This window comes from Lonchura striata, chromosome 32, assembly GCF_050655825.1.
Source record: "Lonchura striata isolate lonStrDom1 chromosome 32, ASM5065582v1, whole genome shotgun sequence".
NCBI classification, from domain to species: Eukaryota; Metazoa; Chordata; class Aves; order Passeriformes; family Estrildidae; genus Lonchura; species Lonchura striata.
The window spans coordinates 495931-568019 of NC_140734.1; the positions used below are offsets into that span (position 1 = coordinate 495931).

Consider the following 72089-nt stretch of genomic DNA (forward strand, 5'->3'; position numbering starts at 1 on the left):
GCTGCTGATATATGGAAAGACATTGCCTCTTGGGTGGAAAAGCTAACGGTGAAAGCCCGTCATGTAGATGCCCATGTCCCCAAAAGTCAGGCTAATGAGGAGCACTGAAACAACGAGCAGGTAGATCAGGCAGAAAAAATAGAGATGTCAAAGATAGACTTAGATTGGCACCATAAGGGGGAGTTGTTCCTGGCTCAATGGGCTCATGATACCTCTGGTCATCAGGGCAGAGATGCCACCTACAAGTGGGCATGAGACCGAGGGGTGGATCTAACCATGGACAGTGTTTCTCAGGTTATCCATGACTGTGAGACGTCTGCTGCCATCAAACAGGCCAAGCGGTGAAGCCCCTCTGGTATAGTGGGCGGTGGTCCAAGTACAAGTACGGGGAGGCCTGGCAGATTGACATCACACTGCCCCAGACACGCCAAGGCAAGCGCTACGTGCTGACCATGGTGGAAGCCACCACTGGATGGCTGGAGACTTTCCCTGTACCTCATGCCACTGCCTGGAACACCATCTTAGGCTTGGAAAAGCAAGTCCTGTGGAGACACGGCACACCTGAGAGAATTGAGTCTGACAACGGTACCCATTTCAAGAACAGCCTTATCAACACCTGGGCCAGAGAACATGGTATCGAATGGATATATCATATTCCTTATCATGCTCCAGCTGCCGGCAAAGTTGAACGGTGTAACGGACTCCTTAAGACTACCCTAAAGGCACTTGGTGTGGAAACATTTAGAAACTGGCAAATCACCTGGCAAAAGCAACCTGAGGGTCTGTCAATCGAGCTGGCCCTGCCCAGTCAGAACCCTTACACACAGCAGATGGAGATAAGGTCCCTGTAGTACATATGAAAGGTATTTTAGGGAAAACTGGATTAATCCCACCTCAGGAAAAGACCAACCCATTCGTGGGATTGTCTTTGCACAAGGACCTGGTTACACTTGGTGGGTAATGCAGAAAGATGGGGAGACCCGCTGTGTACCACAGGGAAACTTGGTCTTAAGTGAGAACTGGGTGTAAGATTTCATTGTGTGCAGATGGAAATAGAATAAGGGGTCGATAATGACCTGGTTTGTAAGATAAGCTTGTATTCTATTTGCTATCTGTTGGAGGTTGGGCAGCTTTATTATCTCTTCCAAGAACGATGGTTTGCTCCGAAGAAGTAATCGTTTGTTAATGGGCCATTGCCTGACTCACTGCAGGCTTGGAAACGTTACACCATTCCATTGTGAGATGCTCCACCCAGAGGGGGAAGCCAAGCACTCTTATTGTATAAAGTGGTGCCTTTTGTGAGACAGGGCAGCTCTCTCTTTGCGGGATTCTCAGAGAAGCAGCTCCTTCGGCGGGACTCCCGGAGAAGCGGCTCCTTTGGCGGGATTCCCAGAGAAGTGGCCCCTTCGCTGGATTCCCAGAGAGACAGCTCTTTTTTTTTTTTCTCTGCTGGATTCCCAGAGGAAGACCGACCCGACTGCCACCAGATCTTCAGAGAAAACTATACCCTTCTAAAGATCACCACTTCAGCTGCAATTCATCAGCCACTGCAAGAGGAGCAGCTGTCATTTCAACCAGACTGCTACCAACACCCCGACTCCTCAGGGTGTCAGGTTGTGGACTTTATCACTAGTTTTGTTTGTACCAATTGCATTTGCCTTTTTAAATTGTTATCTAGTTTTCTCCTAGTAAAGAATTGTTACTCCCATCCCCATATCTTTGCCTGAGAGCCTTTTAATTTAAAAATCTTGGTAATTCAGAGGGAGGGGGTTTACCTTCTCCATTGCACAGGAGGCTTTTGCCTTCCTTCACAGACTCCTGTCTTGTCAAACCAAGACACTAATATTCAACTTGTTATTAACCAGCACCCCGAGGTCCCTTTCTACAGCACTGTAGCCCAAATTCTATCAGTATTATTAAAGACTGAGGCAAGAGCTCCTGAAGAATTCCCTATTCAGCCAGGCTGGTCCTTTGTCTCACTCGTTTGGCGTAGAACATAAGGTGCTGTCTCACATGTAAAGGTATCTGCTCTTCACACCTGTGACCTGAACATGCTGGGTCCATCCTGGTGAACCCAACTCAGTCATCTACTCACTTCTGTGCTACCACAATAACCCCTTGCTCTCCCACACTGGTCTTCCTCTAATCTTTGTTAGATTGATAAATCAGTCTTACAATATTAAAATCACTCAATTAAATTAAATTCTAGAGGAAAGCAACAAATATGGAATCTTCCCACTAAGGCTATGAAGACTTGGAATACCAGAAGGTATAACGGCAATGATGCCACGCCATGACTTGAAAGTGTAGGAGGGCATTAAACACGAGGCTAATAATGCACTAATTAACTTGCATCTCACCTGAATCCATTGATTTGTAAGAGTATATTGAGTTAAACTGTTTTACTATTTCCCATACCACTATAAATAACAATTTCCTCTTATAAAACATCAATACATCTACATAGAAAACTGATTCACTGGCAATGTATAATTACACATGGTGTAGCTGCAGATTACCTGCTGAGGCATTCATGAGAAGAACACAGGGAAAAACAATTATTCCAATGTAGGAGTGACTGAAACTAGAACAAGCCAAAAAAAGCCAGTAATGTCTTGATTGGCAGAATTTGGAGGCATGACAATTACTTATTTTATTCTCAATAGAGCCTTTCTTTGTTAACCTGTTGGAATTACAATCCTGTAAATAGAGAATTTTAGCCCATGTTATCTTGAGATTCAAACCGTTGACATAGTGAGGTACTTTGCAAAACAAAATTAACCTCAGGAATAATCATGTGCACATTGATAAACCACTGCTGATTACACAGGGTGCTAGGCAGGTGCTTATGCCACACTTGCACTGCTAAGGAATTATTTTTGTCTTGGTGAAGGTGTGATCTATGAAAAGCATTGACTGCATCTTGTAAGAAGCAACATTTGGTCCATCTTTACAATTCTTTTCTTTCAGGCTTCAATCTAGAAATAGTCTCCTCTTAATTCACATAATGGATAAAAGCAAAACGAACTGCTCTGTAGTTAAAGCTTTAATGTAGGAATGTGCCCCCTGTTGACGAAGTAAACAAGTTACCCTTTATCCTCTTAAAAAGGAAAAAAGTCCAGAAGTTTCTCTCCTCAATTTGGTTAAAAGACACCTCATAGGACCTTGGAAACTTCACCTCAAACTTAAGGATAACTAGTTGGTTGGACAGAAGACAAAAAGTCCTGCCTAACCAATTCCCTAAAACTAAGAGAATAAAAAAAGTAAATCACTTTTGTTAAGTGTTTTAGCAGAAGCAAGAACCTCTTGCCCTGACTTGGCTTTTCTCTGTAAAGAGGGTTTTTTTCTTTTTGCCTTTTATTAAAACTTTTTGTTTCCAACACTGTCACAGGAGCCATCCTGCTACTTTTATGCCACCTGAGGTAGCTGAGCTATCAAGAGTATAATGCTTTTTTCTGAGCACTTATAAGATCTGGCTTGAAGAGAAAAAGCATTACTTGGTGCCTGTACAGATAAACTCTCATATTGAGGTGCGCTGTACAGGAGAGTTTTGATTTGCCCTCGATCAAAATAGGCCATTTTTCCTTGGTTTGGCGTTTTGGGGAGCAGGCCTGCGACTGGGGTTTTGTGGAGCCAAAAACAAAAGAAACACCCAGGTTACGGAGAATCTGAAGCCATCAAAGGGGGTCTCAGATTGAAAGCCTCGAGACAGTTGGAAGGGGCTAAAACCGGGACGGGCTGGAGAACGCGCTGAGAAGTCCTAAGGACATCTTCAGAGAGACAGCTGCTATTGGCTGAGCCAAGGCTGAGACACCGCTGCGTTTCCAGATCCGGGGAGGAGACCAAGGACAGCTTGTCTGAAAACCATCATTTGGTGAGTAAGAAAGAATGGGGAACAGGCTGTCTTTAGCTGAGCAGGATTTTTTTTTTTTTTTAACTACAAATTAGAAATTCCAGATGTAAAATATTAGACTAAACAGCTTAAAGAACTCATTAGATGGGTTTTCACAGAATTTCCGACTCCAAATACATCTTGTTATGAACAAAACAGCCTGGCTGGGACACTTCGGCTTAAGCTAAGTACAGACATTGAAATGTTAATTAGCTAATCGCTCCTGGGAATCACCTACACCCCCACCCAAACTAGGACTAGGATGCAAAATAGGCCACTGGAATCATGGGAGGGGGTTTTGGGGATGAAAAGCACCCCAAAATGAAAAAGAGGGGCACAGTGGAGGGGGCTGGATGGGTGTGCTGGTTGGGGAAAAGGGAACCCCATCCCTGGTCTGTGTTTGACCTGTTACCATGATCTGCAGAGGACCAGATTGGACTGGGCTGTGAGAAGCAGGCACAAGCAATCAGACACTCTACCTGGTGTTACCAGGAGGGAAGGAGAGGGATAGCTGCTGCTGGATCTCGGCAGGAGGCTCTGCACATCCCCTCACCCTGCGGCTACCAGTGTGCCAGGAGGAAAGGAGAGAGGACGGTCTGCTGATCGGGACTTCAGATACAGATTGGACACCTCTTCACCTCCGGCTACCAGCGTGCCACGGAGACTCCAGGGACAGACTCTGCCGCCTTCTCACCCTTCGGCTACTGGAAGAAGCTACAACACCCCCCTGCCGAGCTGACTTTTTAATAAAGAGCTGAACACTAAAAAAGGCGTAGACTTGTTCATTTCATGTCTGAGATGCTTAGCCTAAAATTCTGGGATACTGTGGGACTTAGATTATACAGTATGGAAAAGAAAGAAGTCCAGCTTAAAGTTACGCCCAATATTGAGGACAGTGTTGCAATTTGTAATACTGGAAAGTGAAAAACAAGCTTGCGACAGCCAAAACACACCTCCGAGCAGATAAGACTGTAGGCTGCGGCAGAAAGAAAGGAGGGGAGGCAGAGATTCCGAGACGCCAACCCTGTTCCCAGCTCGCCCTGAAGCACACAGACCCCGGGAGGGCAGGCGGGAGCTGACAAGGCCAGCTGCTCCTTGAGATAAGTAAAAGATAATTTGTTCACTGTAGTATGCTTGCTTACCTTGGTTTGCATAAGAATATACTGTGGTATGTTAACCTAATTTGTTTTGCATAAGATAGTGGCTAAGAATGTACTGGTGTGTCTTTGAAATGCTTATTTGCTTACAAGGTGATAAGGAGGTTGAGATTACAGTCCTGGGTGTGTGTGTATCTGGTCTGCTTGCTGTATCTCAAAAGAAGAGACTTAGAAGCTATCACAACGACCAGACTCAGACTACATTTGGAGAGTCACGTCTGCAAGGAGAAAGGGGGGGATAAAAGGAAGGTTGGGACAGAACATTTTTGCACACCGTTGGTGGAGCAGGAGACTCCCCGGCCGCCCAGCGCTGTGCTTTGCCTGCCTTACTCGCTTGCTAATTTTAAATAAAATTGCTTTATTGAATTAAGACACTTCAAATTGTCGTGTCACAATTTATAACAATTTGGTGCCGTGACTCGGATGGAGAAGTAGATCAGTCGTTACGGGATGATCGGGAGGCGCCCCGCCCTTATGGCGGCCCGGCTGCCCCAGGCTTTCTGATCACTCTCCACCGACGAACCTAAATTGAGTAACGGGCAAAAGAGAACCGGTTACCCCTGTAATCTTTGTGCACGAAGAACCAGCGAAGACGCAGGACGCGTGAGTATAGGCCGGTTTCCCGCTCGGTTTGGGGTGGTTTTCCCGGAGTGCTGTGTGTGAGAGGTCTCGTGGAGACCAAGTGAGTGCGGACTCTGTATTAGTGCGTTTTCCATTCCCCGCGAGGGGCTGGGCCACGAACCAGGGGAGCACGTGTGTGAGAAATTGAGTGCACTCCGGAAGATGGGACAGAGAAAAAGCAAGCCCTCTGGTCCCATGGGAGAGGGGACCCATGCTAAGCTTCCCCAGATTCCCAAGCCCCTTGGGTTTGATGATAATTAATTGGGATGCTTTCCCATCTAGAAAAGGGAAAGACAAAGTTAAAATGATACATTATTGTATGGAAGTGTGCAGGAAGGGCCTAACCCTAATTCCCATGCAAGGAATGTAGAACAAAGGGAGAATCGGGAGCAGAGTTATATTTCTAGGGAAGGAAAAGGAAGAGGTCGTGAAATTGTCTGCTTCTACTGTGGAAAGAAGGGACATATGAAGAGGGGATGCAAACAACGGATAGCGGATGAGAATGCCTTTAAGGAAGATTAGGGGTGTCAAGGGCTCTATTTGTTGGGGAAGAAACATCATAAGGAGCCCTTGGTAAAGCTTAAAGTAGGACCCCAACAACAAGAGATGGAATTTTTAGTAGATACCGGGGCTGAAAGATCCACGGTGCAAGCCTTGCTGCTTGGATGTAAAAAGTCATCTGACACTGTACATGTAATTGGGGCAAAAGCAGAGCCCTTTGAGGTATCTGTTATCAAGGATGTGATGGTAGAAACTGATTCCAAATTTGGTATAGGTTCTTTACTACTGGTACCTGAAGCAGATTACAATTTATTAGGGAGAGATCTGATAATAGAATTGGGTATTAATTTAGAAGTTGTAAATAAAGAATTACAGATAAAGCTCTGCCCTTTAAGGGTGGAGGATGAAAAGAAAATTAATCCTGAGGTGTGGTATACCCCAGAAACGGTGGGGAAATTGCAGATTAAGCCTTTCTCAGTGGAAATGAGTGATTCTGGCAAACCCGTAAGAATAAAACAATACCCTATCCCTAGGGAGGGAAAATTAGGACTAAAACCTGAAATAGATAAGTTATTGGAAAAAGGGCTTTTAGAGCCCTGTATGTCTCCCTTCAATACTCCCATCCTGCCTGTAAAGAAGTCAGATGGGTCCTACAGATTGGTGCACGATTTAAGAGAAATAAATAAGAGGACTTTGGCCCGGTTTCCAGTAGTTGCAAATCCATAAAAAGATTTAAAGGTAATTGAATCCGGACCACTAAGTAACTCCTGGTCTGCACAAGCTTGTGAATTATATGCAGTACTCAGGGCTTTAAGGTTATTAAAAGGAAAAATTGGAACAATATACACAGACTCTAAATATGCATATGGGATAGTGCACACATTTAGAAAATTTGGGAAGAAAGGGGACTTATAAACTCACAGGGAAAAGATCTAATTTATCAAGAGCTAATTGTCCAAGTTTTAAATGCCTTAAGGGGCCCGGCTCAAATTGCTGTGGTCCACTTAAGGGGACACCAGAGAGGATTGGACTTTAGAAACAGGGGAAATAATTTAGCTGACCAAGAAGCCAAGAAAGCAGCCCTACGAACTCGGGGGGACATGGGGCAGAGCGACACTGTATCTGTGGACTCCCCCAAAGAAAAATAGCAAATATATAGTTTTACCACTCAAGAAAAGGAAAAATTACAAAAGATGGGAATTGAGGAGGGGTCTGAAGGGCAATGGAAGCTCCCAGATGGGAGAACTGTTTTACCTAAAAGCAAGGCCTCAGAAATTTTGCAAAGATTGCATGACCAGACTCATTGGGGAACTCAGGCATTAGTAGATCAATTTGCCACTAAATATATGAGTATTGGAATCTATGATTTGGTTAAAAGAGTAGTGGGAGATTGTCTGATCTGTCAAAAAGTAAACAGAAAACATCTTAGGGAAAGGCCCATGGGAGGAAGGGAATTAGCTCACAGGCCTTTTGCCAAAATAAAAATAGACTTCACTGAATTGCCTAAAGTGGGTAGATATAAATATTTGTTAGTAATAGTAGATCATCTCACCCATTTTTTAAAAGCTTACCCCACTACTCAGACTACTGCTCAGACAGTGGTCAGAATATTATTAGAAGAAATAATCCCTAAATATGGGATAGTAAAAACAATAGATTCTGATAGGGGACCCCACATGCCATATGATTTGGAGGAACCCCGAGACCACCCCCAGTTAAAGGACTATAAAATAACCTCATATTATTGCCTTAATGAAACGCCGCAATGAACTTTGGGAAAAAGGAATCATTACGCAAAGACCCCCTTTAGATTTAAAAATACATAAAATATACCCACGAGACTATGTGTTAATAAAATCCTAGAAAGAATCTACACTAACCCCACAATGGGAAGGTCCTTATCTTGTGTTACACACTACAGAAACTGCAATTCGGACTGCAGAAAGAGGATGGACACATGCCAGTCGAGTAAAAGGACCAGTTAACAACACTGTGTGGCAAGTAACCAGTCCTCCCGGGAACCTGAAATTGAAGTTACAGAGAAACTAATGGACTCTTATCAGATTGAATACACATCAGACTTATATTACTTAGATAGTGGGCTAATTAGTAATTCAAGTGTTAGAGTAAAGTGTAAAAATCAAAATTGTAATTGCTATCCTTTTGTATGCTATATCTGTAAGGTGTGTGGGGAACGGTGGTGGTCACATTGCAACAGAGGGTATCCTCCACGAGGAACTTGCAATTCCTGTTGGAACGTACAAAGAGAGATTACAGCTTGAGTACTGACCTGTAAAGTGACTAGAGGGGAAATCCAATTGGAATCTAAAGAGTGGTGGGAAATTTTCTCAAATTACTGCTACCATACAAACGAGCCGAGCCCATTTGTGGCAGAGATCATAGAAGGCCTTTGTAAGAAAGACCTAAAAGGGGTCAGTTGTACCGCATCAGAGGTAAAAGATCAGAATTGGCGTTCTTATTGCATGCGGCAAGGCACTAAAGGGCATAAATCCCCTCCTGAAGAATGCTCTTGCTGCCGAGAAGATAATACACCCTGTGGCTCGAAGCACCCGAGTCGACAGGCGAGGCAGAGGAGTAAACAGCTGTGGAGGAAGGAGCCCTCAGGATAAAATACGCAAGCAATATTTGCGGAACTACCCCAGGACTGGGAGTAACAAAGGCAGAAATAGTTTTTGGGCTCAAGGGTATAATTGTTGCAGTGTGAGAAACCAGACCCCACATGCCATTTGCTTACTGCTTGTGATTTTCCTTTGTATATATTGTAATACTGCAGAAGTAACAACTCATGAACCTTTCAAGTGGACTTTAAGAAGATGGGAGGATTCACGAGTTATAAGGAGCAATACTACAGCTGGAGCTCCCACTTTCCAGTTACCTGTGGCATCCTTAGGTACTCGTTAGGGTTCCCATTGGGTTTCATCGTTTTATATGTGTCCTGCTTCGAATCCTGGTAAAGGGTATTGCAATAGTCCTGGACAATATTACTGTGCATATTGGGGTTGTGAAACAATAGCTGGTACATGGGACCCCCCCACTCCTGATCCATACATTAAGGTGGTCTGGAAGCCAGATGGTTGTATTCCTCCCGGCTACTGGACAGGTCATAAACCCCCAGAAAATATTTGCAGGAATATACAAATTACTGCATTAAGGCCAGAGGATAGTATATGGTTAATTGGAAAAACTTGGGGCGTTCGTTTATATTCGGCTGATTTTGGCAATTTTGGTAGCTTAATATTTATAAAGAAGGAACTTGTGCCCCCTGATCCTGAACCTGTAGGGCCAAACCCAGTGTTATTAAAAAAGAAGGTTGTTTTAGCCAACCAAACAAAAGAAAAGGATCAGACCCAGAATAAAATTCAGAATGAAAACACTTCAAGAGACAAACAGGAAAAAACCCAAGAGGGTAATATACTCTGGAAGGTTATAAAAGCGAGTTATGGTGTCCTAAATAGAACCAACCCAAAACTGACGGAAGACTGTTGGCTGTGCTATAATTTAAGACCCCCATTTTATGAAGCCATAGGGGTCACTGCAAAGCCCAGAAGAGTGAATGGAACTAATCCGAATCAGTGTTTGTGAAAAAAGGGTAAAGAGACAACACCGGGGCTTACCTTAGCTCAGGTAACAGGGAAAGGGAAATGCATAGGAAAAATCCCAACACAAAGAGAATACCTTTGTAGAGTAATAGAAACAGGTGAAAAGAAACCAGCTGACTGGCTATTGCCAGCAGCTAACACTAAGTGGGTATGTAACACTCTAGGTGTCACACCGTGCATCTCACTGAAACTGTTTAATCCAAGCCAAGACTACTGCATCCAGGTAACGATTATGCCCAGAATTACCTACCATACAAGTGACTACATATATGAACAACAAACTGTGCCAGAACACCATCTAATGAAAAGGGAACCCCTCACTGCCTTAACTATTGCAACTCTCCTTACCATCGGGGGAATAGGAGCTGGAACTGGGGTGGCATCCCTAGTAAATCAACAAAAGGAATTTAAAGCATTAAGAATTTCAGTAGATGAAGATCTGAGTAAAATTGAGCAGGCCATCGATGGATTGGTAAAATCATTAAGGTCCCTATCTGAGGTAGTGTTGCAGAACAGAAGGGGTTTAGACTTGCTATTATTACAACAAGGGAGATTGTGTGTAGCCCTGAAGGAGGAATGCTGTGCATACGCTGATCATACTGGAATTGTTACAGACACCATGGCAGAATTAAGGAGAAGATTAGAGCAGAGAAAGAAGGAAAGAGAGGCACAGCAAAGTTGGTATGAATCATGGTTCAATCAATCTCCTTGGTTAACTACCTTGCTATCCACCCTTGCAGGACCTCTGATACTGATAATATTGAGACTGACCTTTGGGCCATGCATCTTCAATAAGGCAATAAAAATAGTAAAGGGACGATTAGAGGCAGCACATTTAATGCTCATTAGGGCAAAATATGAACCCATACACAATGTGGATGAGACCCTAATACTAAGTCACCAGGAGTTACAAAAATTCAGTGAACAAAATAAAGATGAACAAGAAAAGGGGGAAATTGAGATAAGTAAAAGATAATTTGTTCACTGTAGTATGCTTGCTTACCTTGGTTTGCATAAGAATATACTGTGGTATGTTAACCTAATTTGTTTTGCATAAGATAGTGGCTAAGAATGTACTGGTGTGTCTTTGAAATGCTTATTTGCTTACAAGGTGATAAGGAGGTTGAGATTACAGTCCTGGGTGTGTGTGTATCTGGTCTGCTTGCTGTATCTCAAAAGAAGAGACTTAGAAGCTATCACAACGACCAGACTCAGACTACATTTGGAGAGTCACGTCTGCAAGGAGAAAGGGGGGGATAAAAGGAAGGTTGGGACAGAACATTTTTGCGCGCCGTTGGTGGAGCAGGAGACTCCCCGGCCGCCCAGCGCTGTGCTTTGCCTGCCTTACTCGCTTGCTAATTTTAAATAAAATTGCTTTATTGAATTAAGACACTTCAAATTGTCGTGTCACAATTTATAACACTCCTTGTCCCATTCCTCCTCTACCCCCAGGAAGGGAACAGATGAGTCCTGGCCAGACAAGTCTGCAACCTGTCCCTCCTAACCCACCTAACCTGAAGAATTTCTCTTGGTTTCCTCTGAAAAGGAACCTCAGACGCGCAAAATCGGTGAACTTTGGTAGTGTAAAGGAAAAGAGCCGAGCTGAATCCACGCTCTGTGAGAACAAAGGCACACGTGGGCAGCGCCATGTTTCAGATCTCTCCCGCTCTGCCCTTCGTGGGCGTGTTCCATCCTCGGAGTCCCAGGATTCCCTTTCCGATTCGTCACTGAGCTCCTGCCCATCAGATGCAGGACACTGCCCTTTTGTGGGCAGAGCTCGGGCAGCTTCCCTGCCCGAACTCCCCACCCACACCCCGGGACGGCACGCCCTCACCCTGCCTACAGCGGGAGCTGCAGGTAGCCCCCCCGAATCTGAGGACCAAGCACCAATGCAGGAGACAACAGATCAGGTCATCTCAGCAGTGGAGAAAGCAGGACTCACAGTAACGAAGGAGAAAATACAGACACTTCCTCCGTGGAAATATATAGGATACGGAGTCACAGAACAAATTGTAACTCCGCAACCACTCCAACTAAAGAAAAATCTGAAAATACTGAATGAAGCGCAGCAGCTGGTAGGGACTCTGAACTGGCTTCGTCCACTGCTAGGCTTAGCTCCTCTGTCTGATCTACTGAAGAGAGACACAGCTTTAAACTCACCACAAGAATTCAACAAAGAAGCTCAAAGTGCTTTAGATAGTGATGTGAGCCATCCAGTCATGCCAGGCTCATCAGTATAATCCTAACTTGTCTTTTGTGTTTGCAGTTTTATAGAAGAGTCCACAGCTTCACAGTCTAATATTCCAGTGGGATGTAGAGATGAAAGATCCTCTAATAACCTTAGAATGGGTTTTCCTGTCTCATCAGGTAAGACTATAACAACTTGCCCTGAAATTATATCACAATTGATTATAAAGGCCAGATCACTGTTTTCCCTTTCAGGAAAGGATTTTGCAGAAATCTTTCTGCCTGTCAAATTGATCTATTTGGAATGGTTAATTCAAAATTGAGAGGTTATGCAATTTGCCCTAGAAAATTTTACAGGGAAAATGTCGGTCAATTGTCAAAAACATCAGCTACTAAATTATTCTTTAAAATTAATTCATAAGCCCTTAATAAATCTGCACCCCTTTATGCAATTGCCTTTTTTACAGATGGTTCAGGGAAGTCTAAAAAAAATGTGATTGCTTGGCAAAATCCAGAGACAAAAAAATGGGAATCAGATATTGAAGAAGTAGAGGGTTCTTCATAAATTATAGAGTTAACAGCAGTTGTGCAAGTCTTTTCAAAATTCACGTTTCCTTTTCATTTAGTAACTGGTTCATTTTATGTTGCAGGTATAGTGGAAAGGGCAGAAGAGTCTCTGCTAAAAGAGGTTTCCAATGACCAGCTATACAGTTTGCTTAAAAAACTAATCTTCTTTCTATTCAACAGGAACCTTATTTCATAATGCACATCTGTTCACATTCTGTGCTCCCAGGTTTCTTAGCAGAAGGCAATGCTGTGGCTGATCTGTTAGCCATGCCAATACAGAATACACTTCCAAATATTATCAAATAAGCCAGAATGAGCCATGCTTTCTATCATCAAAATGCACCTGCCTTAGTAAGAATGTTTAACATCTCTCAGAATCAGACAAAAGTAATTGTCTAACCATGTCCAGATTGCCAAAAATTGGTCATACCAGCAATAGCAATGGGGGTTAACCCTCGAGGTTTAAATAGCCTGCAGATATGGCAAACTGACATAACTCAATATCAGTTGTTTGCAGCAATTTTCGCATCCACACATCAAAGAGAAAAGAGTAGAGATGTAATTAAACATTTCTTACAATCATTTGCATCCCTAGGTATCCCTCAAGAGGTTAAAACAGAAAATGAACCAGCCTATGTTTCTAACAAACTGCAAGAGTTTTTCAAAATCTGGGGTATCAGACACACCACAAGTATTCTACATTCTTCCACAGGCCAATCTATTGTAGAAAGAGCACACAGATCACTGAAAATGATCCTTGAAAGGCAAAAGGGAGGGACAGAAGTGCTGTCTACTATAGAGCGGCTGAACAAAGCTATGTATGTTTTTAATTTCTTAAATAATTTTTTTGTGGAGCAGGTACCACCAATTTTCAGACATTTCAGCAACACCAGTCAAGCAAAGCTCAAGAAAAGGCCACCAGTCTTCATAAAGGATCCAGAGACAGGACAAATTTCAGGACCCCATCCTGTTGTGACTTGGTGGAGGGGGTTTGCATGCATTTGTACAGATGTAGGTCTTTGATGGGTCCCTGCAAAGAATATCAGACCACAGGTACAACCAATCCAAGAGCAGCAGGAGATGCCAGGAAAAGAACACAAAAACAACTGAGCAACACCTGGAAAGCAGAGACTGTGTTTTCTAAATTTGCACTAGTTAAAAATTGTTTAAAAAAATATTTTGCACTGAAGAAGTTCTGTAAGTTATTCTTGTTATATTAAAAAGTTATTATTTTACCTCTAAATCATATGTTAAAAACATTTTAAAGTTATATATATATAAATCATATATAACCAGAAACTCGAGGCTTGCCTGGAAAAAAACACTTCACAAAAGTTAAGATAGAAGAATAACTTACAAGCAAGAAAAATTATAATCAAATTTAAAACTTATTAGCGTAACTACAAATTGTCAGTGAAGGTGAGTTTTTTCAGATCACGTTCCTTTCTCTTTTCTTTTTAGGTATATAGAAAAGGTGAGATGTAGGAATGTGCCCCCTGTTGGTGGAGTAAAAAAGTTAGCCTTTGTCGCCTTTAAAAGGAGAAAAGCCCATAAATGCAGTGGGCTTCCCCATGAGGAAAATCTCTCTCAAAACAGAAAAGGGGGAGGAAGGGAGGCAGGGTGTGGGATAACAAGAGAAATGTTTGCACAACAGAATCTGGCGGCCTCACAAGCATTCCAAGCTTGTAACTACCAAAGCTTTTGTTTTCAGGTCTACCCAGTGGACAGTCATGGGAGTGGACCTGCTGGAGGATTCACAGAACTTGACAGAAGATCACACAGGACTGGACAGTGAGTACTTTGGTACTGGGGACACCACACACACACCCATGGAGATTGAGGTGGCTCCCATGACCATCAAGGGAGACATACCTAACCTCATTCTCCTGGCGTGCTGTCCACAGCCACCCTCCTATTTTGCCAAGGAGCAAATCATCACCCTGGCCATTCCAGTTCCATCGGAAATCCCAGTAGATGACAAATCATCAGGTGTCTACTGGGCAGAAGTGGTTGGTGAGGACAAACCCATTATGGGATGCACCCTAATGCATGGGGCAGACCATCTCCACATGAAAGGGTTACTTGACATGGAAGGAGATGTGACAATCCTACCTGAAATGTTATGGCCGTCACATTGGGATTTGCAACCTGTGGCTGGCAAAATCCAAGTTGTAGGAGTGTTGGAACTCAAAATGACCTCAGACATTTTTGGAGGTTCCAGGCCTTGGTCAGAAGCATTTTAGACCCTGACAGGCAGCTGGAAACAGCTGTGATTTTGAGTTTGAGCCATGGAATGAGTTACCAACTTTGAAGGTGGAACAAGCAGTCACAAAGGGTTAGATAGTATAGTAGAAGTAGTTACAAAATAGAGGGGAAAATTTTTTAGTATTGTACAGGGAGGTTTTAGCACCTGTACAGGGGGGTTTTTACTTTACATGGGGGTCAGAAATTTTAAGATGGAGGAAAGTGGGCTGATCCTGTTCTTCCTCCTTCTTCCTTACCTCCATGTTCTTGGTGATGCTGGCACTTATGGATTGGTTTAGAGTAACATAGGCAGTAGGTATTGGGGGAAAACTGTAAAGATGGAACACGTAATATATCATATAAAAGATAGCAGCAGCCCTGGGCAGGGAGGGAGAAGAAGAAGACATCAGACAGTGAGGGTGTCAGGAGTGCGTGTGTCTCTGCCTGGGCTGCTGACCAAACAGCCACAGCCCGCAAAGACAATCTTTTAGGTAACTAGCAATAAACTGCCTTGAGACCGAACAACAAGAGCCTGGGGAGTTTTTCTTTGGAAACATGGATTGGAGGAGAGACTTTACCACCACACAGGACCCCTGAACCAGGCCAGGGGTTCCCACATAGGAGGAGTTACATTAGTTAAAATCTCAAAAGGCATCGTGCAAATTGAGGGGCCGGATGGAAAACTGGCCAGTGTTTGTCCATTTGTCACTGATTACAAAGCTCCCTTGTGGGGGAGAGACAACCATGTCCCAGTGGAGGGGTCAAATTAGTTATCCCTAAGACACTCCAGGAGTTTTAGAAGTGGCCACTGTGGAGCACCCTGCCCACAAGTTCACATGGCTGGATGATAATCCAGTCTGGGTATATCAGTAGCCACTCAGCAAGGAAAAGCTGAAGGCACTCGAGGAGCTCATAGAGGACCAATTGACAAAATGTCACATTGAAGAGACAACCAGCCCTTGGAATTCCCTGGTCTTTGTAATAAAAAAGCCAGGGAAAAATAAGTGGCGGCTCCTCCGTGATTTAAGAGAAATAAACAAGGTAATTGAGGACATGGGGTCACTCCAACCAGGGATGTCCTCCCCAGCAATGCTTCCCCAAAATTGGCAATTGGTTGTCCTGGACATCAAGGACTGCTTTTTCCATACTCCCCTACACGCGGAAGATGCACCACAGTTTGCCTTCTTGGTTCCTACCATCAATTGAGAAGCCCCAGTGAAGTGCTACCACTGGAGAGTATTGCCTCAGGGCATGAAATGCAGTCCTTCCACCTGCCAGTGGTATGTGGCTTCATTGCTGTCCCCTACACTACATGGATGATGTGCTTGTGTGCACCCCCAATGACACAATACTCCAAGACATACTTGACCTAGTGGTTAGAATTTTAACCTCTGCTGGATTCCAACTGCAGGAAGACAAGGTTCAGAGGATGCCACCTTGGACTTCCTTGGAGATCACTGCGCGGATCATTGTTCTGCAGAAACTGGAAATCAAGAGTGATCCCAAAACCATAGCAGATCTCCATTCCCTGTGTGGGTCTTTGAACTGGGTCAGGCCCTGGCTAGGCCTCACTAATGAGGACCTAGGTCCCCTCCTCAATTTATTAAAAGGTTAAAGAGAGCTGGCTTCTCCCAGGGAGCTGACCCCAGAGGCAAAAACTGCAATCAAAAAACTGCAAAAGTCATTATCATCCTGAGCTGCCATTCAAATTCATTGTTTTGGGAAAATTATCACACTTAATTAACATAAATTAATATTCCAATTGATCGAAGGGCAGAAGGATTCACTTTTAATCATAGAGTGGGTTTTCCTCTCCCACCAGAGGAGATCCAAAACCATTACACAGCCACAGGAGCTGATAGCTCAGCTGATCTGGAAGGCCAGGGTGAGATTGCAGGAGCTGGCTGCTTGTGACTTCCAGTGTATTCACTTCCTGGTCAAACTCTCTAAGGAGGGAAGGAACTCCCCTGAGAGGTTGACCAAAGAGATGCTGGAGCACCTGCTCCAGAGCAATGCCAGCCTCCAGCTATCTCTGGACAGCTACAGGGGACAGGTATCTGTCCATGCCCTGTCACAAAAGCTGTTCCATGAGGAATTCTATCTCATTCCTCAAGAGAAAAGGAGCTGTAGGCCACTCAAGGCACTTACAGTGTTCACTGATGCATCTGGAGCAAGTCGGTGATGACTTGGAGAAATCCCCAGACTCATCATTGGGAAGCTGATGTTGAGTTGTGGAGGGGTCGCCCCAGGTCACCAAACTGGCTGCAGTTCTCAAAGCCAATTAATTTGGTCACCAACTTGGCCTGTGTGGCAGAAGTAGTGTCCAGGGCATAGCAGGAAGTTCTCAAAGACATTTAGAACGAGCATCTCTGCAGGTTGCTCTCAAAACTAATCTATTTAGTTTCACAGCAGGAGCATCAGAGCCAATTAAATTGGTCACCGACTCAGCCTATGTGGTGGGAGTAGTGTCCAGGGCAGAGCAGGCAGTTCTCAAAGACGTTGAGAACAAGCATCTCTTCAGGTTGCTGTCAAAACTAATTTATTTAGTTTCACAGCAGGAGCATCTGTTCTATGTGATGCATGTGAGGTCGCATACCAATTTGCCAGGCGAGATCGCAGAAGGTAATCACAAAGCAGATTCCCTTGCTGCCCCAGCAGAAATGGCATGTCTTCCGGACATCTTCCAACAGGCATGTGCCAAGCCTGATCTGTCAGTTCCAATTCACACGGAGTCAGGCTCGAACCATTGTGGCCACCTGTCCCAATTGCCAGCTCCAAGCAGTGCCATCACTGGGTGTTGGGGTTAACCCCTGAGGCCTTGGGAGCTGTTAAATGTGGCAAACAGACATCACACATATTCCCAGTTTTGGTTGCCTGAAATATGTTCATGTAAGCATAGACACATATTCGGGTGCAGTTTATGCCTCTGCCCACACAGGGGAAAGGGCTGTGCACGCCAAACAACACCTGGTGCAAGCCTTTTCGGTGTTTGGGATCCCTGGGGAGATTAAGACTGACAATGGCCCAGCGTACTCCTCCAAGGAGTTCCTAGACTTTGTCCAGCAGTGTGGGGGTGGAGCACAAAAGAGGCATCCCCACTCTCCCACAGGTCAAGCTGTGATTGAACATTCCCACCATATGCTCAAGCAAGTCCTTGCTAAGCAGAGCACTTCAACAGCGTGGATGTCACCACAGCAAAAGCTCTACAAAGCCCTGTTCACCATTAACTTTCTAAATTGTTCATTTGAAAATGAGTCCTCTGGTATTGCATCATTTTAACAGCAACAATTAGTTCAAATTGTCACAGCGTCCACCAATCCTCATTAGGGACCCAGAAACTTGGGAAACCAAAGGTCCTTATGAGCTCATTACCTGGGGGCGTGGCTACCATATGTGTCCACCCCCACAGGCCCGTGATGGATACTCCAAAAGTGGATAAAACCTTTCATCCCCAAAAATCCAGCTCCAACAGATGGGGATGAGAAGAAAGCAGCCGTCGCCTCAAAAAGAACATGACGCTGAGAAGAGGAAGAAGAATCTTCTTAAGAGATCTGGTTAGGTTTCAGCAGAGCCCTAACCTTTAATATGCTTTAAAATGTTTGGGTTTTTTTCCTTTTAGAAAAGAAAATTATCTCCCATGTAACCTCACAATAAGCCTTGTCTGAGTTGTCGTCCTGTTAGTACTGAGCAGCTGCGTGGATTGTCCCTCAGCCATGTCAGAACATCTGGGTGACCCTGACACAGACACTCCAACAAGAAAATATATGCCTGTCCACTGCATCAGCGAGAGACCCTATGTCTACCTTCTTGGTGGGGGTTCCGTTGCAAGATGGAGAGTTTCCACCCAGGTTTGACACACGGATGCCTGAACCAAGTACCGAATCACATCACACGCAACCACACAATACCTATCAGCAGCAGGCTGTAGTAGTTCAGAACCCCATAGAAGAGTTGCTGCCAAAATTAACCAGAGCAGCCCAGGAGCCCCAAGAGTTAGAGCTGTTGGGCTCCTCCCCAGCACCATACTGGGTACACTTCATCTTTGCCCCACTTTCCAACAATAAACCTTTGAACAACATACTACAATACTGAGAAGAGTTCACTGCCAAAAGGTGGTGTCATGTTTTAAGCTGTGTCATGGCCAATAACCCATACCATTCACATTCCAAAAGCCTCCTTAAAGGTTTGTTTTTAATCTGTGGGGATTGGGCATGGGCAGGAATCCCTTCTCAGCTTTTAGGAGGGCCATGTACCATCGGGCGGTTGTCCCTGTTAATACCCAACCAAACCATGATTGGCAAATGGACTTGAAAGAACAATTTGGCCAGCAAAATTCAAAAGAGAAGCATTGACAATTTGGACCCAAATTGTGATTCAGAAATTTTTAATTGGGCCAAATCAAAGCAAATCGCTGTATTCCTGTTTTCTCCATGGGTTGCAGCAGCCAAAGCTCTAGGTGTATTTGCCACCTAGAATTCTGAGTGATCAAACAGGCAAATTTGACATCCATGGCCATCAGTTCACTCCTAGAGGACAAGGAGACTACCAGACAGACTACACTCCAAAATCATGCTGCCGTAGACTTTTACCTGCTGCTGCATGGACGTGAGTACCAGGAGTTTGAAGGACTTTGCTGCTTGAACTTGACATCAAAAGCACCCAACGTCCATGCAGCTTTCCAAGAAGTGAAAAGCCTGATCGGACAAGTAAAACAAGAATCTGAAGACTGATTCTACAGACTGTTCAAGGACTGGGGACTCTCAGGGTGGTGGACTGCAATAGTTAAGACAATTCTGTTGTTTTTTGTTGCTATTTTTCTAATCACATTAGTGTTTGAATTCTATGTTTCATACTTTTAAAAGCTATCCGTGGTTTAATCTCCACTACCTCAGAAGTCAACTGCACAGAGTGTGTGGGCCTAAAGTAAACTGACAGGCCTACAAATCATGAGTGGTGGACAGATTCATAATCTGTATAAGAATAGGCCAACACTTTTCTTTTAATTTTATTTAACAGGAAAGGGGGAGATGTTGTAATGCACTATATAGCTTATTTAATTGTTGTTTTGCACTGGGTGATTTGGAATTTGCACTGAGTAGTTTTTGTATTGCACTATGCCACATTGGTCTATTCCATACACCTATCCCCTCCCCCCCACCAAGCTTCAGGTGTGATGGTCTCTCCCTGACCTGCTCCCTGCTCCCCCTCTCCTCACCTGTGTCCCATTGTATGTGGCTTCCCAGTTACACCCCACCCCTTTTTTCCCTGGGCTCAAAACCCCCCTGGACGACACCTTCACTCTCTCTCACTTCTGGATGTCACCAGGTGCCTCGACCTCTGTTACCCCCAGAGGTATTGCCTGGATCCGAGGTGGCTCCTATAATAAACAGGATTTGAGTCCCAAGGAGAAGAGCACCTTTCGTCTTTTATCTGTGTCCATGTACGATTCCCCACTGTGTTCAGAAGCGACCAAGGGTGTTTCAGACAGGAGCATAGCAGATGTTTACGAGACAGGAGCCCTCTGGGGCTAGCAGGGAGCTGCAGCTTGCAAGGTGCTCTGCTCTCCCTCAGCTCCTCTCTGAGAGATCCAGTCCCAGCTCAGCATCTCAGGACACAAGTGGCATTGCCTGTTCATGGGCACACAACTGATGTCTGCCTGGAAAGGGGCAAAAGTTTTAATACCTCTTATTTTATTAATATAGAGGCACATTTTTAGTATCTGGGTCACTTGAGTATTTTTAAGAACAGCAACATTTTCCAACCAGGAACAGGAATTTCCTGGAAATGTACTGATGGCATGAGAAGAAATTTGAATATTCTGGTCTACTTATGTGTCGTGGTTTGATACGGAAAGAGAATTTTTTCTGGAAGGAAGAGGTCAATTTAGATATTGACCAATTGAAGGTAGACACGCCTCTGAGAACACAGAGGGAGTGAAAACAGAATTCCCTGGGGAACTCGCTCTCTTTAGTTCCAGTCAGCGTGCAGTGCAGGACTCTCCCCTGCCCAGCGACGAGCTGGGTAGGGGAGGGGAAGGCCCATGGCCTGACGAAGGTAGGCCCAAGGGTGGAGGACACTGGAACCGGGCTGGCCCCTGCAGATTGAAGAGTAGAAGAAATCTGGGATGTCTCCATTCCCTCCCCCTGAGTTTCTCTCCCGAGAGGGAGAGAGAAAGAGACAGCGGCAGTTCTGTCAGCAATTCCACCGCAAGGAAAGAGGAGAGGGGGGAGCTGCAAAGTGCCCAGTGTGTGGGAGTTGCTAGATGTCTGGGTATCAAGCCATCCCTGGGAGTTCGGACTTTTAACCCTTCCTTGAGAAATGAAAGCTTTGTGAATTTTCCTTTCGCCTCCTCGGTTTGAAAGAGAAGAAGAGGGACACCTTAGACTTTGGGATGTTAGAAAGAAGAATTCTAAACAGGAGGGGGACAAGGAGTAGCTTTTGGCTGGACTTTTCCATGTTAGCCACAACCTGAATCAATCTTCTCCAAAAAAGACTATATTTTAAGAGGATGCCAGTGAGTCAAGAAACCTGCTTCAACTAGGAAAAAGACAAAAATAGAGTGAACAGAAAAAAAGTTAGGGGGTTTGTAGTAGCGCCCCCTGTCCTAGAAAGGAAAGAGAAGAGAAAAAGATCTCTATTCTTAAACCTTCAGCCCCAGGAAAAATAGAAAATAGGGGGGACTGTGGTCCCAAACAATAAAAAACTGAACTGTTGTTTTCTCCCCTCTTAGCAGGGCATCCTTGAAAAGAAAAATCCTAAAAGCAGTCTGTCCATCCATGCATTAGTTGTGAGAGCACTGTGCATGGAAAGGAAAAGGGTCACCATAGCAAACTTTTCTCTGGGCCGGTGCCATGTGTGACATAGAAACCCAGGATGTAGAGCTGTGTTTCTTAAGGGGTCTGTGGCACAAGAAAGACTCTGTTCCCTCGAAGGCCTGAGTATCAATTGTCTAGAAGGTAGAAACCTAATTAAGGTCCAGATTGTGTCTCACTGTGATTTATTAGAGTTAGGTGGTGGGGGGAATGATTTACAAGGTTTTCATTTGATCTTTGTGTAATTTTTTTCCTTTTTCTTTTCCTTTCTCTTTTCTTTTATAATAGTAGCTTAATAAATTTTTTTTCTGTTATTAAGCTTAAGCCTGCTTTACTCTATTCTAAATTCCACTTCACAGCATTCAAGGGGGGGATCACATTTTCATAGGAGTACTGGCATTGTGCCAGTGTCAAACCATAACATTGTGTCATCAGTATTCTGTTTATTATTTCCTCTGGTTTTCCTTCAGGTGCTTCCAGCTCTCCTGTTTAAATGGCCATGTTTAAGGACATCTCTTCATTTAGAACAGGTGGATCTCTGTTCTTCCTGTTGCACCTAGATTTCCTCCTCCAGGTGCTTTCTGGTCATTCAAGTCTCTCAACTGAGGTTTCATGCTTTGAACGTTAGGGAGTGCCCCATTTTTTCTGAAGTTCAAATAAATATGAATTATATCTTACTGTGTTTATATCTATCACAGGGCCTTGCCCGGCCTTGGAACCCCAGCCCTGCCCTGCCCTGGAACCCCAATCCCCCCAGAGCCTCTATCCCAGCCCAGCAGTGTCTGCCAGTCCCTGGCACAGCACAGGCAATGCTCCACAGCCACCTCTGGAGCTCCCAGCCCAGCTCCTGAGTGACCAAATGACCCCAAGTCCTCCCTGGGGCTGGGGCAGCAGAACTCAGAGGCGCCAGCAGCTCCAGCTGGGAAATGGAGTGTGGGATGGGGCTGTGAAAGCCCTGCCTGGGCTGTGCCAAGCAGGAGAGACAAGCCCTGACCCCCATCCCCCAAACAATTTTGTCAAGGAGACATTTAAAAGGCATTGCAGTTGTTTGTGTACTCTGAGTTTGGATGCACTGAAGAAATACCAACAAGAGATTCTTAGGAGCTCGAAACAACAAAACAGCCCTTACTGGGAACTTTAGAAAATCAGAGAAACTTTGGCAAAAGGTTTATTGTGACATTGTAGTGGTTTTGATTTGCTAATTTAAAATTTTTCTAATTTTGAGATTTTTTAATTAATGTAGTGTTGAGTGTGGTGGGTTTAATGTGGGTTAATTATGTATTTCTTTTGTTGTGAGATAGAATTAGAAGAAAGATAAAGTGGACTTAAAATTTTAAAAGAGTATAAAGAAAGATATATTAAAAATAACTAGAAGAAAAAAAAAGGTTGTAAGAATTAAAATAAACTATATAGAACACTTTTGTTTTCTTTACAACTTTTTTTTTTTTACTGACAATGTAAAAAAACTAAATTTAAAACTTCTAGTTAGTATACTATTTCTAGAATAGTCTTCTTTTTTGTTTACTTAGGGAGTGAAGTGTTTCTTGTTACGATTATGGAGATTATTTTACAAGAGGAAAAAAATATGTTTTTTGTGGTTCTTAATTTTGTCATGGAGAACAGTTGTCTGGGGATCTTTGTTATTGTGAAGTTGTTTCTATTGCTACAAGCTTTTTATATGTTGTTGATGGGCCATGTTTACTTATGGGGTATTGTTTCAAAAGTGAGTTCTTTAAAGGTAAAAGGTTTTATTATTTACTTTTAAAATTATTTTTATCTCCAGGAGATCTCCAGGAGATCTTCTCTTGGGGGTACTGGACTACTTTTTTTTTTCCTGTTTATACTTTTTAAATGAAATTATAGTTTTTTTAACACTTCTTTATTTTAGGATGGAGGTTTTTGTTTGATATTAATTTGAATACTTTTATTTTTATAGTTCTATGTTTTAAAAAGAAATAGAGTTTTTTCTTTTTAGTTTATAAGAGGATTTTAGTTTTAAGATTAAGTTGCTTTTTTCTTCTTTTTTATTTGAGATTTAATTTCTTCTTTACTGACTTTGATGATTTTATGTTGTTTGTTTATATACATGTGTTTTGTTTGAAGTATTGAAAGGGTTAACACCTGACCTACTGGTAATTTGTGGTGGAAGTTGTGCTTGGGTTGTGTTAGGATTGCTTTTATGGTTGGATTTTGGGTTATTTGTGTTTAATTTTAGTTGCAGGGTTATTTTTTATGGGTTATAGGTTTTAGGGGTTTTTGGGTTTTAGTTGTGTTGGGGGAAGGGGACTTGATGGTAAGATTTTAATAGCTGTGACTAGCTTTGCCCTAGTGAGGGTTTTGTAGCCTCTTTTGCTTTCCTGTTTGGTAGTTGTTTGGTTTGGTTTGGTTACAGTGGGGCCAATGGGGGTGGATGGCCTGGGGAGCAGGAAGGGGCACGGCCTGGGGCAGGGTTACTTAGTTTGGTTTGGTTGAAATAGGGGCCGGAGCCCGCTACTTCATTGTTGACTGGAAAAGAAAGAAGGTTCCTGGGTTTTTTCGTATTTAACATATGTGTTTCACAGAGTCCTCAGTTCAGTATCTCAGCAGTTTAACAGACTGTCAGTTACACAAAAAGTTTTGTATTACTTTTTAAAATTCCTTTGATGTCAAACTACGACAGATATTCAATCAACAAAACATACTTCCCAAAGCATTGACTTGGCCAATTCAACTTCACAAACTCTTAAGCCTGCTCAGTTCAGTGTTAATCAAAATTTTTGGCACAGAAACAGAAGACACAGAAGGAAAGACAACAAATATACAGAGAAGCACACACACAGCTACCATCCCCTGGATTCCAGTGATGTTCATATAGAAATTCCAAAAGGAGGCAAGGTCGAGATGTGTGCTTGCCTCGTGGTCAGCCTTAAATACCCTTTGGTCTTCCTGGGCTCTTCCCCCAGGTGGGACGTGGGGTCATTTGGTCACTCAGGAGCTGGGCTGGGAGCTCCAGAGGTGGATGTGAAGCATTGCCTGTGCTGTGCCAGGGACTGGCAGACACTATTGGGCTGGGATAGAGGCTCTGGGGGGATTGGGGTTCCAGTGCAGGGCAAGGCTGGACCTGCCCCTTCTTCCCCCACACAAGAAATGTTTTGAGACAACAATCTCCTCCAGTCTCTCACAATATGCAATGTTGAAGGTGGAACCCAAATTTGGCCATAGGCACCTGGAGAAGGACAGTTCTTTTCCATAGCAAAGTAAACACAGAGCCCTGTGTTTGGAAGGCAGGTGAGAGCCTCAATAGGCCAAGGCCAGCCAGATTTGTCAGTATTGGTAGATTTTGTCTGAGAGAAGTCTTTGGATACAGGGAATTTTGGAAGTGAAACGCAAATCTCAGCCATGGGTGCCTGGAGAAGTAGGACAGTTCTTTCCCATAGGAAAGAAAGCACAGAGCTTTCCCCAGAGTTTTGTTGACAGATGGGAGGTGAGCCTTTGGAAACCACTGCCAGCCAGTCTTGTCCTGGCAATATTCCTATGGGATCAATCCCTGTATATAAGGAAATTTGGAGATGAAATCCCAATTTTCTCCATGGATGCCTGGAGGAGGATGAGAGATCTTTTCCATAGGAAGGAAAGCCCAGAGCTCCATTGTTTGAATAGCAGATGAGAAGAGACCCTCAACATGCCAAGGTCAGCTGTCAGGCTGCCCCTGGGAGGCCAAACCAGCTAGACCTGTTCCGTGTTCCCTTGGTTCCATGGGGTCCCATAAGTTCACAATGGTCTCTGTGGTTCCCCAGCCCCACAGTGTCATGTGACTTCTCTTTTCCATGAGGCCTTGCAATGTCACAATGAACCTTTGGTTCCCTGCAGCCCTGCAGTGCCACAAAGGCCTCTTGCTTTCATGAGGCCCCACAGTATCACAATGGTCCTCTTGGTTCTGTGGGGACCCCCAGGGTCACAATGGTCTCACTGGTTCCATAGGGCCTCACAGTGTCACAGCTTTGCTTAGTCCATCGGGCTTCATAGTTTCACAATGATCTCCATTATTCCATGAATCCTCTCACTATCACAATGGTCTCCTTGGTTCCATGACACCTCAAAGTGTCATAATGGTTTCCATGGTTCCATAAGGCCCTGTGGTATCATAATGGACCCTTGGTTTGATGAGACCTCTCAGTGTCACAATGATCCCTACATTCCATGGAGCCCTTGGTTCCATGAGGCCCAGCAATGTCACAATGCTCTCCATGACTCCATGAGGCCCTCACTGTAGGTCTCATAGGCCCCACAGTGTCACAATGGTCCCTTGGTCTCACAGGCCCCACAGTGTCACAATGGTCCTTTGGTTCCATGGTTCCTGTGCTGGTGCATTCCCTCCTCCCCTTCTCAGGCCGCCCTGCCAGCTGAGAAATCCTCACTGGGCCTCGGCCTTGGCCAACAGCCCCTGGGCTCAGCTCCTCTGGAGCTCATCACAAACACTGTCTGCTCCAGGCACTGCTGCTGCCCAGCCAACTCCTGGTTACTTTAGGAGCAGTCCTGGGAACTGTTTGTGTCCCCTCAGTGGCACAACATCCCTGTTCTCACCCTGCCAAAGAAAGCTGTTGATGCCAAGTGCTGCCAGGATGAAACATGGCTGGGACTGCAGCCCCTCTCTTGGGGCCCTACAAACAGCGCTCCAAAAGGAGCCCTTGGAGCTCTCCTGGGCCAGCGACTCCCTCTGAGTGGGGCCTCTCTGAGCTGGGAACTCTCCCGTTTGCTGCACTCGGGGATCCTGAACAACGAGGGAGCCTGGGCCGATCCCCCCACTCCTCCAGGCTCAACCCTTCCCTGCTGGGGAGATGCCAAAGCATCCTCAGGGAGCATTTCCCTGCCCTCAGGGGAATTTCTCACAGATGCCTTGCACTGACTCTCTGTGTCTGTGTGCACACAGGAGTGCCTGTGCTGGGGAATGTGGCAGAAATGCTGCTCTCTGAGGGCTCTGAGTGCCCTAGATAGCTGAGCCAGTCAGGCCTGTAAGTGAGGTTAAATCACAAGGTCTAAGCTAAGTTAAATGCTTCTAAGAGTTGTTCTTTTGCTAAGTTGTTATGTTTAATGTAAGTTATAAGCTGAGTATTGTTAAATGTTATTCCTCTGTTGATTTGCAAAGTCATAGGTTATGTTAGGTTAAATACTATAAAGTGCTGTTATTTTGCTAAATTGTGAAGTTGAAGGTAGAAGCTAAGGTTAAGTTAAATCCTGTTAAATTTGATCTCTGTTCAGCTTTTTTGACTGTATTCCTTTTATCCTTGCCCTCGCTGTCCTTGTGACACACACACACACACAGACACACACATAGGGACAGTCCTCTGATCATTTTTGGTTTGATTGACTGGATTTTGTTTGGCTTTGTTGTTGCGTTGTTTCCTTGGTGTGCCTGAAGTGTCCAGTCAGGAATAGAGTGACTCTTGCCACGGAAATTAGTGGTGCTGTCACTTAATATTAAATCTGTTTTTTTGTTGACCCCTTGCCAGGGAGTTTTTCAGTGCTCCCAAGCCCTCATTGGTAACAGGGTGAAGGAGCCCTGGCCCAGGCTCTGGCCCTGGGGGACACAGGGATGCTGCCGGGGGGTCCCTGTCCCCCTGTCCTGTCCCACCCCCCACAGCCCCAGCCCTCGTCCCTGTGTCGGGCTCTGGGGTCGATCTCGTGGAACATCCTCTGGGGGAGGCTGTGGCGATGGGGGCGGGGGGACCTGGGTGGACAGGGGACCCCCCTGTGCATGAGCAGTGTTGGACTTCTCTGGGGGAAACTGGGAGGAGAAACTGGGGCAGAGTGACCCCGCCCCGTAACCTCACAGAGCCCCTGTGATATCACTGCGCAATCTGTGATGTCACACAGCCAGTTTTGACCTGTTACTCAGCCAACTCTATGATGTCACACAGCCATGGCTGTGATGTCACCCAGCCCCCTGTGATGTCACAGCCCACTCTGTAATGTCATACAGGCCCTGTGATGTCACACAACATTGACTCAATGCTGGGCAGCCCAGTGCCATCCCAGCAGCAGCCTCTCCCTCCTGTCATGTCCTTCATCTAGTGCCACCTTTGGGGCGCTGGGCCTTGGCTTCCTTTTCTCCCTGGGCATCCCCTGCTGCCCACATGGCTAGGGTGTCCCAGGGAGCTGTTGCCCCTGAGCCAGGGGCTCTGCTGCCCTGGGCACCCTGGGGCTCCCAAAACACCCCATGGCCAGGCTGGGCCCAGAGTGTCACAATGTCCCCTTGGTTCCATCAGGCCCCACAGTGTCACAGTGCTCTCTGTGCTCCCTGAGGCCCCACATCACCCAGCCCAGGCCACTGGCGTGGTTCCAGTCACTCCCAGTATGATCACAGTGACTCCCAGTCCCTCTCAGTATATCCCCATTGATCCCAGCATGCTCCCAGTCACTCCCTCTTCCTCCCAGTTGCTTCCAGCATGACTCCAGTTGCCCACAGCCACACCAAGTCACCCTCAGTGCAGTCCAGTTGCTCCCAGTATATCCCAGTTGTCCCCAACTTGGTCCAAATTGCCCTCAACATGCTCCTGGTCACTCCCAGTACAATCCTAATACCCCTCAGTGTCATCCCAATTCCACCCAGTACAATCCCAGTTGCACCTAGTCACCCCTAGCACAGTCCCACACACTGCCAGTATGACTTCAGTGGCCCCCAGTATAGACACAGTCACTCCCAGTTACCTCCAGTTGCTCCCAGCTGTTCCCAGTGTTGTCTCCTCCAGTATGATTCTAGACACTACCAGTATATCCCAGTTGCCCCCAGCATGCTCATTCTGTCACCCCAGATTCCCCACTATGGTTCCACCTTCCCCCAGGATGACCTCACTCATTCCCAGTATATCCCAGTTACCTCCAGCAGGCCCCCAAACCCTCTCCCAGCACCACAAATGGCCCCAGGAGCCACAAAAGTCTCTCTCAGTCTCACCAGAAGTCCCTAAAACCCCTCCCAGCCCTCCATGGAGCTGACCAGGAGAGGTTAGTGGACAGGAAAATCCACAGTCAGGATCAGTTTGGGCACTTCAGTAGCGATTTGGGCACTTTGTGTGGGACACCCTGGATGGGCAGACCTAGGCCAGGGACTGGGACAGACAACTGCAATTCCTGGAGAACAGATGGGATCAGATGGACATGTTCTGCTGGAACAACTACTGGAACAGGGCCATGTCTCCTGGCTTGGATGGTCCCAGAACACCTAAATCCTTCCTGAATCTTCCTGTGAACCCCAAATTCACACTCAAATCCTAGTAAAATGATTCAGCTTTAGATCTCTTTGCTTAATTTCTTTATTTTAACCCCAATTCCAGGTGTTTTGATGGGATAAACATGGAAATTATTCAGGTAGAAAAAGACCTTCAAGTACAGCCATTGTTGCTTGATGCCATCAGAAGAAAAAAGGACAGAGCAGGTGAGATTTTTTGGGCTGTAAATTCAAAGAAACAGCTCTTCTCAATTAATTTCCAATGTTGATCAAAGTCCTGATGGATATTCCTGCCAAGTTCACCAGTTGCCTGTGGGGATCCAGGATGATGTGGAGACCACCTTGCAGGTGTCTTCTCAGCAGAGATCACTGGCAATGTGGGTCACCAGGGCTCTGACCAATGTGGATCCTCCCATGGGGGATGGAGTTGGAGCAGGGTACGAAGCTCTTCCTGCAGTCAGGGCACTCACAAGGCTTCCTTTAGCTGTGCCTCCATTGGTGTTGGGTCAAGGTAGAGCTCTGGCTGAAGCTCTTCCCACACTTGGAACACTTATAGGGTCTCTCCCCAGTGTGGTTCATTTGGTGGATGATCAGTTGGCACCTTCAGCTGAAGCTCTTCCCATTTTCCCCACACTCATAGGGCTGTTCCCAGTATGGATCCTCTGATGGCTGATCAAGTAGGATCTGCAGCTGAAGCTCATCCCACATTCCCCACACTTGTAGGGCCTCTCTTCCCAGTGTGGATGCGCCGGTGGGAGATGAGGGCAGAGTTGTACTTGAAGCCCTTCCTGCAGTCGGGGCAGCGGAAGGGCCTCTCATCCGTGTGAATCCGCTCATGCAAGAGGAGACTGGAGCTTGTGTAAAACCTCTTCTGACACTCGGGACACTCATAGGGTCTCTCCCCGGTGTGGATGCGTTGGTGCCTGATGAGTTCTGAGCTGCAGCTAAAGCCCTTCCCACACTCCCCACACTCGTAAGCCCATTCCCCAGTGTGGATCATCTGGTGGCGGATCAGTTTGGAGCTTTGCCTGAAGCTCTTCCCACACTCCAAGCACTTGTAGGGTTTCTCCCCATCGTGAAGCTGCTCAGGGACCACCTGCTGTGAGCTCTGGCTGAAGCTCTGTCCACCTTCCTGGCACAGGGTGGGTCTTTCCTCCTCAGAGCACCCTGGGCTGGGTTTGCAGCCCCTCCTCCTGTGGGATCTCTGGGGCTTTTCCTCCCCATTGGATTCCTGCACCATGGAGCTGCTCAAAATGGCCTCTTCCACAAGGCTCTGCTGAGGGAATTTGTCGTCCCTAGTTTCCATCATCAGCTCCTTGTCTGGGGGAGGAAGGACAAGGAGAGGATGGGATTTGCCTCCATGCTAGAGGGAAGAGGAAGGAGATCCCGCCAGTGCGACCCAAGCAGGATGGTGTCGTCAGGGGGCTTTTCCTGCTGGGGGCCATGCTGGGCTGGGAAATGGAGCAGGAGAGAGAGGGAAAGGGGCACTGACTTCCTCCTCACCTGCCTGGGTGTCCTGGGGCATCTTCCTCTTCCTTGCAGACACTTTCTCCATGCAGCCAAGGGTTGGGAATGGGAAATCCTGGTTTGGGTAAAAACAAGGGATGAGCATGTTGAGAATGAAGGTCACTCTACCCAAGTCCATCTCTAGAAGTCATCAGCCATCTCGGGTCCATGAAAATCTCCCAAACACCAAGATTCAGCCCTGAAAACGCCTCCCAGGAGTTCCCTGCCTCTGGTCTCTTCCCCTTCATGTTCAGGGCTCCCCCCTGTCCCAGCTGCTGGGGATCACGCTTGGATTGGGGGTCCCCTGTCTACTCAGTCCCCGCCCTCCCCAGGCTGCTGAGAGTCCCAGGAATCCAAAAAGTTCCCCCCTTTTCACTCTCCCCACTTAAGAGATGCCAGGGGTTTTTCGAGTCCCAGGGTCCCTTCTCCCCTTATTCTCTGCTCTGGGCTGCAGGGGCTCCAAGGAGTCCCCCCTGCCCCTCTCCAGGCTCTTGAGCGTCCTGCCAATGGCAGTGCTCCCCGCTCCCTGGGCTCCTCACTTTGGGCTCCTGGGGGACACAGGGCTCTGCTCCTCCAGGTTGCCTTTGCCGGCAGCCGCCACCAGGACCCCCACCCAGTGTCCCCCCAAGGGGCCTTTTCCACTCATCTTTGGGGTTCTTCGTTCTCCAAACATCCCCCCAAAAACCCCAACCCAGGGACCCCCCCAGGATATCTGGGCCAGGCTCCCCCTCCCTGCTCACCTGTGGGATGATGATCCCATGGGTGGGCGGCTGTGAATTCAGGGAGTGCTCGACCTCCTGGTTCTTTCTCCTTTCCCTGATTCTCCTTTGTCCCTCCTCTTCCAGCCCTCCTCCTCCTCCTCCTCCCTGAGCCCACCTCCTTCCCCTACTTCCATCCCTTCTGGCTCTCCTCCTCCATCCCTGCCCTTCCCTCCCTCCTCCTCCTCCCCCAGGAGCAGCGACACCCTCAGTGCCCCATTCCTGTAGCTCGGCAGCCCGCGGCAGGAGCAGGGATGGAGCTGGGACAGGTCAGGATGGGCAGCGTGGGGCTCTCAGCTGCTCCCACCCGCTGTCCCGGCACGGGCCAAAGGAGAGGCAAACTGGGAAAACTGGGGGCTGCACATCCCATCTGGGGCTGGCTGGGGACCCTGCCTACGCACTGCCGGCCCTTGGGGCTCCTCTTGGGAGATTGGGAGGGGGAAACACAGAGAGGGCTGGGGGATCCCAAGAGTGGCATCACTGGGAGAGACTGGTTTGTACTGGGATCATACTGAGATCACACTGGGAGTGAGTGTGACGGTACTGGTACTGACATCATACTGGGATCATACTGGGAGAAGCTGGGCCCATGCCAGGGACACTGTGATCACACTGAGGGAGACTGGGATCATACTGGGATCACACTGGGAGTGAGTAGGAGCCTGCAGGAAGCAATTGAGACCATATTGGAGGCAAATGGGATATACTGGGAGTGATTGGGATCATGAAGAGAGTGACCAGGAGCAGCTGTGAGCAACTGGGATCATGCTAGGAGCAACTGGGAGAAACTGGCAGTCATTGGGTGCATGCTGGGGGTGATCAGAAGCAATTGGGCTTATACTGGGATGAACTGGGTTCATGCTGGAGGTGACTGGGATCATACTGGCACTGTGAGTGCCACTATACTGAGGCTGACTGGGAGTGGTTGTGAGCAAATGGGATCATGCTGGAAGTAACTGGGAGTGACTGGGAGTATGCTGGAAGGATCTGGGGTACACTGGGAGAGACTGGCAGTGACTGGAACAAAAGTGAGGGTGAAAGAGAGCAACTGGAACCATGTGGGGCACAACTGGTTCATACTGGCAGTGACTGGGAGCACACTGGGGTCATCTCTGGATCATACTGGGAGGAACTGGACTAATACTGGGAGTGTCTGAGAGTGACTGGGAACACACCATGCATATCATCCCCCATACTGGGGGTGACTGGGAGCACGCTGGGAGGAAATGGCATCATACTGAGACTGACTGGGTTGATCTAGCTGGAGGCAACTGGGACCATACTGGGAGTGATTGGAAGTTACTGGGATTATACTGGGACCATAGTGGGAGTGCTGGCACGTGACAAAGATCATACTGGAGGTTACTGGGCTTATATTGGTGTTGAAAGGGAGCAACTGGGATCATAGTTAGGGCTACTGGAAGCAACAGAGAGAAACTGGGATCATGCTGCAAGCAAACTGGAGGAACTGGGAATAATTGGATGCATGCTGGAGGAAACTGGGATATACTGGGTGGGAGAACTGGGACCCCATGTTGGGGGCAACTGGGAGCGAGTGGGAGTGACTGGGTCTACACTGGAGGAAATGGGCATGACTGGGACCATGCTGGGAGTGACTGGCATCATACTGGTTCTTTTTTGGAGCAACTGGGACTGTACTGAGGATGATTTGGAGTGGCTGTAAGCAACTGGGATCAGGCTGGAAGCAACTGAGGACAACTGAGAACGACTGGGAACAAGCTGGGAGCCAACTGAATACCCTGGGAGAGACTGAAACCACAGTGGGCTAGATGGGAGTAACTGGAACTACACTGGATGATAATGCAGTCATACTGGGATCCTACTGGAACTGGCCGGGATCATACTGGGAGTGACTGGAAAGTTGCTGGCTGTGACTGGAACCACGCTGGAGGCGATTGGGAGCAACTGGACCCACACTGGGAGTGACAGGGAGTCACTCTGGACATGACTGGAATAATACTGGGAGTGACTGGGGCCATAGTGGTGGTGACTGAAACGATACTAGGAGAATCTGGGAGTGACTGGGGCCATAGTGGGGGGGAGCCACTGGGATTCCAGCAGGTGTGAATGGATTCTGACTGGGGGTTATTGGGAGCTACTGAGCCCATGGTGGGAGGAAAATGTGGATATATTTGGAGCAACTGGGATTAACTGGAAGGTTCTATAACCATGCTGAGGAGACTGAGGCCACAACTGGGACCATACTGGGAGCAACTGGGACGGCACTTTGGGCAACAGACAGAAACTGGTATCATGCAGGAGGCAACTGAGAGTAGCTGGGAAAGACTGGGATCATTCTGAGGCCACCAGAACCTTACTGAGCCAACTGGGATATACTGGGAGTGTCTGCGACCATACTGGGGGGACTGGAACCATGCTGGGAACAGCTGGGAGTGAGTGGGACCATGCTGAGAGGGACTGGGACTATTCTAGAGACAACTGGGATCATACTGGGATCCCAGTGGGAGCAGCTGGGTCCATGCTGGGTGAGACTGGAATCACACAGAGGATTACTTGAATCATACTGGGATTGACTAGGAGTAATTGGGAAGATGCTGGGCGTGACTAGGATATACTAGGAAAGACTGGGAGTCACAGGGGGAGTCACAGGGATCATACTGGAGGCTACTGGGGTCATGCTGGCAGGTCATGCATTGACAGGGAGCAACTGGGATCACACTGGGGGTCACTAGCATCATACTGGGAGTGACTGGGAGTGACTGGGATTAGAATCTAAGTGACTGGGATCATACTGGGATTATAGTGTGTGTGAAAGAACTCTGACTGGGTGTTACTGGGAGCTACCAAGCTCATGCTGGGAGACAACTGCACACACACTGGGAGGAACTGGGAGCAACTGGGAATGACAGGATGCATGCTGGTGACAATTGGGATGTCTTGGCAGTGACTGGGATAAAAGTGGAGGCAGCTGAACCATGCTGAGGTAACTGGGAGTGCCTGGCAATGACTACGAGAATGTTCAGGGCAATTGGGATATACTGAGAGAGCCCAAGAACATGCAGGTGGTGACTGGGGCCACACTGGGAGCCACTGGGAATGTGATGGGGGCAAATTGCATCATAATGGAGAATGACTGGGAGTGCCCGGGCTCATACTGGGAGCAACAGGGATCCTACAAGGAGTGAGCTGAAGGGAGCAGGCTCATACTGGGAATGCCTGTGAAACAGAGATTTTTGGAGTTCACTTAAGTTAACGAAATGAATTAAGCATTTATATTCTAGCTTGTAGAATTATGTGTTGAATTTTAACCTTTTACTTAAGAAACCTCTGCCAAGGTACAAAAGGGCATAAGAAAATGCACATTTCTGAAGCTTCCTACATAAAGAACAATAGCAGAAAGGACTGAAGATACAAAGAACCCAGATAAAGAGGCTCCTCTGTCCCTAAGCATACCAAGACTGACAGACGGTACTCAGATAAGCACCAAAAGCGCACACACAAAGGAGAGAAATTAAAAAGTTCAACCATAAGGAAGACCGCGATCTTCAGCCTCAAGAGACGACCAGAGACCCTGGCAGGACCACCACAGCAAACCACACATGCCTAGAAGGGTGTGGACCTATTTAGCATGAAAGGCAAGGACAGGCAGGGCCAGGGGTTGAATATGCATAGAAAAGTCGTGTAAGGTACTGCATATGGAACACCTTTGTGAATAAAGGTGTCTGTCAGACTAAGGCTCAGGGCACAAGTCTTGGAGAGCTATCTCATTTGTGCCAAGTGCTGGCAATACATACCCACATCATAACTACCCAAAATTGTGGAGTCTATTTATTTATTCCGTGTATTGCTTCAGTTGGCGACTCTGGTGGGACGGCTCTGCTCACTCGTGGGTCTAGTTAGGGGCAGACACCCTCAGGCGCCGCATGGGTTGTTTTTTCTGGAGGGACTCTGCATCTCAGCTGTACACTGCAGGGAGAAGACCATGGCCCATCAGCAGCAGACGAAAGCAGTATGTATTAATTTCTCTTTTTAAGGTTGGCAATGATAAGTTGCATTAAGACATTTTTGCACATAGTTTTGCCCAGGGGCTTGCAAGCAGGCCACCTGCCGGAGCTGAGACTGGCAGTGGGAGAAACCCCCTGAGCTGATAGCGTGACTTGGGGAAGGAGGAAATCGCAATTTCAGTGTGGTGTGTCCCAATTTCGGTGTGGTGTGTCTGTTACATCCGGATGTGCATGCTTGTGTACGTGTGCATGTGTCTGTGTGAATAAAACAGTGGAGCATGGTGCGGTGTTGCGACATTGCTGGAAAGTGTGAGCGGTGTGGAGTTGCTAGGAGCAGCACAAAGTTGCTAAGAGCGGCGCAGCAGTGCTGGAAAGCCCAAGTGGCATGGCGAGAGCTGGCATATCTGCTCTGCCAAGCGGAGAGAATGTGGCGCAGGGCTTAAGTTGAGACTTGCAAAGGTGCTCAGCGCAGCCTGCTGATAGTGCAGCAGGCGCATAGACACAAGGCGTGGTTTGTGGAGTTGCTTTGGACACTGTTAGCTGATAGTGCACCTAGTAAGGGCATGGTACAAGTCAAGACTTCCAAGCACCACTTACAAGTATCGCTGGTTAGTAAGGGGCAAGATCTAGCTAAAGATAACCAGCAAGCTAGACTGGGCTAAGAGTTAAATGTTTATTGGGCAATAACACTGCCTTTTAGTGTTACCAAGCTGTCACTGAGAGATCCTTTGCATTGCGGGGTTTGCTGATAGGTTTTGTTACAAGTGAGAGGCAATCTGCCCACAGTGGCTGCAGAACTTCAAGCCTGGGCCAAGAGAGCCCAGCCTTCGAGACAGGCTCTACACAGGTGGTTTCAGCTTGAACCAAGCTTCATCCATCAGGGGACTGGGTAGTCATAGAATGGGAAGGCGGAGGGAGAGACAGAGTGTTCTTAGGAGGAATGTACCAAAGTTCAACAAGTTACTATCTAGCCTTTGACTGGGAACAGCCACCAGAGAAACCCCTTGAGGTGGGGTCTAGAGGGGTAATCCCCTGTTTTGTGTGCGGATTGACAGCCTTTTGCTGGAAGCCAGACTGGCACATAGCTTGGGTTCTCCTCCAATGCTTGAAGTGTCAGAGGAGGTAGTATTGTATTTCATATAGGCGGAAGTCCACATGTCGTGCGTGTACCCCTGAAATACAAAGATACTATAACCCAGGGGTTGAACAAGCAAGGTGTGAAATAGTGAATTTAATCTGGGAGAAAAATCACCTAACCCTGAAACCTGGGACGTATTTGAAGACGACTGGGAAAGGATAAAAGAGTGGCACAGCCTTAGTATTAAAAGGAAGACCGAAGGAAATTTTTTTTCCCATTTCTTTCCTCCCCAGTGGTTTGGATTGAACCCTTAGGAGTTAGTAAATTTATGTGGCACTGGGAAAACAATAAATTAACAACAATTGATGGTTAATTATATAATAGAATAATATTCTAATATCAAAATATTATCAATTATTAATTTGGCTATTAATATTTTATTTGGTTATTTGAATAACTATATTTTTATTAATATTTTGTTTTAATAACTAAAAAATAAAAAGGGGTCCTTTTATCTGTGACTTATATTTGAACATTCAGAACTGAATAAGTTAAGTTTGCTCTAAAAGACAAATGGGAGCAAAACAGAGTAAGGAAGTACCCAAGGCCAGCCCGCAAGGATGTGTCTTAGCACACTGAAAAGAAATAGTAGGCAAAGGGGGCATAGAAAATAAAAAAAGTTTAATCAAATATTGCTCCCGTTGGTGGCCACTCTATCGCCTAGAGGAGGGGGCCAGATGGCCTCCTACAGGTACATTAGAATATAATACCTTGTTACAGCTAATGTTATTTCTACAAAGAGAGAGGAAATGGGAAGAGGTTTCCTGCTGTGATATGTTCTTCTCCCTCCAAAATAACCCTGACTGGCAAAGGGACTGAGGCATCAGGGCCCCTCTCTGACCCCCTCGTTCTGGCTCTTGAAAAAGAAAACAGAAGCAAAATGGGAGAACTTTAACGGTCCTGCTCAGCCTTGTAGCATAAGACAGAGGTGCACCAGAACAAAGTGTCTCGCACAGCACTAGAGGAACGAGATCTAGGCCACCTTTAGCCTTCACTTGGGAGGGCAGGGGAGTAGGGGTGGAGGCTTGGTGTAGGTGGGACATCAGTACCACCTACACTGCCTCCTACTCCACCTATCCCACCTACACCACCTATTCCACCTGCACCCCCCATTCCATCTATTCCACCTATTCCTCCTATCCCTTCTACTACTTCTACTCCTCCTCCTTTACAGAAGACTCCTGCTCCAACCCCTCCAAGCAGCCCAACTGCATCCCAAACCAGAGGACAAATATTACAGTCCCCTCTATGGGAGACGCTAATACCAGGAGGGGAAAAGATATTAGTGAAGGTGCCCTTCTCCACCCTTGATTTGGAAGCATGGGAAAGGGTTGCAGGAGATTACCAAAATAACCCAGTAAATACTGCTAAACATCTATGATACATTATGAAGTAGCACAATCCAGACTGGGGTGATATCCAGCTGTTATTAGACACATTCACTGAAACAGAAAAACAGTTGGTTTTAAAAACAGCAAGAGATCTGGTAGCAGACCACTTTAGACAACAAGAAGTGGATCTAAGGGAACACTTTCCACTTCAGGACCCAGGCTGGAACCCAAACCCAGAGGAAAGACAGAGGCTAAAGAAATATCAGGACTGGATTATACTGGGAGTGGAAAGAGCAATCCCTAAAACTATAAACTGGTCAGCTTTATATGCTATTAAACAGGGACCCTCAGAATCCCCCACAGAGTTCCTGGACTGCCTGAGAAATGCAATGTGATGCTATACACCACTAGACCCTGCATCTGAAGTGGGGATACAACTAATTAATCTATCTTTGGGACAGTCCATGGGGGACATTAGGTGCAAACTCCAAAAAATCCGAGAAGAAAATGCATGGAATTTAGAAGCTTTACTGGGGGAAGCCTGGACAGTCTTTAGCAACAGGGAAGAGGGGTATAAATGAGGGATTAAAAACTTAATAGCAATGGTGCAGGAGGAGCGGAGAGAAAAACATGAGAGCAGGCAGGGGCCATCCAAGCAAGGCCCTCCTTGATTAAGCAGAAATCAGTGTGTTAACTGTAAGAGACAGGGCCATTGGAAGAAGGACTGTCCAGAACGGAAACAGAATGGTCAACGGAATCAAAGGAGAGGGGTGGTTGCCCATGTGCAGGAGGATTAGGGGGGACTGGAAGAGACTACCCCAGCAATCCCTCTGGTTGTAAATCTGAAGCTGGGGACAAAGGAGAAAGAAGCAAAATTCCTAGTTGATACTGGGGCAATGTACTCAGTTCTAAATACAGCCTTGATGCCCATAGGGGATGATTATGCTATAGTTACAGGTTGGACTGGCCAAACTGAAAAGGCATTTTTCTTTAGGCCATTAAAATATAAACTAAGAAAACGGTAGGGGATCCACAAATTTCTATATATACCCAATTCCTCTGAGCCACTTTTGGGCAGAGATTTGCTGGGACAATTACAGGCAACTATTATATTTAACAATGGGGAGATGACTCTGGAGGTAAATGATCAATAGTCTGTAGAAGTATTGAGTTTGATACTAACTACTAGTGAAGTCATGAGAGAAACTGAGACTGATGAAGAGATAATCAATCAGGTATTCCCTGGGGTATGGGCCTCTGATGTAGCAGGGAGAGCAAGAAACATTCCCCCTATACAGATCAGACTAAAAGAGGGAAAGCAACCTGTCAGGGTTAAACAGTATCCCTTGAGGAAAAAGGATAAGGAAGGGATTAGCCCAATAACTGAGAACTTTTTGCACCTAGGATTATTAAAAGAATGTCAATCTGATTTTAACACTCCTATCCTAACAGTTTGCAAACCTGATGGTCATACTGGTACAAGATCTGCAAGCTGTGAACAAGGTAACTGAAGATCTGTATCCTGTGGTGGCCAATCCCTACGCATTATTAACTTGCTTAACACCCAAACTAACTTGGTTTACCATTTTAGATTTAAAAGACTTTTGCCTTCCTATCCATGAAGCCAGCCAGAAAATTTTTGCATTTGAATGGGAAAGTCCTAAAAGCGGGCAAAGAACTCAATTTACATGGACCAGACTCCCATAAGGATTCAAAAACTCATCTACTTTGTTTGGAGAACAACTTGCAAAGGAATTAGAGACCTGGGAAGCCCCTCCAGAGGCAGGGAAGCTGCTACAGTACGTAGATGACATACTGATAGCCACGCAGACAAGGGAAGCATGCGTGGCCTGGATGGTAAGCCTCTTGAACTTTTTGGGACTCCAAGGGTAGTGGCTATCAAAGAAAAAGGCCCAAGTAGTAAAACAAAAGGTAACTTATCTGGGTTATGAAGTCAGTGCTGGACAACGTACCCTAGGCCAAAGCCGGAAGGAGGCAATATGCCAGACCCAAAAACCTCAGACTGTAAAGGAACTATGAACTTTCCTGGGGATGACAGGGGGTGCGGGTTATGGATCTATAACTATGGACTGTTTGTGAAGCCCTTATATGAACTGATTGCAACTGAAAGCAGGGACATTCAATGGACAAAGGAATCTACACAGGCTTTCAACCAACTGAAAAAAGCCCTCATGTCAGCTCCAGCTCTAGGATTACCAGACGTGAGTAAGCCTTTCCTTTTGTTCTCCCATGAGAAGCAAGGAATTGCCTTGGGAATATTAGCACAGGACCTCGGCCCGTACCACAGAGCAGTGGCTTATTTCTCTAAGCAATTAGATGCAGCCACTAAAGGGTGGCCTGGATGCCTCAGAGCTGTTGCAGCAGTTGTACTGAACATCCAAGAGGCATGTAAATTTACCCTGGGCCAGAAAATGACTGTGCTAGTGTCCCACACTGTGTCTGCAGTGCTAGAGATGAAAGGCGGACATTGGCTTTCCCCACAACGGTTCCTGAGATACTAAGCTATCATGGTGGAGCAAGATGATGTAGAGATAGTGGTGACTAACATTGTCAATCCAGCCTCCTTCCTCAGTGGAAACCAGGGAGAACCAGTAGAACATGACTGCCTGTAGACCATCGAGGCCACCTATTCCAGCTGCCCTGACTTGAAAGACACCCCTCTCGATAATGCAGAAGTCTGGTTCACTGAGGGAAGCAGTTACGTCATCAGTGGAAAACGGCACGCCGGGTACGCAGTAACTACCTGCAAGGAGGTAATAGAATCTGGACCCCTGCCAACGAATACCTCTGCACAAAAGGCCGAGATAGTCGCTCTAACTTGGGCCTTAGAATTGGCAAGAGGGAAAGAAAGAAACATATATACAGACTCAAAGTATGCATTTAGAGTAGTGCATGCTCACAGAGCCATTTGGAAAGAGAGAGGACTGCTGAACTCTCAAGGGCAAAATATTAAACATGCATCAGAAATACTGTGACTTTGGGAAGCAGTCAAGTTGCCAGAGAAAGTAGCAATCATGCACATTAAGGCACATCCGAAGATAAACTCAGAATTGGAAGAAGGGAATGAGCTGGCAGATAGGGAAGCAAAAGAAGCAGCAAAAATTGAGGTAATAACTGAGGCGGCCCTGGTTCCAGACAGGCAAATTTCCCTTGAAGGTAAGCCAAAATACAACAAATTAGACAAAAAAATTATCTATGAGCAAAAAAGAGACTATGACCAAGAGGGATGGGCCACCATAGATGGAAAATTAGTTATACCCTCCTATTTATTATGGTCCCTAATTTATTTAGGTATCGATGCCCTATATAAATATCTAAATGAAAGGATCATAGAAAGGCATTTACAGGCAACTATCACACAAGTGACTCAACAATGTGACCTTTGCCTCCAGACCAACCCCAAAAATATTCCCAAACCAAAACTTGGCCAGACTGGGAAGGGTCATGGGCTGGGGCAGCAATGGCAGATCGATTTCACGGAATTGCCAAGAAAAGGGTGGTATAAGTTTATACTAGTGCTAACAGATACCTTTTCAGGATAGCCAGAAGCATTCCTCACCAGGACTTCTAAAGCTCAGGAAGTAACTAAGGTATTGAAATGTAAATTTTAAGGAATTTAGAGATTTTAGAGGAGCTAAGATTTTAGTTAGAAATAAGCCTTACTAGAGTTAATTAAAATAATAATAACAAATGAGTAGGCCTAGATGAAGTAAGGAGTTAGTAGTTAACTAATAATTGATTGCTTGTCAGCACAATGTTCAGTTAGCTGGGTTTATAATGAAGAATATAGAAACTGACAAATAGCTTTTAGGAACATAAGACAATTGTGGGCCTCCTCTGTTCTGAAATCAATAGAAGACAAGGAATGGGAGCTCTACCAAGAGTTCATTTGTCATATTTGCATTGAAAAGGCAGAAAGGTCAGAACGAGGAAGACTTCATTTACTACCTCATTATGGGAGCCCTCCCCATGAAAGAGACCACCGACCCATTTCAAGGAACAAACTATGCATGCTTAATAGCTTTTGGAGTAATTAGCATATGAAGCGGGGAATGAGATGTACCAAAATTATGAATATGTATTTGTATTTTATGTATTCAATACTTGTATCTCTATAATCACCTGGAAGGTGCGGTGTGTATTTGGGAGCTATCCCACACGCTGCCCGGCGTTGAATAAACATACACTTTCTAACTTTAAACTGTTAGAGAGTTTTCATCCGTCACAGTTGGATATCAGTACTAGATCAATATCCATATTTTTTTTATAAATCAGTATTGGTACAGGAAATCATACCACGCTTTGGAGTCCCAGCCACAATCTCCTCAGATAGGGGATCATATTTTATCGCAAAATTGGTGCAACAGGTTAGCTAATACTTGGGCATAGACTGGGAACTTCACACCCCATATAACCCACAATCAAGTGGCAGATAGAGAAAATGAATCATTTAATCAAACAAGTTGTATGATTAGGACAAGAGGCTAATTTATCATGGCCTCAATCCCTCCCATTAGCATTACTGCAGATTCGAACCAAACCCAGGACTAAAGAAAAGCTGAGTCCCTTTGAATTGCTGTATGGGAGACCATATGGGTTGCATAAGGGAATGTCTACCCAAGATGTGTCACTAACCTCCTATACGATCACTCTAAATAAACAACGTAGAGCAATTGAGGAATATATGGCTGGAACTCGGGGTGCGGGGCTCGATACACCAGTACATGACATACAACCTGGAGACTATGTATGTGTTAAGTCTCTTACAGAGAGAGCCTTGGAACCACAATGTGAGGAACCATACCAAATGCTCCTTACCACTTCACTGCAAACAAAATTATAGAACAAAGCACTTGGATCCACCACAGGCATGTTAAGAAAACTCCAGACGCCACTTGGAGAATAACACCAGGTGATAGTGAGCTGAAACTGAAATTTACCTAGACAAAATGAATGTATCATGGTGGGTGGGGATTTTTGCTAAAGTGTTGTTTACAACCATAGTTGTAATCCAAAAATTAGAAAGTACTCCTAGCCAGAGCAACGCTGAATGGCCCTGGTCCTAAGCCTTTACTCAATACATCAAAACCATGGGGAAATCTTTAAAAGGTTCATATCTAACAACTCTGGTCATGCACAGTGACCAAATATATAAAAAGCAGGAGTGGCATAAAGAGAGGTTGTGGTCACTTCAAGGGACCATAGGGGAGGTAATTAAAATAGGATGTCAAATGATTAATGGGACTACTCATAGTAAAGCAACCCAAATCAGTGTGAATAAGTGCTGAAGATTTGCAATCATCCAAATGAATTAGACTGTTGGCACAACTTCACATTAAGATAAGCAGTCAATGTGGTTTGCCTCTGGGCCCGCAACACTATTGGACTGTCTTTCAAATTTACGATAAGCACTATAGTCAAGCCCGTTACAACCCAACCCAGCACTCAAACACAAACCCAAAATATGCCATTTAAGCCTGAACCTCAGGTTTATGAAATTGGCCCGTATGTTATAAGGAATACGGGTAAACAAAAACTGTTATTTAATGCAGAATGGTCCCTTAAGCATGTTGAACTGTTAATGCAAACTAATATCTCGACGGTTCAACCAGCTTGCTCCCCCTTCCTAAGGTCATCCTTCGAGTGATGGACAAAATAGCTGCAAAAACAAGTACACTTCAGGGACAGAATGTGATGGGATCTAACTGGGATGTTAGGGACCTGGTTAGGGGTTTTGAATGGGATTGACACTGAAATATTAATGAACAAATTAGCTGTAGCAACTAGCGATCTGATAAAATTGAAACAGCCTTTACAATCATCTCTATTGGCATTGGGAAACAGTCAGTGGCAAATCTCAAAGGTGTTGCCAAGATGGAGAGAAACTGAACATCAAGACCATAGCTTAGTAACAGATGCACTAAAGGGGGCACAGGATAGCATACCTTTAGCCCTTAGCTGTATACAAACACAATTATGGATACAGTCAACAGCTGCTCTAATCATAAGGAAGCGAGGGGGTGTTTCCAACTGAAGTAAAAAAGGTTGTCTGGGACAGTGCTACAGACTTGGAGAGAAACTTCCAATCTTGGTGGACCATGGTAAATTCTACATATAATCCCACCACTAACACGGCTACTGCCTTTGTGCTCACTATATGTAACGCCACAGTTCACTCCATTGAATGCCATGCTATTCACCCCATTGTTGCCTTAGGGTTGAGTCATGAAAAATTGGTATTATACCACTCAGAACACAGGGTATGGGCTTGGAAAATCCAAGGGAGATGGCAAACTGTTAACTTAGAGCCTTGCAATGTTCAGGAACAAGGATTCATCTGTGAGAATAATCTGGTTAGTGCTCAAGACATATGCCTTGACACTGACCAAGGCATTTGCCACTTTGAGATCCACCCAGACACCAACCAACAAACTGCACTAGTGTATATAGATAATAACTGTGTATGGTTAAGGACTGAATGTGATATCATAGAAATTGATAGGAACAAAGTCCCCATAGCTGTTAAGAGCCATTCAAATTCTTGTATTTGCAACTTTATTAAGGTTACCAGGTGTGACTTTGTGTATTCAGCACCAGTCGTATCCCACCACTTAATCAAATCAAACTACACGACATACAATGAATTACCACCCAACACCCATTGGAATGAATTTAACCCAAGATGAAACATCAATATCTAATCAAAATTGTAGAAGAGATTCAAAAGAATGGGCAGACAGCTCTGTAACTGCATACACAAAATAAACAGAATCCTGCAAAGAGTAAAACAAGACACAAGTCATAACTGGTGGGATGCACTATTTGGATGTTTGCCAACAGCAACTGGGATCATGAACACTTTATGTCACCGAATTATAGTTTTATTGATTTTAATTACCATACGTATAATGATGTCTGTTTTAACACTCATGTGGAATGTTAAAGCACGTGGCTATTTTGACTTCACTCTCAAGGACTCACGGAATCCTACTAAAAAAGAACCATCATAATGGTAAGTCAGAATTTAGATCAAAACCCCTATAGTAAAAGAATTTACTATATTTTTAAGAAAAGGGGGGACTGAAATGCAGATTTTTGGAGTTCACTTTTGAATTTTAACCTTTTACTTAAGAAACCTCTGCCATGGTACAAAAGAGCATAAGAAAATGCAAATTTCTGAAGCTTCCTACATAAGGCACAATAGCAGAAAGAACTGAAGATACAAAGAACCCAGATAAAGAGGCTCCTCTGTCCCTAAGCATACCGAGACTGACAGACGGTACTCAGATAAGCACCAAAAGCACACTCGCAAAGGAGAGAAATTAAAAAGTTCAACCATGAGGAAGACCACGATCTTCAGCCTCAAGAGACGACCAGAGACCCCGGCAGGACCACCACAGCAAACCACACATGCCTAGAAGGGTGTGGACCTATTTAGCATGAGAGGCAAGGACAGGCGGGGCCAGGGGTTGAATATGCATAGAAAAGTCGTGTAAGGTACTGCATATGGAACACCTTTGTGAATAAAGGTGTAGGTCATACTGAAGCTCAGGGCACAAGTCTTGGAGAGCTATCTTACTTGTGTCGGGCGCTGACAATACATACCCACTTCATAACTACCCCAAATTGTGGAGTCTATTTATTTATTCCGCGTACTGCTGCACCTGGGCTCATCCTGGGAGTACCGTTGAAACAGGAAGCACGCAGGGTGAGCAACTGGGCCTCTGCTGGGAGCAGTCCCTGGTGGCCCCGGGAGCCCCGAACCCCTTTTCCCGGCCATGCCGCCCCTCCAGCCCCAGCACCCCCCATTGCCAGGATGCTGGCACTGCCAGGGGTCCCCCCTCTCGGGGTCCCCGCTGGGGCTCCTGGGCCTTTCCTATCTCTGGGCTCCCGCCCAGGGAAGCCGCGGCTCTCCCGGGGCTCCCCAAAACCAGTGTGCTCCCGCCGGCGCTCTGCCGCCACCACCGCCCACCGGGACCCCCCAGAAACACCTCCCGGGGACCCCCGATGTCCCCCGAGGGCAGCTGCGGCTCGGCTTGGGAGCCCTGCCAGCTCCGAACAGCCCCCCAGAAACTCCAAACCCGGGATATTTGGGGCGAGCTCCCCCACCCCGGGCACCTGCGGGATGGGGCCGATGCTCCCAGGGTGCTGCGGGCTCAGGCGGCGCGATTCCCCGTTCTCACCTCCGGCTTTTTCCGACTGCCGCTCCGCCTCTTCCTCCCTCCCTCCCCCTCCTCCTCCGCTCCCGAAGCCGCGCAGCCGCCGAAGCCGGGGGATGGAGCCGGGGCCGGTCGGAACGCTGAGAGGGATGGGGGGATGCCAGGAGTGGCAGTGACTGCGCTGTACTGGGATCATACTGGGAGCAGCTCCTGGGTGACTGAGTTCTACTGGGATCATACTGGGAGTGAGGAGGAGCAGCGCGGTGGCTCCAGCGCTGGGGCTGCGGGCGCTCCTGGCGGGCGAGGGGGGAGTGGGACCCCCGGCACCGGGACCCTGATCCGCCATTTCCGGCACCGGGACCCCCCTGCTCCCCTTCTCCTGCACAGGGACCGCCCTGAATCCCCCATTTCCGGGCATCAGGGCCCCCTGCTCCCCTTTTCCCGGCTCCCAGCCTCCAGACTTCCCGTGTGCCTGATCCTGGGACGCCTTGGACCCCCATTCCTGCCTTTCCCAGCCCCCAGCCCTCCCTTTTGCAAAACCAGAGACGTCCTGAACTCCCCCTTCCTGAACATCCCGGGTGTCCCCTTCCTGATTCCCCCTTTTTGGGAAACCCTGGCCTCCCCTTTCCTTGGCTCAAGGATCCCTGGAACTCCCTTCTACCTCTCCACGTCCCTGCCCCCCGTTTCCGTGACCCTGAGACTCCCCTGCACCCCCATTCCTGAGAACCAAGACCCGCTTTTACCCCTTTGCCTGGCACTGAGACCCCCCTGCACCCCCTTATCCGGCACCAACACAACCTGTTCCCTGCCCCCCGCCTCTCCCAGCCCCCAGCCCCACCCTTTTCCCCTCATCTGGGCCCCCTGGGCCCCCATTCCTGCCTTTCCCAGCCCCCAGCCCCTCCTTTCCTCACACTCAAGAGCCCTGGCACACCCTTTCCTGGGCACAGGATTCCCTGGACACCCCATCCCAGCTCTCCCTTTCCTTGACTCTGAGCCCCTGAACCTCCTTCCCAGCTCTGCCTGCTCTTCATGTCCCCCCTTTCCTTGGTGTGTGGATCCCCCTGGATCCCTAAACTCTCACTTTCCACCCCCTCAGCTCCCCCAAATCTCCATGTCCCCCCAGTTCTCCACTCCCGGCATTTCCTGGAAGTGGCGCTGTCAGAGCCCAGCCTGCGGGTCCCCCAGTCCTTGATTGTGGGGGATGTGCATGGGAGCCCCTGCGAGCACTGCGGCAGCAAGCAGGGCCGGATGGAGCCACAGACACTGGGGATGGGGGCGGGAGCTGAGCTGGGACATTGGGATAGCCAGAGCTGGGACATTGGGATAGCCAGAACTGGGATATTGGGACAGCCAGACCTTGGATATTGGGATAGCCAGAGCTGGGATATTTGGACAGCTAGAGCTGAGATATTGGGACAGCCCGACCCAGCTTAAGGACAGGAACCGGCCCGTGGCCGACAGTGACCTGGAGACGGGGCCAGTACAACCAGAGTGGGGGGAGCCAGGGGCTGGGCTGGGATCTGTGGGAATGGAGGACTCTGAACGGCTGGGATGGGATCTCTGTTGATGGAGGGGATCTGTGGGGCTGGGATGGGAATCCAGGGAGCTCCATCTCCAAGGTGCTCCCTGGGGCTGGGACACAACTCCATGGGTTCGTTCTCTCCTCATTCCCAAGTCTCCACACGCTGCAGGTAGTTTCCAGCTGTGACCTCCTGTCCAACAGAGCGTCCGTGGATCCCATGGGTACGGCTACAAGGGCTGAGATTTCATCTCCTTCCAACTGCGATCTGGGAGCTTTGCAGTGTCCGACGGTGCCACCTGGATCACCCAGAGGTGCTGGGAATCCAAAGGGATCATGGTGGAGCAGATGAAGCATTGCCTGGGACACAGCTGTGTGGAAAGGCCCCCAAAATACATCAGATATTAGTCAGGAGGCTCTGGAGCACAAGGGTGGGTGTAAGAGGGGAAGGGCAATTCCTATGGGAATGGGGGACTCAGGAATGGGGGACTTGGGAATGCAGGGATTCCCATGGAATTTCCATGACCAGATGTCACTCTCGTCCCAGTCAGGTGAGAATTCCATGGATGGATCTCCCCCGCAACTCACTGCCATGGGAATTCCATGGGGGAATGATTTCAATTGATGACCAATCCAATGAGAGCAGTGCAATGAGAAGTAATCCATGCTGGGATTCCATGGGACATTGTCCCAGTCCTTTGCCCAGGCTGGCTCTGCTGTGCCCATTGCAGCACCAGGGGAGTGCCCTGTCCCTGCCCTGAGCCCAGCACGAGCCTTTCCTTGAGTGTTCCGTGCCCTGCCCAAGACAGGAGGGCACTGCCAGAGCGGCTTTGGTGGCCCCGGGCACCCAGCCGGGCTGCAGCCACTGCAGGTGCTCCTGGGGAATGTTCCAGAGCAGAGCTGAAAGCAAACAACAGTTTCTGGAGGGGATTCTGCCCCTGGGCCTGTGCTGGGACCCCAAGGGCAACAGCCCAAAGTTCTGGGCCTCAGTGTCCCTTGGCCAGGCCATGTTCCCTGGCTGGTCCCTATCCCTCAGCTGTGCCCTGTCCCTTGGCTGTCCCCTGTCCCTCAGCTGTGCCCTGTCCCCTGTCCCTCGGCTGTCCCCTGTCCCTCAGCTGTCCCCTGTCCCTTGGCTCTGTGAGGCCAGGGCTGGCAGGAGGACCCAGGGCAGTCCTGGAGGAGAACAACCCTGAGCCCCGGCTGGGCCAGTTCTCCCAGTTCCCCCCAGGCTCCTCCCAGCATGGGCCCTGTGGCTCCCAGTCACCCCCAGTATGGTCCCAGTCACTTCCAGTTGCACTTAGTGATCGTAGTATCATCCCGGTCACTCCCAGTGTGATTCCTGTATGATCCCAGCATGTTCCCAGGTGTTCCCATTCACCCCTACAATAGTTCCAGGCACTCCCAGTATGGTTCCAGTCCTTCCCAGTATGAACCCAGTCACTCTCATTATGGTACCATTTGCCCCCAGTAAGGTCCCAGTCACTCCAAGTCACCCAGTATGATTCCAGTCACTCCCACATAGTCCCAGTATTATTCCAGTAACTTCCTTTATGGTTCCTCTGTGATCCCAGTCACTCCTGGTTAATGTGGCCTGGGGTCCCAGGGGTCCATCTGGCCCCTGGGCAGCCACTGCCATGGGTGTCGGGATAGCGCTGCGCTGTCAGGCTCAGCCTGTCTGGGTCCCTCGGCTCAGGTCCCAGCCTCAGGCAACTTAGTGAGCACCTCTGTAGTGATTTCAGCTCTGTGAGTTCAGCTCTTAGTGATTTCGCTCTGTGCTCACAAGTGCCTCTGGCAGACACACAGGGATAGAGAGAAGGCTGTATGTGGTTCCACAGTGGTGTCCTTTATTGCCAGCTCCTCTGAAGGGATGCAGTGACAGCTCTTCTGCCAAACTGGGCAGAGATGGGGGTTTATATAGGGTAACGGGGTGTTGGAAATTGTCCAATTGCCAGGGTTGAGGAGAATACAACCTATAGCCTTACGAAGGCCCGAATGCAGAAGAGGGGCTTTTGTGGTCCAGTCACCGTGCAATGAAAATCCACAAAATTCCCTTAACCAAAGATGCAACCCATCCTGTTAATCCCCATTGACCAAAAAGGTCATTGACCCAGTCTGGGTTGCTTTCTACTTTTAAGTCCTTCACAAGTTCCTTCTGTTTCTGGATGTTTGTTTGGATGGATTACGAGCATGAAGAGAGATTGAAGCAATACATTCCTTCAAAATCTTGGCAGCCATGTCCATGGGCTAGCAGTAGGAAATCGATTGCTGCTCAATTTTGAAACTATGCATGTCTTGTGATTTCTTCTTCCTTTAAAAGATCACTTGGGGTAACAGAGGTAGCGTTGGCTTGCTTATTGAGCCAGCACCCTAAGTGATTTATTTTGGCAAGAGCTTTAGCTGCAGCTACCCAGGGTAGGAACAGAGAGACTGCAATCTTTTTTGGTTTGTTCTAATTATATAATTTTGGATCACAATTTTGATCAAATTCCATGTAGGATCTTTTGTGGCATTTCAATTCGCTTTCTTTTTTCCAATTATGTAACAAGGTAATGTTTGGAGTGAGGGTAGAAAGTTTTCCAAATCTACAGGGACCTCCCTGGAGACAGCAGAGGCTCCCAGCCCATACTCTGTCACCACACATGAGAAACGTTCCCTTGGGTAATACTTTGGGGTGGAGAGAGGATACAGAGATCACCCGAATGGTGTAATTGCACCAATCCGGATAGTTATAGGCTTTATTAATGGGTGATCTGTCTTTTCTGTATGTGTTTTTTGTCTGGTCAATTTCTGGCCAATTGTTCTTTGGACACCTAAAGTAAAATTTGACACAGTATGTTGCCTTGGAGGATCCCAAAATGTCCAATTCTTTGGATTCCTCTGGAGCATTGGGCAATATTTTTGTCCACTCGTCCCAAGTATCTGCCATGTTTGGTCTCTCACCTGTGGTGCGGAGGAGCTCTGAATTATAGACAGGCCAGTCACCTGCTATGAATGGAATCCCTACCAAACATGTGGAAAGTGGGTTATCAATGCTTCCCATGAATAAGAACATGTTATCCTGTTTTAATGTCTTTGCTAAGGTTACCCAACCATTGTGGCTAGGCCGTGGCTAATCCAGCAGAAGGCATACAGTACAGTGAGGGGCATCCAGGCAGCAGTGAGGACAGCACCAACAGAGACAATTTCATCTTTGGACAAGGATGGGGGTTCTGATAAGGAATATAAGCAAAATTTGTTATCCTCCTTCCCTTCCTTCCCCTGCCCCCACTTTTTTTTTTTTTTTCTATGCTAAGGATGGGGGAGTGGGTATAAGGTTAGGGGTTTTTGGTAAGAGTTAAGAAAGGAAAGCAATAGGGTTCTTTAGGGTAAACAAAGAGTAATAACATAATTCAGAGAACAATTTGTGTTCAGGCTGTGTCTGGCTTATGGCTTGACTGCTACAGCAGAATATTTTGTCTGGTGCCACATGATGGGAGAGTCTTTTCTTTTGTGTGTGGACATTTGATGACATCTTTGTCTCCAGGCAGAACTTGTCTAATTATTAGGAGTGTAGGGAGCGCTGGCACTGCTGAACAGTTTAGGTGAATGGAGACGAGAAATCTCTGAAGGCTGTTCTTGGGATATAAGGTTTATTAGGGATGGAGAAAGGTCCTGCTTTGAGCTGCCAGATGCAGCATGTGGTGAGGCTTCAGGGGATGGGGGAGGGGAAAGACAAGAGGATGCTCTAGGAAAGGGTGGAGGTCCCATGAGGGGGGAGATCCAAGAGAGGGTGTGGCCCCTCGGAGATGCCTTTTCAGGGGGCTTCAAGGTGGGCTGGAACAAGACTTGGGCTACTGGGGTTACAGGCAATTGATGTTTTAGGGGAGGGTTACAGGTGCAGGGTGAACCATACATTTTGGGGGGGTGAGATGGAACAGTCCACTTGACCCCAGGACCCATAGGCAAGGGCATTGTCCGGCTAGCAGAGAGGACTGTTCTCATCCTGGCTGTATTATTTATGAATAATTATATTCATCCATCCTTCCCAACAGTGGAGATCTTTTGTTTGACTCCGGGGAATTCTTGTCACTGTTTGTGGGAGTAGTGTTTGCAGTGCCTAGGTATGGTTTTATGTTTTTTCCTGGGTACCATCTTGGACAAGATGGTAGTAGAACACACGCATACCCTCTACCCCAAATAATAACTGGAAAGGCCCAGAAGTGTGATGTGTTTCTGGGTCCTTCACTAGCACTGGTAGTTTTTCAGTGAGCTTTGCTTGGGTGGTGTATGCAAAGTGGCAAAGTATTGGGGGGTCAGGCTCTGATGTTGTACAATTTATAAAGCTGATGATGTAAAGAGCCTTGCAAAGTCTTTTAACTGGAGATATGATTTTTGTTTCCCTTCTCTGCTGATTGAAAACTTTTTGAGGCTTTGATGTGTCCTCTCTATGATTCCTTGTCCTGTGGGATTTGCTGGTGTGCCTTTCTTGTGTTCTATTCCCCATTCACTGAACTTAATTTTCTTAACTTTTGAGAGATTCAGGCAGGTCCATTGTCTGTTTTTATTTGTTTTGGTACTCCCAGAGTAGCAAATGAAAGGAGAAAGTGCTTTATGGTGTGCTGTGTAGTTTCTCCTGGATGAGCTGATGCAAATATTGCTCCTGAAAAATGTGTCGATTGATACGTGTACATATTTTGATCTTCCAAAAGGTGGGAAGTGAGTTATGTCTGTCTGCCACAGCTGGCAGCTGTTCAGTCCTCGGGGATTGACTCCTGTCCCCATAGATGGTATTTGGTAATTCTGACAGTTTGGGCATGTGGTGACAATAGCTTTTGTTTGATCTTTTGAGAGCTTAAACTTTCTGATAAGGGCAGGTACATTTTGATGATAAAATGCTTGTGACAACTGGGCAATCTTTGCTGGGCAAACGTTTCAGGGTCGTTAGCAGTTTCTACTGCCATGGCCGATGTGTCCACTTTCCTGTTCCCTTCTGTGATAAAGCCTGGGAGATCAGGGTGTGACCTCACATGCATTGTATGGTAAGGTTGCATTCTGTGAGAGATTAAACGTGTTAATGCCAAAATCAATTAGTGTAATTTTGGATTGGAAATCTCTTTGAGAAGAGCATGTTCTGCTCTCGTAGCTATACCTGCAACATATGCCGAATCTGTGACCAGATTAAAGGATTTGTCTTTGAATTTCTCAAAGGCTCTGACAACAGCTGCTAATTCTGCAATCTGTGGAGATCCCTCCACTATTTGGATGTCATAGTCCCCATTTTGGGTCTTAGGGTCCTTCCAAGTCATTACAGACTTGTGGGATGACCCTGAGACATATGTAGAAATTGGTAGAGCTTTGAGAAGTGTTTGACTGATGCTATCATGCCGGCATGGTAGTGTGGAGGAAGGCTTTAGAAAGTCCTTGGGAATGGTAAACTGAGGAAAAGAATACATTCATGTATGCCCCATTGTTTTAGAAAGGCCTTGGGAATGGTAAACTGAGGGAAAAGAAACATTTATGTATGCTCCACTGTTTCGGGAAAGTCCCGCTTCAGCATTCCTCTGTAGACCCCCTTCTCCCCATCCCTGAGCAGTTCCCATTGGACCTGGCCTGATGTGCCTTAGCTGGACAGTATCCCCATTGTTTAGACCTTATCTCTTAATTTTGCTGTATAAAACTGTATCTGGGCAATTGAGAGAAGAGTATTCTCCTCTGCACGGTTGGGGTGTAGGGAGGCAGAGATCTCTGAAGCTTGCTCTTGGGGGAAGAGATTTATTGGAGAATTTAGGAATGCCCAAGCCTCGTGCTCTCAGGCGTAGCACGTGGCTGGGCTTAGGAGGATGGGGGAGGGGAAGAGAGAAACGGAGGGTTTAGGAGAGGGGAAGCCCCAGAGGGGAAGGGAGTCCAAGAGAGGGAGGAAGTCCAAGAGAGGAGGAGAGGGCCAAGAGAGGAGAGGGCCAAGAGAGGGAGGAAGTCCAAGAGGCCGCATGGCCGCTCAGAGCCCCCTTATCAGGGGCTCCCAGGTGGGCTGGGACAAGGCATGGGCCAATGGGGTTACAGACTCTGTTTTAGGGGCAGGTACAGAGGTGCGGGATGAACCACAATCTTTTGCAGGGTGGGATGGAACAGTCCATTTCACTCCAGGATTCATCCAAGGGTAGAAGTGACATCCGGCTAGCTAAAATAACAATCGTATCTATCTATCCTCTGCAACAGGCAATAGCCCAGGGCCTTTGGTCACTGCAATGCTTCAGGCAATACAATCTCTGGACAAGCATACCATTGGTCTCTCTTGGTCTCTTTATCTCAAATCCTAGCGGCGACCGAGGCAGCGCCACAGCTCGGACCGTGCTAACCCAGACGCTGCCTGGTAAGCCCAGGGCAGCGGGACTGCAGCAAACCCCGGTCCCTGGAGGAGACAGCTAGCCGGAGGGGTCCCGGGGGGCTGGGGAGGGACGGGGGACAGCAGCAAGTGACCCCTGAAAGCCGCATTTTACTTGGACTAATTTTGGCTGCATTGAAGGCTGCATTAAAAAGATTATGTTTTGGGTTGTGGATGGAAATTTGGCCTGTATAGCTGTCTAGGGTGAACTGGAAGTTTTCATTTGTCTGGAGCAAATGCTCCAGGTCCCCAGTGGTCAGTGGCAAGTATATGCATGTGAACTCACACCCAGCAAGGGAGCAGAGGCAAGTTCTGGCTTTCTTTATTAAATGTCCCATGATTTCCTGGAAGGTGGTAATTGTCTTTGAAGGTTGGTTGTTTGTAAAGATCCATTCCAGTATCAATAAAGGCTCTCAGAGTTGAAGATTCCATTGGAAAATCAGTCCATAGAACCAGGGTGCTTTTCCAAGAATGACAAACTGGAAAGGCAGCTTGGACTCAAAGCAATGGCCTTGGCGTGAAGACAGGGCTTCTTGGACCTTGGTGATGGTGTCTTGGTCTTCTGTTTTGAGTGTGCATGGAGAGTCTAGGTCCTCGTTGCCACGGAGAAGGTTGAACAGGGGAGCGAGGTCCTCTGTTGTAATTCCTAGCAGGGGACGTATCCAATTGATGGATCCGCACAGACTATGTAAGTCTCTCAGGGTTTTGGGGTCATCTCAGATGGCGAGTTGCTGGGGTACGATGGTTCTTTCCTGGATCTGGAATCCAATATAAGTCCATGGGTTGGGGTACTGTATTTTGTCCTCATGGATCTCGAATCCTGCTTTTTCTATGGTTTCAATTGTCTTTTTAACTGCTTTATCTAAATACGTTTTTTCTGATGCACAGACCAGGATATCATCCGTGTAGTGGTAGATTATTGCATCTGGAGATAGGTTCCAAACAGGAGACAGGATGTGAGCAACGTACCACTGGCATATAATAGGTGAGACTTTTAGTCCTTGGGGAAGATACAACCAATGGTATCTTTCGAGTGGAGCCTCTCTGTTAAGAGAGAGAACGGAGAAAGCAAACCATGGAGCATCCTGGGAGTGGAGTGGAATGCTGAAGAAACAGTCTTTAATATCTATGATGGCAAGTGTCCAGTCTCGAGGCAGCATCGATGGTGAAGGCAGGCCAGGATGGAGGTGGCCCATGTCCTCGATGACCTCATTGATTTTGCAAAGGTCATGGAGGAGCCTCCACCTATCCATTCCAGGTTTTTGCAGTACAAAGACTGGAGAGTTCCAAGGGCTGGTGGTCTCCATGATGTGAACTTTGGTGAGCTGTTCTTCCACAAGGGCTTGTAGTGCATGCAGTTTTACTTTAGAGAGGGGCCACTGGTCAATCCAGATTGGATCTTGGCATTTCCAGGTGAGCCGAGGGGTGTCTGGTACTGCACGCTCCTCAGTGGCCCCAGTCAGAAATCCTGACAGGGAATACGTAAGGAAGCTCCTCATTGGGATAGAACGTCCCTTCCCAAAATTGAGATTCCACCTCCAAAATGCCCTGTGTCAAAGGATAGCCCCTAGATGAAAGGTGCCAGGAGAGACAGGTCTGGCTGGCCTGGCTTAAGGGTGGCCATCTCTCATCTTCCTCCAGAACACTTGAACTTTGCACTTATCTTTCCTATAGGAAAAAACCATCCATCCTGTCCAGGTACCCATGGCAAAAACTAGGATTGCACCTCCAAAACTCCGTACATCCAAGGATTGCTCCCCAGTGAAATCAGCCAGGACAGACAGGTTTGGCTGCCCTTGGCCTCCTGGGGGCTGCCTCTCCCCTGCTGTTGAAACACTGGGGCTCAATGCTTTCCTTCCAATGAAAAGAACTATCCTCCTTCTCAAGGGGTCCGTGGTCAAAATTGAGATTCCTGCTCCCAAATTCCATATATCCAAGGATTCCTTCATGACAAAAGCTGCCAGGACAAAGATGTCTGGCTATCTTGGTCTCCCAGGAGCCACCTCTCTCCTCTTCTGCCTTTAAAACACGTGGGCTCTGTGCTTTCCTTCCTATGGAAAAGAACCATCCTTCTTATCTATGCAGAAATGGCTGAAATTTGGGTTCCACCTTCAATATTCCCTATATCCAAGGATTCCTTTCAGACAAAAGCTACCAGGACAGAGAGGTCTGGCTGGCTTAGGCCTCTGGTGGCCACCTTTCATCTGCCCCAAGGGGGCATTGTGACACCTCAGGGCCTTCTGGAAGCAAGGGACTGTTGGGACACTGTTGGGCCCCATGGAACCAAGGGAACATGAACCAGGTTTGGCTGGCTTTGAAGAGATATGCGGAATAAATAAATAGACTCCACAACTTGGGGTAGTTATGAAGTGGGTATGTATTGCCAGTGCTCGGCACAAGAGAGATAGCTCTCTGAAAACTTGTACACTGAGCCTCAGTCTGACCCAACCCTTCATTCACAAAGGTGTTCCATATGCAGTACATTACACAACTTTTCTATGCATATTCTACCCTTGGCCCTGCCTGTCCTCACCTCTCATGCTAAATAGGTCCTTGCCCTTCTAGGCATGTGTGGTTTGCCATGGTGGTCCTGCGGGGGTCTCTGGTTGTCTCTTGAGGCTGAAGATCATGGTCTTCCTCATGTTTGAACTTTTGAACTCTTCCTCTCTGCGTGTGCGCTTTTGGTGCTTATCTGAATATTGTCTTGTCAGTCTCGGTAGGCTTAGGGACAGAGGAGCCTCTTTATCTGGGTTCTTTGTATCCTTGGTCCTTTCTGTTATGAATAAATTCAGTTTTATATTGAGAATGTTAATTAAAATGCTGATAAATGTTCAAACCCCGTTAAAATCCCCTTATGTGCACCCTTATTATGTTTCCCCCTTGCCTCGCTTGCCCTTCACTTTGTGACCGCCAGGTTTTTACCGCCGCTGCTCCCTAAAATGGCGGCCGCGCCGTCTCCAGTAATATGCAAATCGCGAACTGAACGCAAAATCCCGAAAAGAGCCCCAAGGAAAACGAGCCTTGAGAGAGGGGCTCTAATCAAAATGGAAGTGATTCGGGCAGGGGATTGGGAACTAGCTCAGAGAATTTCTGCCTTCCCAGCCATTTATATAAAGGGGAAAAGAGGTGGGGCCACCACTAAAACAACTTCGGAACCTAATTCAAATAAAGAACTGATAGAACTACGAAATATAGCCAAAGAACATGGTAGAACTTCACATATTTTCAGAAATTTCTTAGAGGCCATTTTTTTTTTGTGCACATCCTGGTACCTCATGTTATAAACGAGCACAATAGGCTGTCAAATCCAATTAAAAGGATTTATTAATAGCAGAAAGCGAAAGCAAACCAGCGCGCGCTGGGCGGCAGTCGTTTCAACTACCGCGCCTAGTTCCCCGTTTCCCCCCCACTTATTGGGTTGTCTCTTCCGGATGTGTGACGTTCTGGTGACGCTCTGGTGTCTCTTCTGCGCAGGCGCACCCTGTTGTTAGGTGGTCGTTCTCTGCCTCTTGGTGGCGCCAGTGGTCTTCTTTAAGGTTGTTTCTGCGACCTGGAAATTCCCTCAAAAACAAGAAATGTTATCTCTAGGCACGTTTACATGTTTTGCTAAGTCTGTAACGGAACTGTCCTTGAAACATATCTATTCGCTTAGGTGTTTGGGTGCCTAGCAGCAGCTTTCTCAAAACAGTTTTAACTCCCTAAAAAGTTTGTAACGAAGTCGTCCTTGAGAGATAGTCACTGGAATGCCTGGCAAAATGAGAACATGTTCAGACGAGTAAAAACTCTAATTAAAACTCTATTCTGTGAATATGAGAGACTCTATATTATGAACAAAAAGGCCTTATTTTCCTAACAATATCCCCCCTTTTTATTTTAACCTCCTTTTTGTTCATTAAAGCGCTCTAATTCCCTTTTGCTCAATTCTAAATACTCTTCAGTCTCTACTTCGCTAAGTGGCTCATACTTTGGCCTTACTATCATTAAATGTGCAGCTTCTAACCTATTTTTCACTAGTGTAATAAGTTTGCTAAGAATGCATGGCCCAAAAGTAAGTATTAGAATTAGTAAAATTACTGGTCCTGCAAGGGTGGATAATAGAGTGGTCAGCCAGGGAGAATATGTGAACCAGGATTCATACCAACTCTGCTGGGATTCTCTTTCTCTTTTTCGTTGTTCTATTTGTTTGCGTAACTCAGCCATCGTGTCTTTTACAATACCTGTGTGATCTACATAAGCGCAACATTCTTCTTGCAAAGCAACACATAGTCCCCCTTGCTGTAAGAATAACAAATCTAATCCCCTTCGGTTTTGGAGGACTACCTCAGAAAGGGATTTTACTGATTTAACTAGTTCACTTATGGCCTTATCTATTCTACTCAGATCTTCATCTACAGATGTGCGCAGAGCTTTCATACCTTGGGTTTGACTTACTAGGGAGGCGACCCCTGTTCCTACTCCTGCTCCTCCTATGCTGAGCAAGATTGCTACCGTTAGTGCTGTAAGTGGTTCCCGTTTAACCAGATAGTGTTCAGGGGTCTTCTGATGTTCTAACATGTATTCCTTTGGGTGGTATACGATTCTGGGGATTATTAGAACTTGAATGCAGAAGTCTGAATTATTAAAGGCTCTTACCGATAGGCAGGGTGTAACTCCAAGTTGTTGACATACCCATTTAGTATTGACTGCTGGCATAAGCCAATCAAAAGGCTTGTCTGTTCTGCTAATGCTCATTGTTGTGTTACAGAGGTGTCGCATATCTGCTGGAACTTCTCCTACACATCTTCCTTGCCCACTAACCTGGGACAAGGTAATGCCTGGAACATTATCTCCTTCTTTTTTCCAGAGACACTCTTTTGGATTTGTACCATTTATTTCCCTTGCCTCAGATGTAATCCCAATAGCTTCATAAAAGGGTGGATTTATCATATAGCAAAGCCAACATCCTTTAGTAAGGTTAGGATGGGTATGATTCAAAACTCCAAAGGTAGCTTGCATGATTTTCCATAAAGTTGTATACCTCTGCACTAATAACTGAGGTTCTTGATTACTTTTGTTTATAACATTATCTCTGGTTTTATTACTCTCTTTTAAGTCATTGCTTATTACTGGATTTGGGCCTATAGGGCTAGGGTCATGTGGCGCTACTTCCTTTTTTATTTGAATCAGATTTCCCGGATCATGTCCTTCTATCCAATGCCTAACCCCCCATGTTTTGCCTATTAACCATCCAGAATCGCTTGGTTGAGTGACATTTAGGTAAAGAAAGGTGCAGTTCCCAAGTAAGTTTTTCCCAGTCCAAGGCCACTCTCGTGGTCGTTTACATTCTGCTGGTCCATGTCCTACTTTTAAATATTTGTCTAATCCCCCACCCGGAGCCCACGCTGATGCTATTGTTTCACAGCCCCAATAGGCACAGTAATAATGTTTGGGGTAATTACAGTATTGCTTCCCTGGGTTTGAAGCGGGGCACATATAGAAGCTTGTTAAGTTTAACAGTCGCCCGCATTTTAAATTCCGAGTTAGATCACAGATCCCAACTTTGAAGCTTGGTGCTCCAGGTCCCGTTATTGTTTGTAAAATATGACGGGTATCGTGATCCTCCCATCTGCTTAAGGTCCATTTAAAGGGTTCATGTATATTAACTGTAGCACTCTGAAGGGGAAACCATACAAACATAAAAACCCATAGGATTGAGTGATACGCACTGCAGGGGAGGATGTTACTTATCATGCTCAGTTTTACATTCCCATTTTCCCCCATTCCATTGTCACCATTCTCATACTCATGATGATTTACGTTCTCCTTCAAGGTTTGGGAGGGCCCCTCATCCCCACTATCTACCTCTCTGTCTCGCCTGTCAACTTGGTTGCTACAAGTTACAGGGCAAGCCATCTTCCCGACAGCAGAGATATTCTTCAGGGGTGGGATCGTTCCCTCTTTCCCACTTTGATCTCCGGGAGATCCAATTTTTCGTATTCAACTGTGGGGTGTCGCACCTGAGTCTTTTAACTAATTTGCGACACTTGACCTGGACTATATCCGTGAGGAACGGACCCAGGGGTTCATTGGAATGGTAACAGTGGAATTCAGGGTTTATTCCCTTTATGAAAACCTCCCACCACTCAGGGGATCCTTTAGTCAATTCCCGAGTGGCAACCTTGTAATTTAGTACTTCAGATGTCAATTTGCGCTGCTCCAGCCAGCAGCGTTGACATACACTTCTTGGAGCTCTCCCCTTTCTGCAGTGAGCCCACCACAATCCTTTACAGATTTTGCAGGAAAAACAGGCAAAAGGGTAACAATGACAATCTAACCAGCTACACCTTACTCTAATACTTTGATGTTCAGCGTGGCCCTCCCCTTCCCAAGGTCTCTGTTCTTTTTCAAGTCGGATGAACCGATAGAAGGGCTGCTGGGCTGAATCCTCTAGACGTTTACAGTATCCTGGGGGCTTTGTTTCTCCAACTAGTTGTACTTGCAGTCCCCAGTTATCTCCAACCCAAATGTCTCTAGAGCTGATAGAGTTCATGAAAATTATTTGTAAGTCCTTTTTACTGTTAGCTTTAAATCCCCCGGCTTCCCGTCAATTTTCCAGCTCGTTTCTTTGGAAGCTGTATGAAATCGAGTTGGATCCACTGGCCCCTTTATTCTGCTAGCATGAGTCCATCCCTTCTCTGCTGTGCGGACTGCGGAGTCAGTGGTGATTAAAACCAGGTATGGTCCGTCCCACTTTGGGGTGATTGAATCTTCCTTCCAGCTCCGGATGAGGACCCAGTCGCCGGGTTGTACCTGGTGTAACACAAGATCTAGGGGTGGTCTTTGGGCCCACATCCCTTTTTCCCATAACTGTTTTTTATATTTCATTAAAATGGTTAAGTATTTATTAATACTTTGATCAGTAATGTTAGGATTGGTTTGAACTTTTTCTAGGGAATAGGGCATCCCATACAGCATTTCAAATGGGGACAGTCCTATATCAGCTCGTGGCTGAGTTCGAACATTTAATAATGCCAACGGCAAACATTTTATCCAGGATAATTTAGTTTCTAGTACTAATTTGGTGAGTTGTTTCTTAATTTCCCCATTCATTCTTTCTACCCTTCCCGAACTCTGTGGATGCCAGGGAGTATGTTGTTCCCATTTTATGCCCAGAGCTTCTGCTAGCATCTGTGTTATTTTTGAAGTGAAATGGGGGCCTTTATCAGAGTCTATCGTTTCTGGGACCCCATATCTAGGTATTATTTCTTCCAGCAAGGCTTTTGTTACTGTCCGAGCTGTTTCTCTGGCAGTGGGGATTACTTCTACATAATGTGTTAAATGATCCACTATAACCAAAAGATATTTTAGTCTCCCTATCTTGGGGAGCTCAGTAAAGTCTACTTGCAGATTTGAAAAGGGCCTCTTTGCCACTGGCCTCCCACCCAGGGGTAGTTTTCTTAGGTTTCTCCTGTTTACCCGTAGACAGGTTGGACAACTTCTAGTAATCCCTTTCGCTAAGTCATGTAGGCCCACCGTCATATAATGGGTGGCAAAGTGATCCACCAGTCCTTGAGCGCCCCAGTGTGTTCTCTGGTGTAATTTACTGAGCATCCGCTGGGCTACGGCTCTAGGTAGAACTTCCCTCCCATCCTTTAACAGCCATTTCCCTGATTCCTCTTTTATTCCTAATTTTGTAAGCTTCTCCTGTTCTTCTATTGTAAATATAAGCTTATCCTGGGTAGTCGACTCAGGGTCCTTTGGGGTATCCACAAGGTCCTTCCTAATTCCCTCACTTAATGTTTTAATAATTGCAGCTTTCTTTGCCTCATAGTCTGCCGCATTGTTACCCCTACTCCGGTAATCCATTCCCCGTTGATGCCCTTTTAAATGGACCACTGCTATCCTGGTAGGGCCTCTCAAAGCCCTCAGGAGGGCTATTATTAGTTTCTGATGGATTAAGTCCCTTCCCTGTGAATTTACGAGGCCCCTCTCTTCCCATAACTTCCCAAAAGTGTGCACCACCCCGTATCCATATTTAGAATCTGTATAGATGGTCCCCTCTTTTCCTTCTAATAGTTCCAAGGCTCTTAGGATAGCGTATATCTCGCAGGCTTGGGCTGACCATGTTTTGTCTAGGGGTCCAGATTCGATTACCTTTAAATCAGGCCCCCCCACTATAGCATATCCTGATCTCCTTTGACCCTCAACTACTCTGGATGATCCATCAACAAATAATTTTTCCCCAGTCTCTAATTCCTCTTCCTCCAGGTCAGGTCTAATTTTGGTTTGTTCTTCTATAGTAATTACACAGTCATGTATCAGTGATTCAGTTTCGGGCTCTCCGAAGAGGAAGGAGGCTGGATTTTGCAATGAGGTGGTTTCTAAAGTGAAATTAGGGGTTTCTAATAGAATCCCCTCATATTTTAGGAGCCTGGCATCAGAGATCCATTTGTCTGCTTTTTGCTGCATCACACTCCGTATGTTATGTGGAGTTAACACTTTCAGAGTGGCATTAAAGGTGATCTTCCTTGCTTCTTCTACTAACTCCGCACAGCCTGCAATTATTTGTAAACAGCCCGACCATCCCCTGCTTACAGGGTCTAAAATTTTAGACAGATATGCAATAGGTTTCTTTTTCCCCGCCCAGTCCTGGGTAAGTACTCCATAAGTTACTCCATCTGTGATACTAACAAATAAAAAGAAGGGCCTCTTTAAATCTGGGAGGCTTAGGACTGGAGCATGGACCAGAGTTTCTTTTAATTCTTGGAATTTAGATTTTTCCTCCTCTGTCCACTTGAGGTGCCCATCTTGGGTAAGTTTTTGATACAGAAATCTTGCCTTCCCGCTATAGTTCTCAATCCACTGCCTACAATATCCTGTAAGTCCTAATACCTGACGAATTTGTCGCTTATTTTGCGGTAGAGGCAGAGATAGGATTGCTTGTACTCTATCTGGATCAATTCTCTTTTCTCCCTTTTTCAAATAATGTCCCAGGTACCTAACTTCCTCTTCCACAAATTGTAGTTTTGCTTTAGAGACTTTTAATCCTTTCAGTCCCAGGAAATTCAATAGTTTGATACTTTCCTTCCGGACTTTGTCTTCTTCTTTACCTGCTATTAACAAATCATCCACATACTGAACTAGCTTTACCTCTGGGTCTGTTTTATAGTCTTGCAAAATTTGTTCCAGGGCTTGCCCGAATAAATTGGGTGATTCCGTAAAGCCTTGTGGAAGTACCGCCCACCTGAGTTGCTGTCGCCTCCCCGTGTCAGGGTCCTCCCATTCAAAGGCAAAATAATCTCGACTGGATTCGTCCAGAGGGCAGGCCCAAAAGGCATCCTTCAGGTCTATTTCACTATACCACTCATTCTCAGGTCCCAGTTTGCTTAAAAGAGTATAGGGATTTGCCACTACTGGGAATCGGGCCACGGTTCGCTTATTAATTTCCCTAAGGTCGTGCACCAGCCGATAGGATCCGTCTGCCTTTTTTACCGGGAGTATAGGGGTGTTAAAAGGCGACATACAAGGTTCTAGCAGTCCTTGGTTTAACAGCCTTTCAACCTCAGGTTTTAACCCTCTCCTCCCTTCTAGTGAAATTGGATACTGTTTTATTCTTACCGGGATTTCGGGATTTCTGATTTTTACTGTAAATGGGGTTATATTTAATTTGCCCACAGTCCCTGGATTATACCACACTTCGGGGTTTATTTTCTCTTCATCTTCTAAACGGAGGGAACAAAGTCTGATCTTTAATTCCTTCTCTACCACCTCAATTTGAACTCCCAATTCAACAATCAAGTCTCTCCCTAACAAATTGTAATCTGCTTCAGGAACTAATAGGAAGTCACCCATCCCCACTTTAGTTCCCGATTCTACCACCACCCCTTTAATAATTTGTACTTCAAAAGGTTCCCCCTTAGCCCCTATTACCGTGGCTGTCTGTTTTGACAAATTACAGCCCTGAGGCAGAAATTGAATAGTAGATCTTTCTGCCCCTGTATCGACCAAGAAATCTATTTCCTGGCCCTGGGGACCCACCTTCAATTTTATCAAGGGCTCTTTTTGATGTTTCCTGGTCCCCATAAAATAGAGCCCCTGACTCCCCTATTCGATTTTGAACTCCTCCTCGTCCCTTAGCCTCCTCCTGCACTCCCTCTTGAAATGTCCCTTCTTACCGCAATAATAGCATACCCTTTCTCCTACCTTTCCCTTGTCACCCCCCCCCTTCCGAGTGACTCTCTTTTGTTCTTCCTCCACCCGCCTGCTTTCCCTCACTGCAGCAACCATCATTTTCACCTGTCTCTTCTGACTTTCATCCTCTCTGCGGACATAAACCTTCTGCGCCTCTCGCAATAATTCTGCTAAATCCCTATCCTGCCAATCATCCATTTTCTGTATCTTCCTCCTAATATCATCCCAGGATTTAGAGACAAACTGGACTTTAAGAATTGCCTGTCCCATTGGGTTATTCGGGTCTAACCCCGAGTACAGCTGAAAACTTTTCCTTAACCTCTCTAACCATTCAGTGGGGGTTTCATCCTTCTTTTGTCTGTCGTTAAATGCTTTATTTATATTCTGGCCCCTAGGAACGGACTCTCTTATGCCATCAATTAATATGGTCCGAAAGTCCTGCATGTTAGCTCTATGGGCCGCATCCTGGTTATTCCAATTAGGATTCTGGAGAGGCCATTTGGTGTCGGCTGGCTGCTGGGCATGCGCGGGTAGGGCATCCCAGGCCCGCATTCCAGCAATTCTTAACATGTTCTTTTCCTCGGCCGTGAATAAAATGTTAAGTATAGATTGTAATTCCTCCCAAGTGTATATATTAGGACCTAAAAATTGATCCACCCGCTCTGCCACGCCCAGGGGGTCTTCTAGCAAATTTCCCATCTCCTTCTTAAAGTCTCTAACATCCCCCGAACTTAAGGGCACCGAAATAAATCCAATCCCCGGCTGTGGTCCCCCCATCGGCATTTCCCTTAAAGGAAATAGTTTGCCTTGCGTCTTACTTCGGGTAAGAGGACCACGCGAGCCTGAGGGTTGATCAGAGTCTGAGTCTGATTCTTCCTCATCCGATTGTGGAGGAGGAGGGGGTGCATTTGGCGCAGGGGGAATGTAGGGCGGGGGTGCAATAATTACTTCTTCCGCTCGCCCCTTCTTTTTCTTTCCCCCTGAAACCTCCGAGAGTCTAAACACGAGCACCTCCGGCTTTTCTATCCAGACTCGGGCATAGGCACTCTCCTCAGAGTTAGAAGGTTGTTTAGCGTGTACCCAACCATTCAACAGTTGCTTTACCCAGTCCTCTGAGGACCCAAAGATGGGCCAAAACACACCTTTAGAAATCTCTTGTCCTCCCCATACTTCTATGCAATAGTGTATCATCTTTGCCTTATCCTTCCCAGGTGCCCCTGGAAAGTGCTCCCAATTTGTCAGCATAAACCCTAAGGGACTCTCCTTAGGAATTGGGGGAAGTTTTACCCCCACCGGGGAGGGGGATTTATCCTTGCTTCTCCCCTGCCCCATGTCCTCCGGAGTACCTTCAATCACTCACGACAGCACAATCGCTTCCCCTGGTTCGTGGCCCAGGCCCTCGCGGGCTCTGGAAAACGCACTACTGAGGGTCCACACTCGCTTGGAGAATCCGGCTGCCAGTCCTCCTCTCATACACACACAACTCGCCGTACTCCGGGATCCCGAACCCCGCCCGAACGGATCCCCTTTATACTCACGCGTCCTGCGTCTTCGTCCGGACTTTTGTGCACAAAAATTACGGGGTACCCTGGGCCCGCTTCCCTTTCTTTGCTTTCGCTCTCTAGGCTTTTAGGTTCGTCGGTCGGGATGAGGGTAAAAACCCCGGTCTGAGTCCGCTCAAAGGAGTGGAATCGTGGCGCCCCTCTCAGAGAGAGGTTCCCCAGATCCCGATCCGAGTCACGGCACCAAATTGTTATAAACGAGCACAATAGGCTGTCAAATCCAATTAAAAGGATTTATTAATAGCAGAAAGCGAAAGCAAACCAGCGCGCGCTGGGCAGCAGTCGTTTCAACTACCGCGCCTAGTTCCCCGTTTCCCCCCCACTTATTGGGTTGTCTCTTCCGGATGTGTGACGTTCTGGTGACGCTCTGGTGTCTCTTCTGCGCAGGCGCACCCTGTTGTTAGGTGGTTGTTCTCTGCCTCTTGGTGGCGCCAGTGGTCTTCTTTAAGGTTGTTTCTGCGACCTGGAAATTCCCTCAAAAACAAGAAATGTTATCTCTAGGCACGTTTACATGTTTTGCTAAGTCTGTAACGGAACTGTCCTTGAAACATATCTATTCGCTTAGGTGTTTGGGTGCCTAGCAGCAGCTTTCTCAAAACAGTTTTAACTCCCTAAAAAGTTTGTAACGAAGTCGTCCTTGAGAGATAGTCACTGGAATGCCTGGCAAAATGAGAACATGTTCAGACGAGTAAAAACTCTAATTAAAACTCTATTCTGTGAATATGAGAGACTCTATATTATGAACAAAAAGGCCTTATTTTCCTAACACCTCACAACCTGAAAAACATTGCCAACTGCCTTCTTTCCCTGGCAGAATATATGCTATGGGAAAGGCATTGGAAAGGACAATTAAAAACTTTATCAGACACCTATGCTCAAGACACGAATAGGCCAGATTTTACAGTCCAGCAACTGGCTGGAGAAGGGGATTTACAGAAACACTCTGACCAAGCTGGCTCCTTACCTAAGGTAGCACTAGAAGACTTGGCTATTGCAGCAAAAACCTCCTTGCTTCTTACCCCAGATTACTATACCCCTACCCAACACTTCTCTAGTATTAAACAGGGAGTAGATGAAAGCTTTGTCAAGTTTGTAGACAGAATTAAAGATGCTATGGAAAAACAGAGAGCACAGAGGCAAGGAAAGAACTGTTGTGCAAGCTTGCCTTATCGAATGCAAATGAACAATGTAAAACAATTATGAGGGCCCTACGCTTGGATACAGAACCCACCATAGAGCAAATGGTGGAAAGCTGTACAAGTCATTTGTCCACTGAAAACACAGTGGCCGAAGCAGTTGCTAAGGGCATTGCAGAAGGAGTGTCTGGTGTATATGCAGTAGTAACTTCCAAAGACCAGGCTCTCTGCTATCACTGTGGGGAATTTGGACATTTTATAAAGGACTGTTCAGACAGGTCATCTACCCGAAACCCCAGAATCAGCAGCACTACCAGCAACGTTTGGGAAATTTCCAGTGGAACACGGACAGGCCCCACACAAAGACAACAAATCAAAAGCCATCCAGATCCAGCCACGTAGCATCCCAGCTGATCCCAGGCCACATGGAGAGGATCCAACCCATGGAGTGATAGAGATGAGAACACGGTGCCAGTTGGGAACTGCTCTGTCTATTGACTTTAATAATAAGGATGTTTATCTTGTTCCCACAGGCAAGCATGGCTCAAAAGGTGGTACTTTTTACATTTTAATTACAGGGGACACTCTCCATAGCCTAGTGGAAATCTTTGTTGTTCCAGAGGTACAAACACTGCACCCAGGACAAGAAATCTCTGTCCAGCTGTGCAGCAGGTACTCACCATTCTTCCTTTCACAAGTAATTCTGACTACACAAGCCTTTCTACTCCCAAAGAATTGCAGGAAACAGCTTCCTCTCAAACCCTAAAGCAATGTGGACACAAGCTGTGGGACCAAATAAGCCTACCATTGAGTGTGGTCTATCCTACAGAGGAGAAAAGATCCATCTACCAAGGATGCTGGACACTGGTGCGAATGTGACCATCATCACTCACTGGGAACTACAACTGGTAGCAGGAATGATTTCAGGGATTGATGTGTCCATGCAAAGCAAGCACAACATTTTTGTTGAAAGGCCTGAAGGCAAGTTGGCAACCATCCACCCATTTGTGGTAAGAGCCCCCATCACCCTTTGGGGAAGGGACGTTCTATCCCAATGAGGAGCTTCCTTACGTATTCCCTGTCAGGATTTCTGACTGGGGCCACTGAGGAGCGTGCAGTACCAGACACCCCTCGGCTCACCTGGAAATGCCAAGATCCAATCTGGATTGACCAGTGGCCCCTCTCTAAAGTAAAACTGCATGCACTACAAGCCCTTGTGGAAGAACAGCTCACCAAAGTTCACATCATGGAGACCACCAGCCCTTGGAACTCTCCAGTCTTTGTACTGCAAAAACCTGGAATGGATAGGTGGAGGCTCCTCCATGACCTTTGCAAAATCAATGAGGTCATCGAGGACATGGGCCACCTCCATCCTGGCCTGCCTTCACCATCGATGCTGCCTCGAGACTGGACACTTGCCATCATAGATATTAAAGACTGTTTCTTCAGCATTCCACTCCACTCCCAGGATGCTCCATGGTTTGCTTTCTCCGTTCTCTCTCTTAACAGAGAGGCTCCACTCGAAAGATACCATTGGTTGTATCTTCCCCAAGGACTAAAAGTCTCACCTATTATATGCCAGTGGTACGTTGCTCACATCCTGTCTCCTGTTTGGAACCTATCTCCAGATGCAATAATCTACCACTACACGGATGATATCCTGGTCTGTGCATCAGAAAAAACGTATTTAGATAAAGCAGTTAAAAAGACAATTGAAACCATAGAAAAAGCAGGATTCGAGATCCATGAGGACAAAATACAGTACCCCAACCCATGGACTTATATTGGATTCCAGATCCAGGAAAGAACCATCGTACCCCAGCAACTCGCCATCTGAGATGACCCCAAAACCCTGAGAGACTTACATAGTCTGTGCGGATCCATCAATTGGATACGTCCCCTGCTAGGAATTACAACAGAGGACCTCGCTCCCCTGTTCAACCTTCTCCGTGGCAACGAGGACCTAGACTCTCCATGCACACTCAAAACAGAAGACCAAGACACCATCACCAAGGTCCAAGAAGCCCTGTCTTCACGCCAAGGCCATTGCTTTGAGTCCAAGCTGCCTTTCCAGTTTGTCATTCTTGGAAAAGCACCCTGGTTCTATGGACTGATTTTCCAATGGAATCTTCAACTCTGAGAGCCTTTATTGATACTGGAATGGATCTTTACAAACAACCAACCTTCAAAGACAATTACCACCTTCCAGGAAATCATGGGACATTTAATAAAGAAAGCCAGAACTTGCCTCTGCTCCCTTGCTGGGTGTGAGTTCACATGCATATACTTGCCACTGACCACTGGGGACCTGGAGCATTTGCTCCAGACAAATGAAAACTTCCAGTTCACCCTAGACAGCTATACAGGCCAAATTTCCATCCACAACCCAAAACATAATCTTTTTAATGCAGCCTTCAATGCAGCCAAAATTAGTCCAAGTAAAATGCGGCTTTCAGGGGTCACTTGCTGCTGTCCCCCGTCCCTCCCCAGCCCCCCGGGACCCCTCCGGCTAGCTGTCTCCTCCAGGGACCGGGGTTTGCTGCAGTCCCGCTGCCCTGGGCTTACCAGGCAGCGTCTGGGTTAGCACGGTCCGAGCTGTGGCGCTGCCTCGGTCGCCGCTAGGATTTGAGATAAAGAGACCAAGAGAGACCAATGGTATGCTTGTCCAGAGATTGTATTGCCTGAAGCATTGCAGTGACCAAAGGCCCTGGGCTATTGCCTGTTGCAGAGGATAGATAGATACGATTGTTATTTTAGCTAGCCGGATGTCACTTCTACCCTTGGATGAATCCTGGAGTGAAATGGACTGTTCCATCCCACCCTGCAAAAGATTGTGGTTCATCCCGCACCTCTGTACCTGCCCCTAAAACAGAGTCTGTAACCCCATTGGCCCATGCCTTGTCCCAGCCCACCTGGGAGCCCCTGATAAGGGGGCTCTGAGCGGCCATGCGGCCTCTTGGACTTCCTCCCTCTCTTGGCCCTCTCCTCTCTTGGCCCTCTCCTCCTCTCTTGGACTTCCTCCCTCTCTTGGACTCCCTTCCCCTCTGGGGCTTCCCCTCTCCTAAACCCTCCGTTTCTCTCTTCCCCTCCCCCATCCTCCTAAGCCCAGCCACGTGCTACGCCTGAGAGCACGAGGCTTGGGCATTCCTAAATTCTCCAATAAATCTCTTCCCCCAAGAGCAAGCTTCAGAGATCTCTGCCTCCCTACACCCCAACCGTGCAGAGGAGAATACTCTTCTCTCAATTGCCCAGATACAGTTTTATACAGCAAAATTAAGAGATAAGGTCTAAACAATGGGGATACTGTCCAGCTAAGGCACATCAGGCCAGGTCCAATGGGAACTGCTCAGGGATGGGGAGAAGGGGGTCTACAGAGGAATGCTGAAGCGGGACTTTCCCGAAACAGTGGAGCATACATAAATGTTTCTTTTCCCTCAGTTTACCATTCCCAAGGCCTTTCTAAAACAATGGGGCATACATGAATGTATTCTTTTCCTCAGTTTACCATTCCCAAGGACTTTCTAAAGCCTTCCTCCACACTACCATGCCGGCATGATAGCATCAGTCAAACACTTCTCAAAGCTCTACCAATTTCTACATATGTCTCAGGGTCATCCCACAAGTCTGTAATGACTTGGAAGGACCCTAAGACCCAAAATGGGGACTATGACATCCAAATAGTGGAGGGATCTCCACAGATTGCAGAATTAGCAGCTGTTGTCAGAGCCTTTGAGAAATTCAAAGACAAATCCTTTAATCTGGTCACAGATTCGGCATATGTTGCAGGTATAGCTACGAGAGCAGAACATGCTCTTCTCAAAGAGATTTCCAATCCAAAATTACACTAATTGATTTTGGCATTAACACGTTTAATCTCTCACAGAATGCAACCTTACCATACAATGCATGTGAGGTCACACCCTGATCTCCCAGGCTTTATCACAGAAGGGAACAGGAAAGTGGACACATCGGCCATGGCAGTAGAAACTGCTAACGTCCCTGACATCTTTGCTCAGGAAAATTGTCACATGCATTTTATCATAAAAATGTACCTGTCCTCATCAGAATGTTTAAGCTCTCAAAAGATCAAACAAAAGCTATTGTCACCATGTGCCCAAACTGTCAAAATTACCAGATACCATCTATAGGGACAGGAGTCAATCCCCGAGGACTGAACAGCTGCCAGCTGTGGCAGACAGATGTAATTCACTTCCCACCTTTTCGAAGGTCAAAATACGTACACATATCAGTCAATATGCTTTCGGGAGCAATACTGGCATCAGCTCATCCAGGAGAAACTACATAGCACACCATAAAGCACTTCCTCCTTTCATTTGCTACTCTGGGAGTACCAAAACAAATAAAAACAGGCAATGGACCTGCCTGTATCTCTCAAAAGTTAAGAAAATTAAGTTAAGTTCAGTGAATGGGGAATAGAACACAAGAAAGTCATACCAGCAAATCCCACAGGACAGTCATAGAGAGGACACATCAACCCCCCCAAAGAGTCCTCAATCAGCAGAGAAGGGAAACAAAAATCTTATCTCCAGTTAAAAGACTTTGCAAGGCTCTTTACGTCATCAGCTTCATAAATTGTACAACATCAGAGCCTGACCCCCCCAATACTGTGCCACTTCACAAATACCACCCAAGCAAAGCTCACTGAAAAACCACCAGTGCTAGTGAAGGACCCAGAAACACATCACACTTCTGGGCCTTTCCAGTTGACTACTTGGGGTAGAGGGTATGTGTGTGTTCTACTACCATCTGGTCCAAGTTGGTACCCAGGAAAAAACATAAAACCATACCTAGGCACTGCAAACACTACTCCCACAGTGACAAGAATTCCACTGAGTCAAACACAAGACCTCCTCAAAACCAGATAAGTTGTGCCTGGAGACAAAGATGTCGCCAAATATCCACACATCGAAGAAAAGACTCTCCCATCACGTGACACCAGACAAAATATTCTGCTGTAGCAGTCAAGCCATAAGCCAGACACAGCCTGAACACAAATTGTTCTCTGAATTATGTTATTACTCTTTGTTTACCCTAAAGAACCCTATTGCTTTCCTTTCTTAACTCTTACCAAAAACCCCTAACCTTATACCCACTCCCCCATCCTTAGCATAGAAAAAAAAAAAAAAAAGTGGGGGCAGGGGAAGGAAGGGAAGGAGGATAACAAATTTTGCTTATATTCCTTATCAGAACCCCCATCCTTGTCCAAAGATGAAATTGTCTCTGTTGGTGCTGTCCTCACTGCTGCCTGGATGCCCCTCACTGTACTGTATGCCTTCTGCTGGATTAGCCACGGCCTAGCCACAATGGTTGGGTAACCTTAGCAAAGACATTAAAACAGGATAACATGTTCTTATTCATGGGAAGCATTGATAACCCACTTTCCACATGTTTGGTAGGGATTCCATTCATAGCAGGTGACTGGCCTGTCTATAATTCAGAGCTCCTCCGCACCACAGGTGAGAGACCAAACATGGCAGATACTTGGGACGAGTGGACAAAAATATTGCCCAATGCTCCAGAGGAATCCAAAGAATTGGACATTTTGGGATCCTCCAAGGCAACATACTGTGTCAAATTTTACTTTAGGTGTCCAAAGAACAATTGGCCAGAAATTGA

General features: G+C 46.6%; 1 protein-coding gene across 25 annotated transcripts; it reads right to left on the reverse strand.

Annotated features, from left to right (window-relative positions):
* Window positions 1-28876: 28876 nt before the first annotated feature.
* On the reverse strand, window positions 28877-46122 carry LOC110483339 (uncharacterized). Of its 25 annotated transcripts, none has more exons than XM_085564134.1 (5): window positions 45729-45765; window positions 37578-37635; window positions 31052-35017; window positions 30309-30387; window positions 28877-30168 (listed from the first exon to the last, which is right to left on the reverse strand). In XM_085564134.1, the coding sequence occupies exons 3-5, from the start codon at window positions 31069-31071 to the stop codon at window positions 29503-29505; spliced, it is 765 nt and encodes a 254-aa protein (XP_085420260.1). In that variant the 5' UTR covers window positions 31072-35017; window positions 37578-37635; window positions 45729-45765; the 3' UTR covers window positions 28877-29502. The 25 variants fall into 25 exon arrangements, 24 of the variants coding, with proteins under 24 accessions (XP_085420260.1, XP_085420256.1, XP_085420259.1 ...); XM_085564130.1 differs by having other exon boundaries at window positions 37539-37635; XM_085564133.1 differs by having other exon boundaries at window positions 45664-45751.
* Between the last annotated feature and the right edge of the window lie 25967 nt (window positions 46123-72089).

Bases quoted from the DNA above. Each gene is read 5' to 3' on its own strand.
- LOC110483339 (XM_085564138.1), bottom strand. From the start codon at position 31,071: ATGGGATCATCATCCCACAG. The intron at 30,388-31,051 runs GTGAGCAGGGAG...TACCCAAACCAG, and splicing joins ATGGGATCATCATCCCACAG to GATTTCCCATTCCCAACCCT. The intron at 30,169-30,308 runs GTGAGGAGGAAG...TCTTCCCTCTAG, and splicing joins GCCCCAGGACACCCAGGCAG to CATGGAGGCAAATCCCATCC.